Source organism: Zea mays, chromosome 1 (genome assembly GCF_902167145.1).
Source record: "Zea mays cultivar B73 chromosome 1, Zm-B73-REFERENCE-NAM-5.0, whole genome shotgun sequence".
Taxonomy (NCBI): domain Eukaryota; kingdom Viridiplantae; phylum Streptophyta; class Magnoliopsida; order Poales; family Poaceae; genus Zea; species Zea mays.
In genome coordinates, this window is record NC_050096.1 from 237,256,362 (window position 1) to 237,328,450 (window position 72,089).

The following is a 72,089-nucleotide window of genomic DNA, read 5'->3' on the forward strand; positions in this document are numbered from 1 at the left end:
GCTTCTTGCGGCCTTCTTGCTGCTCCAAATACACAGTCTTGCCCTTGACCTGCCTGAATGGGCGACGAGGGTCCTCATCATCGCCACCCCCTGATGCCGACGCATTCTTCGTGCGCGGCATCCTGAACTAATGTCTGCAAATGAGATAGAGAGACTAAGCACAGAGCAAAAGGGACCGATAGATTTAGCAAAGAGTGAGATGTCTACCTGGAAAGCTCACACGAGAGGTGACGATCCAGGCAGAACGGGAGATGGCACACGGTCACACAAGGTCACTGAAATGACAGAAGAGGTGAGCACGTATTAGTCACATAGTCATAAGCATATGAAATGTGAATAAATACATACACAGAGCGACGTTTGACAGATAAATAGTGACATAGGAGGTTTGGAATTCGAAATGAGGCACGAAATGATATGGAATTGAGCCGATACTTCACGAATAGGTTTATATAGGTCAATATGAGTGAAGTGTGTGCTTGGTTTGAATTTAGGCGAAGAAATAGGGATTTGGGCACTCGGCTCGGGAACGATCGCGCAAAACAGGAATTTTGGTGAAATTTAAGCCTGGGATCTCAGATTGGCGTGAAATTTGGCAAGAAGGTTGCTGGAAGTGTTGTGAAGGTGCCTGAAAAATTTGGGTTCAATTGGAGCAAGTTTGGCTGGTTTGGGCATTTCACCGAGCACGTGGTGTGCGGGGATTTAGGGTTTTAGGGAAAAGCGTATTTGGGGTGGAAAAAACCCTCCCGAAGGAGCCAAGGACCTGCAGGGATATGTAATAGGGACAAAGGAACACAATCCACCAACTGGATGCATGGGATTTCACAGAGATTTGAAATTGGTACAAGGGGTGGTGCTTTGGATGCCACAGAGCCATTCAAACCGAGAGCAGGGAGATAGAGGGAAGGAGAGCGGGGATGACTGCTCACCGGAGAGGGAAGGGTCGCCGGAGAGCACCAGGTCGCCGGAGAGACGCCGGTGGGGGAAGATCGCCGGCGCTGGGGAAGAATCGCTAGAGACAGAGAGGAAGGAGGCGCTGGCTGGGAAATAAACTGGGTCTCTGGCTCGGTCGGGCTGGAGGCCGTTTTTTTAAAACGCGAGATGGGCGCACCGGACAGTCTACAGTGCCTGTCCGGTGCACACCGGACAGCGCACAGTAGCTGTCCGGTGAACCACCGGACAGCGCACAGGAAGATTGGATTTTAGCGCGCGGCTGCCGGTGCACCGGACATTGCACAGTGCAGTGTCCGGTGCACACCGGACTGTCCGGTGAGCCCAGACAGAGGGGAGTTTGGAAAATTTTGAATTTTTCTATCTAACTCCCAACCAAACCAAATCCCAACTTATAATCACACAAAATAACACTTGTTGGGACAGGTATTGGCACCCTCATATACTTTTCAAAATATTTTGCCATAGGCTAGATAATTTTTAGAGAAAATAGGCAAATGGTGAAATTTGCATTTTGGCTTGCACTAGGGGTTTTCAAGGGTGATTTGAGTTTTGAATACTCCCCCTAAGTGCAGTACCTCATGCATATTTCAAGAACCAATAATTGCATGAAAAGTAAGAATTTAAGTGCTAAAATGCTTAAAACTAAGACTTGTCAGGTTTGACCCGAGCTAAGCTTTTTCACTCGCTTTGTTGGCGGTTATCTCAACTAGGTTAGACAAGTCCTAGATGCAATACAAGGAATTTAAATATGCAATGCAAGCTTGACAACACCATTTGACATTTCACATAAAATTTCTGAGATCAAGAATATTTAGTTCATTCCTCAACATGCAAAAGCGGGTCTTATCAAGTGGCTTAGTGAAAATATCCGCTAATTGATCTTCCGACCTCACTCCTTCTAAAATGATATCTCCTTTAGCAACATGATCTCTAAGGAAGTGATGACGGATATCAATGTGCTTGGTGCGAGAGTGTTGTACAGGATTATTAGCAATTTTAACAGCACTCTCATTATCACACAACAAAGGTACTTTTTCTAGAACTACGCCATAGTCTAGAAGAGTTTGTTTCATATATAAAATCTGTATGCAACAAGCACCTGCGGCAATGTATTCTGCTTCGGCAGTTGACAAGGCAACACTATTTTGCTTTTTGGATGTCCATGAAACCAGTGATCTACCAAGCAGATGGCATCCCCCAGAAGTACTTTTCCTATCAATTTTGCAACCGGCATAATTCGAATCGGAATAGCCAATTAAATCAAAAGTAGCTCCTTTGGGATACCACAGACCAACGCTTGTGGTGTGCTTGAGATACCTAAGAATTCTCTTAACAGCGCGAAGATGAGCTTTCTTAGGATTAGATTGAAATCTAGCACACATGCAGACACTAAACATAATATCGGGCCTAGATGCGGTAAGGTATAATAAACTACCAATCATAGAACGGTAGAGAGTTTGATTAACCGGGTTACCTCCCTCATCTAAGTCGAGATGTCCATTTGTAGGCATGGGGGTCTTGATTGGTTTGCACTTCTCCATGTTGAACCTTTTCAACAAGTCTTTGGTATACTTCTCTTGTGAGAGAAAGTTACCATCTTTCATTTGCTTGACTTGAAAGCCGAGGAAGTATGTTAGCTCACCAATCATTGACATCTCGAACTCCTTCGACATCAACTCACCAAATTCCTTGCAATGATAGTCATTTGTCGAGCCAAAGATTATATCATCAACATATACTTGATAGATGAAAATATCACCGTTATGTTTCTTTGTGAAGAGAGTTGTGTCGACGGTCCCAATCTTGAAGCCCTTTTCGATGAGGAAGTCGCGAAGACGCTCATACCAAGCCCTTGGAGCTTGCTTTAGCCCATATAGCGCCTTGGACAACCTGTAAGCATGGTTAGGATATCTAGGGTCTTCAAATCCAGGCGGTTGCTCAACATATACAAGTTCATTTATGAAGCCATTTAAAAATGCACTTTTTACATCCATTTGATAAAGTTTTATATCATAGCATGATGCATATGCAAGTAGGATACAGATGGCTTCCAGTCGAGCAACCGGTGCAAAGGTCTCTCCAAAATCTAAGCCTTCAACTTGAGAGAATCCCTTTGCGACAAGTCTTGCCTTGTTTCTTACAATCACACCTTGATCATCTTGTTTGTTTCTGAACACCCACTTTGTTCCAATGATTCTTGCATCTTGTGGGGGCTTCTCCAGGGTCCAAACTTCGTTACGGGTGAAGTTGTTAAGTTCTTCATGCATGGCATTCACCCAGTCCGGATCCTGTAGCGCCTCATCTATACAAGTAGGCTCAACACAAGAAACAAAAGAGTGATGTTCAATAAAATTAGCATGTCTATGTGATCGAGTAATAACCCCTTGTGAAGGACTCCCGATGATTTGGTTTTGAGGATGTGCTTGAAGTAGTGATGAGTTTCTCCTGTCAACCACTTGGGAAGAAGATCCCGGAGCATCAACATCTTCGGCTTGTACCCTTGCTTGTTCATGAGAGACGAATGTATCTTCATTTGCATGCCTCTCATCTTTTTCATCATCTTGTGGTACATTTGATGAAGAAGGCCTGTCAATGATTTGCACCTCTTCTTCATCTTCTTTTGGTTTGATAGCTCCAATAGGCATGTTCTTCATTGCTTCCCTAAGTGGCTCATCACCTACATCATCAAGATTTTCAAGTGCTCCTTGGGAGCCATTAGTTTCATCAAATTCCACATCATATGTTTCTTCTACCACGCCAGTGGCATGGTTGAATACTCGATATGCTTTGGACTTTAATGAATAACCCAAAAGAAAACCAATATCACAACGTCTTTGAAACTTCCCTAGATGATGGCGTTTTTTGTAGATGTAGCATTTGCACCCAAACACCCGGAAGAAAGAGACGTCTGGCTTTTTCCCATTTAGCAGTTCATAAGGAGTCTTCGCAAGTAGCCGGTGAGGAAATAGCCTGTTTGATGCATAGCAAGCAGTGTTGACAGCTTCGGCCCAAAACCTCTCCGGTGTGTTATACTCATCAATCATTGTTCTTGCAAGGGTGATCAAGGTCCTATTTTTCCTTTCAACAACTCCATTTTGTTGAGGTGTATATGTGGCAGATACTTCATGCTTGATCCCAATTTCATCACAGTACTCATGAATGTTGGTGTTGTCAAATTCTTTGCCATTGTCACTTCTAATCTTCTTAATCTTGCAATCAAATTCATTTTGTGCTTTCTTGGCAAACTTCTTGAATATAGATGCAACTTCAGATTTGTCATGGAGAAAGAACACCCAAGTGTATCTTGAGAAGTCATCAACAATCACTAGACAGTAGAGGTTGCCACCGGCACTGACATAATTTGTAGGTCCAAATAAATCCATGTGAAGTAGTTCCAGTGGCCTTGATGTTGACATGAAAGCTTTAGTGGGATGTGTATTAGCAACTTGCTTTCCAGCTTGACATGCACTGCATGGCTTGTCTTTTTCAAACACCACATCCTTTAATCCTCTAACCATATCTTTCTTTAATACCTTCTTGAGTGTGCTCATTCCAACATGTGCAAGCCTCCTATGCCAAAGCCATCCAAGAGAAGCTTTGGTGAAGAGGCAAGTTCTTAAGTCTGCATCTTCTGAAGTGAAATCCACTAAGTAGAGGTTGTTGTATCTAAATCCCTTGAATACCATTGATTCATCATCCATTTTTGTTACAATAACCTCTGATGGAGTGAATAAGCATTGAAGTCCAAGATCACAGAGTTGTCCCACTGATAATAAATTGAAGCTTAAGGGTGCAACTAAGAGAACATTTGATATTGATAAGTCATTTGAGATTGCCACCTTGCCAAGTCCTTGCACTTTTCCTTTTGAGTTGTCTCCAAATGTGATTTTATCTTGACCATCAACATTCTCATCTAGTGAGGTGAACATCCGTGGGTTGCCTGTCATATGTTGTGTGCATCCACTGTCAATAACCCAATGGCTCCCACCGGTCTTGTAGTTCACCTACATTCACAGACAATTCAAGCTTGAGTTTTGAGGGCCCTATATTGCATAGGACCAGTGACTCTCTCAATTAAGGACTTTGCCACCCAGATTTGTCTAGGTCTACTCTTATTTGGTGGACCTAGGAATGTAACCTTAATTTTTCCATTTGCAACCTTTCTTAGAACATAGTGAGCATTGAAAGCAAATGGTCTTGAGTGCTTAGGCAAGGGAGTTGGTGGTTTAGCTTTGCAGTTGTGGGCAAAATGACCTTCATTTCCACACTCAAAGCATTTGATAGGCTTGTGAGTCTGCTTTGGCTTGTATTGAGTGATAGCTTTCTTTTGCACAAAAGCATTGTATCCAATACCACTCTTGTTATTTTTCATAACAGTGTTCATAAGCAGCTCATTTTGGAGGTAGTGACCCTTGTTGAACTTTTGCACACTTGTTGCAAGATGTTCATTTTCACTTTTTAGTTTCTTGACCTCATTCTTAAGCCTTTGATTATCCACTGCCAACTCATTGTTGAAATCATTGTTCTCAATAGCAACTTTTCCTCTAGTAGTTGCATCAGTCAAGTAATTCTTCAATTTTTGGTTGTCTAAAGTCAGGACTTCAACTTTTTCAGTCAATTCAGCATGTAGACTAGTTTGCTCTTCTTGAATCAAATCATCACATGAGGTTGCTACATCAAGCTTAACAACAGGGTTAATAGCCTCATGTGTTTTGCAAGATAAAAGTTCATTTTCAACAAGAAGATTGTCATGATCAAATTTAATTTGAGTATAGTCTTCCTTGATCTTTACTACTCTATTTTGCAACTCCCTATTAGCTTCATTTAATTTGTCATATTTTTCCTTAGCATCTTTTAGGGAGTTTGTGAGCTCATTTACAGTTGATGACATAGTTTTATTTTCTTCTTTTATTTCATCACTAGCCTTTATAACTATGTCATACTTGGCATTTAAAGATTCATTTTCATTTTTCAACCTATCACATTTAGCTTTTGACTTTCTAATGATTTGAGTATATTCTTTAAGTAAGTCAGCTAACTCATCATATGAAGGTGAAGCAAATTCTTCATCACTATCACTATCACTATCATCATCAATATTAATATCATTTTATACCTTTCGTTCACCCCTAGCCATGAGGCATAGGTGAGAAGTGGATGATGGCGATGGTGGTGGTGAAGAGAAGTCCCCGGCGATGGCCGCAACTTTTTCATCATCCTCTTCTTCACTTGAAGAAGATCCACTTGATGATTCGATGTCGGTGAGCCAGTCGCCAACAATATAGGCCTTTCCATTCTTCTTCTTGTGGAACCTCTTTTGCTTCCCATCCTTCCTCTTGAAGAATTTCTTTTCCTTCTTTTCATCATCGCTGTCATCTTCCTTCTTGCCCTTGAACTTGTTCTTCTTGGGCTTGTTGCATTGATGAGCAAGATGACCAAGCTCACCACAGTTGTAGCAGTCCATCTCAGAAATGGGCTTTCTTTTGTTGGAAAAGAACTTCTTCTTTCTTGAATCAAATTTGATGCCTTCTCTATTTAGCTTCTTCAACATCTTGGTGGTCTTCCTTACCATCAAGGCAATGTTTGCATCAAGGTCATCATCACTTGAGGATTCTTCCTCAACTTGTATTTTTGCTTTTCCTTTTCTTTCATGATTTGCTTTGAGAGCCAAATCCTTTCTTTTGGAAGATGATTCTTCTTTGTTGATGTGCATGTACATTTCATGGGCATTGATCTTTCCCAAAATTTGTGTAGGTGTGGTAACTGAAAGATCCATTTGATGTAGCACAGTGACAATGTGTCCATATTTGTCTATTGGGAGGACACTGAGAATCTTCCTCACAACATCCGGTTGTGAGATTTGAGTAAGCCCCAATCCATTGACTTCCTCTACAAGAATATTAAGTCGTGAGTACATAGCATTTGCATTTTCATTAGTAAGCATTTCAAAAGAATTTAACTTTCGCATGGCTATGTGATATCTTTCCTCACGTTCACTTCTAGTTCCTTCGTGTAGAGCACAAATGTCCATCCACAAATCATGAGCATTTTTATGATTCCTTACTCTATTGAACACATCTTTGCAAAGGCCTCTAAAAAGGGTGTTTTTGGCCTTAGCATTCCATTTCTCATAATTGAACTCATCACCTACAAGATTTGTGGGATCTCTAGGTTCGGGGAACCCTTGTGTGGCGGCTTTATAGACACCAATGTCTATAGCCTCTAAGTATGCTTCCATACGAATTTTCCAATAAGGAAAATCGTCACCATCAAAAACGAGAGGAGGTCCATCCCCACCGGACATCGTAACTCTAGCGGTTAAGCTAATCTATGAGCAACAAGGCTTTGATACCAATTGAAAGGATCACGATGCCCAAGAGGGGGGGGGGGTGAATTGGGCTTTTCTAAAAATCAACACTAATTAAAACCTAAGCAAGAGCTAAACAAGAGCCCAACTTCACCCCAACAACTAGCACTAAGAATATAATACTAGAAATGTAACAAAGCTAAGATAATACTTCAAATACTTGCTAAACAAATACACAATGTAAAGTGCTTGAATTAAGTGCGGAATGTAAAGCAAAGTTTAGAAGACTCCTCCAATTTTTCCCGAGGTATCGAAGAGTCGGCACTCTCCACTAGTCCTCGTTGGAGCACCCGCGCAAGGGTATCGCTCCCCCTTGGTCCTCGCAAGAACCAAGTGCTCACTACGAGATGATCCTTTGCCACTCCGGCGCGGTGGATCCCTCGAGACCGCTTACAAACTTGAGTCGGGTCACCAACAAGATCTTCACGGTGATCACCGAGCTCCCAACGCCACCAAGCCGTCTAGGTGATGCCGATCACCAAGAGTAACAAGCCGTAGACTTTCGCTTGACCAAGAGAAGCCTAATGCAAGTGGTGTGTGCTCTAGGTGGCTCTCACTAGCGCTAATGAGGAACAAGCGCGGATTATGATTCTCTAATCTCCTCACTAGGCTTTTGGTGCTTGCAATGCTCTACCAATGTGCTGGAATAAATGTGGAGTGCAAGACATTGAATATGGTGGGTGGAGGGGGTATAAATAGCCCTCACCCACCAACTAGCCGTTACAGGTAAGTTACTGCGCGATGGCGCACCGGACAGTCCGGTGCGCCACCGGTGCGCCACCGGTGCGCCAACGGTCACTTCCAACGGCTAGTTCTGACAGGGAGCCGTTGGACTCATGGCGCACCGGACAGTGAACAGTCCACTGTCCGGTGCACACCGGACAGTCCGGTGCGGTGTCCGGTGTGCCACTAAAATTCAACTCAGAACACTGCGCTCTCGGGTTTCTGCGAAGGGGAGAGTCTCTGCCGTGGACCAGCCTGGCCCCACCTGGCAGAGGGTGCACCGGACAGTCCGGTGCACACCGGACAGTCCGGTGCCCCAAAGCCAGAAACTCTAACTCTTGTTTTTCAGCTGATTTTCAAATCGGTTTTCGTTCTAACTTGTATGTGAGTTCTAGAGTGACACCTAGCACTGTATATGAGTGTGATTGTGCACCAACACTACACTAGAACTCTCTTGGTCAAACTACTCATTGACAACCCCTCTTTATAGTACGGCTAAAAGAGAATAAAAGACCTAACTAAATCGCGAGTGTCCACATCTCCTTGACACTCGGACTCCGTAGACCTTCACCTTTTGTTCCGTTGTTTTAGCCGTCGCTTTGAGTTCTTATCTCCGGGATTGTTTTCACCGTTGTAGTACTTCTACCTGTCATGCGACCTAACTTACCATTTGTCTCTGCAAAACACACGTTAGTCACATATAAAATTACGTTGTCATTAATCACTAAAACCAACCAGGGGCCTAGATGCTTTCATGGCCGAAGCTAAAGAGAAGTGCGCAGTTGCAGAAGCTAAACGAGGAATTAGCGAACAATGGACAAATCATTTAGAGAAGAACGTTGAAGAACTTCGCATATCCAAGGAAAGATGCTTTGAAAAATCTATGGACTGCGTGAAGAAAATAAAAACTAGCTTCGCTAATGTTGGCGCATATTCAAGTGAAGACAACTTCGTACGGGGCGATCCCGAAGGTCCAATTGAATGGATCAGCAGCGAGGCCAAAGCATTTGAGGAGATTTTAAATGACCGTGGGGACGTCTGTGCCTTCTCTGGCGCCAGGGGAATTGCAGCTATTTTGGAGAAGGCAGGTTGCGAGCATGTGAAAACTTTGGCGCAAGCCGAAGCTGCTTTATTTATTGATGATACGAAGGACCCCTCGGCCGAAGCAAGCTTACTTGGTGGAAAATTCTTTACTGACATCTGGGAGAATGGCGGCCGAGGGATGGCCCAGAAAATAATAAAAAAGAGTGAAAAAGATACTCAGGATGCTAGGGAAGCAACAAAGGCAGCTAAAAAAGCCGCGGAATTCGAAAGGCGGATAGGTATTGCTTAGTAGCTTTTAACTTTATTGTTTATTTTTGTGACTTCGAACTTATTTACGTTTTCTACCGCAGCCGAACTATCTCCTCCCCTAGAGCCCTTCGAGTCATTGGTCAACCCAGAGGCAAAAGAATTAGCAGAAATTATTAAGATTGTCGAAACCATTATGGACGAAGTCGTTACTCAACTATTGACCGAAGCTGCAGACAATGTTTTGAAAGAAGAAGAACATATATTGTAAAAATATTGCTAGAATATTAATGTAACATTTGTTGGACTATGCTTGTAATATTTGGTGCTTATGGGTTCTTGATGTAATGTATAAATGGCTTTGCAATTCATTTCTTTGTGATGCATGAAACTTTTATGTACATACCGTTTTTGAGCCCTCGGCGAAAAAACACCTTCCCTTCTTTTCATGCTTCGTAAAGAAGAACTTTTATGCTTCGTAGAAAACCCTCCAATTAATGCTTCGTCAGTAATAGACTTTCTTCCTCCATATCAAAGTGCTTCATAAAAAATGCTCCAGGCGTCGCCAAAACACTGATGCTTCGTCAACAATAAACTTTTTCCTCCTCATCATAGCTGATAACATTGTATTTCTTCAAAACTTATTTTGTGCCTTAGCACAATTTCACTTTTTCGAAGCATTCTCCAAAGGTCATCATTGTATCCCCTTCTTGTGCCATTGATGTGATATGATGTATGATGTTATGCCATGCGAAATGATGTGATGATGTTATGCTTATGCAAAATGATACTTTGTGCCGAAGACACACACTCACATCCCCATATTGGAATACACAATCTCTTTGCCGTTTATTTTTCGGCTTCACCGCTTATTTTTCGGTGTATCAGCGCCGACTTTTCGCTGTAAGTTCTGCATTCCCTTAGGAACGTCTTTTGAACTTCTTCGCCTTCTATTTCGGCGGTATTCGCGTTGACTTTTCACGCTTCGCCTTATATTTTGGTGGTATTTGGCTCTGCATTCCCTTTGGAACGACTTTTGAGCAAAAAACTTACACTGCGCTCCCTTAGGAACGACTTTTTGTAGCTTCGGCAAACTTACGTTGCGTTCCGTAGAACGCCTTTTTGTAGCTTCGACAAACTTACGCTGCGTTCCGTAGAACGACTTTTTGTGCTTCGGTGACTTTTTTGGACTCCGTAAGTCTATGGAGAAGATATTTTTTCACTATGGAAAAAACGAAGCTATTACAAGGGATTGAAAACGACAAGAAAACTAGGTTTTCAACAATTGTTCCTTAGTAAGAAAGAAAATGACAATGAATGTAAAAACTGTTTCAGGGGTAGGATATCTCTCAGTATATATGCTTCGATTCTGGCACAATACTGTTGACTGTGCGAGCTTCGGACTCCTCCCTGAAGTCTCGCTGCTGTCGGGTCTGATGGCTCCCTTCTGGCTGCTGGTTTCGTGAATACACAGGTTGTAGAGGTGGCGGAGGTGGAGGCTGTTGCCATGATGCCTGTGGCTGACTAGCCGAAGCAACAGAAGCTGCAGGATGGTTACCCACATACTCTGGTATGTAGGGTGAATGATACGAAGCAGTGTGCATGACCTGCTTCGGCTGGTTGTGTTGGGCTGCAGCTTCTGCCATTTCCTTCTGTTTCTGAATGGTGACATGGCACATCCTTGTAGTATGGCCCTTATCCTCACCACAGAATAGGCAATAAATTTTTCTAGGCTGATCCCCAAACCTTCCTCCGAAGCCCCTGGCGCCTCTGCCCCTTGGAGCTGGCGACCGAAGATAGCTTTGTTGCTGCCCCGAAGCTTGCGAGGAATATTGTGGCCTATGTTGCTGACTTCCTCTATCGTCATTCTGGGTGGAGTGGATTGATCTGACATGCCTTGGGTGGATTCTCCCTCCGAAGCCCCTAGTCATCTCAGAGAACCTGTAGGCTTCCTCCATTCTTTGACGAAAGTCATTATTAGCGCGGATGTATCCATCCATCTTTTGAAGCAGCTTCTCCAAAGTCTGTGGGAGGCTTTCTAGCAAAATATTGGGCAGTAGGTCCTGGACGAAGCCCCTTGATCATGGCCTCAATGACAATTTCATTGGGCACTATAGGCGCTTGTGCTCTCAGACGCAAGAACCTTCGGACGTATGCCTGGAGATACTCCTCATGATCTTGCGTGCATTGAAACAAAGCCTGAGCTGTGACTGGCTTCGTCTGGAAGCCCTGAAAGCTTGTCACCAGCATGTCCTTGAGCTTCGGCCATGACGTGATAGTTCCTAGCCGAAGAGAAGAATACCATGTCTGGGCCACACTCTTAACTGCCATGACGAAGGATTTGGCCATGACAGCTGCATTGCCTCTGTATGAAGATATGGTTGCTTCATAACTCATCAAAAACTGCTTCGGGTCTGAATGCCCATCATACATTGGAAGCTAAGGTGGCTTGTATGATGGTGGCCACGAGATAGCCTGCAGTTCTGCTGCCAAGGGAGAAGCATCATCAAAAGTAAAGGTATCATGATTAAAATCATCATACCATCCATCGTCGTTGAACAAGCCCTCTTGATGAAGCTCCCTGTGCTGGGGCCTTCGGTCTTGCTCGTCTTGAGCAAGGTGACGTACTTCTTCAGTGGCTTCGTCAATCTGCCTTTGTAGGTCATGCTAGTCGAGCCATCTTCTCCTTCTTATTTTGCACTTGCTGATGAAGCATCTCCATATTTCTGATTTCTTGGTCCAACTCGTCCTCTTGGGGTGTTGGACTGGTGGCCTTCCTCTTCTGGCTTCGGGTCTCTCGAAGAGAAAGGGTCTCCTGATTTGGGTCCAGCGGCTGCAGAGCGACAGCCTCTGTCGCTAAAGCTTTCTTCGGTGGCATGACAAAGGTTAGTGCTTGCCGAAGGTGGTCGAAAAGGATTCACCGGAGGTGGGCGCCAATGTTGGGGACTTGTTCTCAAATGCTATGAGTTAAGAACAAGGCAACACAAAGAAATGTTAAACGTTAAAGCCCTTCGTCCTTCGAGGCATTATTTCCCTTAGGATATAATGATTTTCGAACGAAGGTTATGAAGGACATACCTTCATCAGTGCAACATGTAAAAAGGGGATCATATGAAATATAAAAGATAATATGAACAATTATGTATTATTATCAGCTCATCTCTATTTTATTACTATGGAAATATAAAAATGATATCAAGTTACAAATGTACCTTCGGCTCGAAAGAAGGTAAAAGTACAAGCGTGATGCAAAAGCAAATGCCAAGTCAGCGTGAACAGTATGGGAGCACTGTTCATCTATTTATAGGCACGAGACGCAGCCCATGTAAAATTACACCCATGCTCTTTACATTTGCTAATGACTCTATAGTAATCCATCGAGGTCTAAATAGCCTTTTCCCTTTTAAGTCGGTTTCCTTTTCTGCTATCATGCCGAAGCTCCCCTGTGCATAGCTTCGGCTTTGCGCCAACCTTCGTATTCTTTGTGCTTCTTCACACTGTGGTTCTGATTCGAGTCCAAAGGTACCTGTTCATGTATTATACTCCAGAAACATTGTTAAATCATGTTTTTGAGGACATCGGAAGACGAAGGCCCCCAATAGATAACTTATGTTCCTAATATGACACATTGTGTTTTCTAACTTATCACACTGTTGTAATGTGCTGGACTCGATTGTGAATGGGTTGTTTCATTTCAGTGGTTGGTTTATTAAATTTGTTTGACTCATGCTTCCAGCAGTTATGAACTGATGGAGAGACTTCTTAAGGTTTTCATGTATCATGATGGAGAACAAACCTATTTTCCATTCCCCAGAGTTGACATGTTTTATGTGTCTGAGGGATCGTTTATGAAATTGATGGAGACAAACCAGAATTTTGTTGTGAGAGATCCAAATAGAACACATTTATTCTATCTTCCATGTAGCTCTCGTCAACTGGAGCATAACCTTTATGTTTCTGACTCAAATACAATTGAGCCACTATCTACGTTAAAAACTACATTGACATTATCTCAGCCAAGTACCCATATTGGATTTGGACAAAAGGAGCTAATCATTTCTTTGTTGCTTGCCATGACTGGGTATATTTCTTCCTTGAATGACCATCATGTAAATTATGGATTTTTAATCAATACCTTTTTACTGGTTTTTATCATCTTTTTTAGAAAATGTTTGATCAACTATCGAGGAGAAACATAGATTTAATTTGAAAAATAATTTATGTACTTGACATTATATCTTCTTTCAGGGGACTTACACAACAAAATTGCATGATGAATTGCGGAAGAACAATATTAAAGCTCTCTGCAATGCAGATCTCTCTGTTTGAATTTTTATCCGTGGAAAAGATGTTTCCCTTTCGGAAACATTTCTTAGATCACCAAGAAGACCTCTAAGAGATATTGGAGGAAGACAGTTGCACAGAGGACTATCCTGATCTTCTTTGCAGGGCAGATGCGTGGTCGAGTTTGACCTGTACTTCTCAAGTATTGGGGAGACAAGGATGCTGATATGAGAATGTATAAGTAGGCTGCCACACTGTACTATATTATATAATACCATAAAGCGTGTCAAAGAAAGATGATAGTTACTATAAATAATTGATGAGTGGTTGTGTGCATATGTCGTCTCATATCTGAAGGTGATCAAATTGTTAGTGCTCGTGCATGTGCTGATTGAAACTGAAACAACTGTTGGCGGTGATGATATGATGTTAAGATTTACCTAGAGATAGCTTGTTAAGATTTGCTCTTCATATAATAATATCTCATGTAATATGCTCTTCTCTATAATCTGTCCCTATTTCACTGTCTCTTTCATGCTTATCCTCTTGATATACCATTGAACATAAAGACAAACAACCTTAAGAACACTAATATTTTGTTAAATACTTTGTATATTGTTGCCCGTTGCAACACACTGGCATCTAACTAGTACAAAATATGTGCTAAATTCTAACGAGTCTCACCCCTTCTTCTCCCCACACAACGACCTATTGGGATCCCTCTCTCACCCTATCTATCCAACTACCTCCCTCTCTCACCCCTCGTTTGCAAGTTATTTGGGATTGTAACAAGTTCGTCTTTTGGCTTCGCCAATCTGATACTTCGCACGACGCCCTCGTTGTTTTGGTGCTGTGGAAGCCAGGCAATCGATAGAATGGTAAACTTTGCGAATGAGTTGGACATTAGTGCTCAGGACGCTCAGTCTTTGGCTGGGTGACTAATCTACCCTTCGAGTCTTTGTTCTTCAAGGGTGTGGTAGGAAGTAGAGATGGCCAAACAGGCCACCCGGCCCGGCCCGGCCCGGGCCCGGTGAAGCCCGACCCGCCAAACACGGTTAGAAAATCGGGCTGGACCGCCTAAGCCCGCGGGCTCATTTTTCTGGCCGAGCCCGGCCCGCATCGGACCTAAACGGGTCGGGCCGGCCCGTTTAGCACGGAAAAAGCAGACCAAAAACAGCCTAAACAGGTCGATAAGCACGATTTAGTGTAAAAAGCGGCCTTAACGGGCTTAGAGGTAAATGGGTCGTACCAGGCTAGCCCACCGTGCCTAGTTTCCCGTCCGAGCCTGGCCCACGTATTCTTGTCGGGCCAGTCCGGGCCCGCATAGAACCTGGACGTGCCGGGCTCGGATCGGGCCCAAACAGCGGGCTTCGTGCCAGGCTCGCGGGCCTCATGCTTATTGGCCATCTATAGTAGGGAGTACTCCGCTCCCCTGCTGTTGGACGAGTTTGCGTCATAGTCGAGTCGCCACCTACAACAAAGAACGAGGGAGGGTGGGAGGGGATGGATCTACGTCATCGACCTACACTTATAGTGAGCTTACTATTGTTGGGTCTACAAGTTCGTCGCAAGTTGATCCCGTTGCAACACCATATTTGGATATCGGTTCTTCATCCCCACCAAGAATTGTGAAAAGAGCAGTACACAAGATTACACTGAAGAAGTGGAATGCTTAACCTGTTTTACCAATTATTTAAACCTTATGTTCTTGGTTGTAGGTTGAGACCTTATTGTTCTGTCAAATATGTGTCAGTTGAAGTATATGTTTGTTCAAATATATGTATGTTCTAATATTTGACAATTTAATGTGAGAACAATGTGTGTGTTTGAGCATTTGTCAGTACAATTTGTGAACTAAATGTATGTTCAGGCAGTTGTCAAATTAATCTATATTTGTAGTTGTTGTTGCACTATCTATCAGGTAACAGCGTGTAACGAAGTGAGAAGTGACGGTTGTGCGAAAAACATGTTTCCGGTGGTGTGTTGCAGTATATGTCAGGTTAAGTGGTTTCTTGTCGCAAATTGACATAAAATATAAGCCTAGAAATGCAAAATTTGAATATGTAAGGTAAACTAAACTTGTTTGTTGTCATAGTGTGAAAGAAAACTGAAATGGAAATGGCATCAAACATTTCCTATAATCGCTTTTGGTGTTTGACGACCATCATAAACCTTATGGACCAACTAGTTTGCCTAGTTGATATTTTTCTCAGGTGCATAAAGTTCATATACACATACAAAGAAAATGACCTTAGGGCAATTCTACAAGCTTGGAGCAAAACATGTTTGCACCAGCCTGTGGCACACCAGAATGTGTCCGGTGCCTAGGCTAGAGCACTTCGCGAACTGACCACTCTCGAGAAATCAAAGCGCTCCTCGGATAAAAATCACCGAACTATCCGATGAGACCACAAGCAACGGTCATATTCGCCCAACGGTCGACTGCGATTGACTGCACCACAGTGTGAAGCGTCAGAAGTCAGAAGACATTCTGCGACGTCAGGTCGCACCGGGCTGTCTGGTGTGCCACCAGACTATCCAGTGCACCAAAAGGACAGACAACTTCAATGGTCAACAGCTCCAAACCCCAACAGTCGGCTGGTGTGGCATGCGCCGGACAGTGAACAGTTCAGTGCCCCGTGTGCACCGGACTGTCCGGTGTGCCCATCGACAGAGAACTCAGCCAACAGCTAGAATGTTGGTTGGAGCTATAAATACCCTCCAACGGTCCAACCACCACCATTCAAGCCATCCAAGCTTTCCACTCTCAACACTCAATACAAGAGCAAAAGAATACCTTCCAAAGACAGATTCAAAGCTTCCAATCCTCTCCAAGTCCCACAATCAAGCCAAGTGATTAATGGTGTTTAGTGACTTGAGAGAGTGAGATTTGTGTTCCATTTGTTGCTCTTGTTGCTTGGTTGCTTTCTTCTCCTCCTTCTAAACTTTCCAAGTGTTTTATAAAGCAAGCAAGAGAAACCTAATTGTGTGGTGATCCTTGCAGGGTCTTAGTGACCCGTGAGATTAAGAAGAAGCACTCGATCGGTCTAGGTGATCGATTGAGAGAGGGGAAGGGTTGAAATAGACCCAACCTTTATGGCCTCCTCAAAGGGGAGTAGGTTCATTGGAACCAAACCTCGGGAAACAAATCGTTGTGTCCATTTGTCTTGATCTTCATCACTTGATTTGTTTCTTCCATCTCCTCTCTCTCTCTAAAGTTCTCTTACTCACATTGTTTTGAGTTAGCTCCCAAAGATATCCACATTGATTGAGCAACTCATTGCAAGAAGAACTATCTTCCACACTCTGAATTCACAATTATTTATTTCTAACCCTAACCCAGGTGAAGTGTGTGTTTAAAGTTTATAATATTCATGTGTCGCCTATTCACCCCCTCCAGGTGACTTTCAATTGGTATCAGAGCCCAATACTTCATTAGAGTCTAACAACTCGAAGTGATGTCAGGAGAACACGCCAAAAGAGAGATGGTCATCGAGGAAAAGCTCAGATCTTCGGGAAAGAAGATTAAAGAAAGGACTCCATCGAAGGAGGTCGGCGACAAGCACAAGGAGGAATCCACCGGCTCTATCAAGTCACATAAGAAGGGTGACAAAAAGAAAAAGAAGATGAAGAAAGTGGTCTACTATGAGACCGATTCTTCCTCACCTTCAACCTCCGACGCTGAGTCTACTTCTTCAAAACGCCAAGAGCGTAAGAAGTATATTAAGATCCCACTTCACTATCCTCGTATTTCTAAGCGCGCTCCTTTACTTTTCGTTGCATTAGGCAAACCATTATATTTTAATTGTGAAGACTATTGTATGTGGAGTGATAAAATGAGGCACCATCTAACCTCACTCCACGAAAGCATATGAGACATTGTTGAGTTTGGAGCGCAGGTACCACAGGTGGGCGACGAGGATTATGACTCCGATGAGGCCGCCCAAATAAGGCACTTCAACTCCTAAGCCACCTCCATACTCCTCGCTTCCTTGTGTCGGGAGGAGTAAAACAAGGTGCAAGGGTTGAATAGTGCCAAAGAAATTTGGGACGTCCTCAAGACGGTGCATGAAGGGGACAAGGTGACCAAAATCACCAAGCGCAAAACGATCGAGGGAGAACTCAGTCGGTTCGTCCTCAACAAGAGAGAAGAGCCACAAGCAATGTACAATCGGCTCAAGACGATGGTCAACCAAGTACGCAACCTCGGGAGCATGAAGTGGGATGACCATGAAATGGTCAAGGTTATTCTAAGATCTCTTGTCTTTCGTAACCCCACTCAAGTTCAATTAATTCATGGAGATCCTAGATATAAGCAGATGTCTCCTGAGGAGGTGATCGACAAGTTTGTGAGCTTTGGACTTATGATCAAAGACTCCAAACATATTCTCAACTTGGAGCAAGGCGCCACCTCCACACCTGAGGTGCAACCCGTTGCATTCAAAGCAACGGAAGAAAAGAAGGAAGAGTCTACACCAACAAGTAGGCTCCCAATTGACGTGTCTAAACTTGACAACAAGGAGATGGCTCTTATCATCAAGAGCTTCCGGCAAATCCTCAAACAAAAAAAGGGGGAGAACTACAAACCCCGCTCCTAGAGGGTTTGCTACAGCCGCTTCCTCCACATCCAAAAGAGTGATGGCTGGAGGAAAAGGAAACAAGAAAGGGCGCCGCCCAACCGAAGGGAAACACAAGCATCCACCAAGACCTCCCGCGAAGGACTTCGGTGACTTGGAGTACTCGGAGGAGAGGAGTTCTCCTCCGAGTATGACCGCTCCCCTGCTCCGGCGTCCCCCGTGGCGTCGTCCGATGACTCGGACGACTCCATGGGGTTGTCGACTGTGGAGCGGGTGTACATTCGATCCATCGAGCACGCAGGGCTCGGCGGGTCGGATGACTCAGAGGTGGAGGTCTCCTCAGAGGAGGAGGACTCCTCGGACTCCGAGGAGGGCAGCGATGGCGAGGGAGACGACGATGACGACGAGGGCGATGACAGCAGCAACGAGGGTGGTGACGGCGAAGGCGACAGTGATGGCAGTAGTGATGGCGACAACGACAAAGGCGGAGGTAGCGGTGACGCTGGGTGGCAATGTGCCACCAGCTTAAATAGTAGTATAATGTAGTCGTAGTAGTAGTAGTTTTGTAGCAGTAGTTTTAGTAGTAGTAGTTTAGTAGTAGTTGTTTAGTAGTAGTAGTGAGTCAAGGAGATCATGGCTGACTCATAATGAGTCGGCCTTTTCCCTTTTGTAATGATTTCTGACTTCTTAATGAATGGAACTTGCTCACTGATCCTTTGTTGTTTAGCTTTCGAGAGTACTCATGAAATTCCCAATCAGAGATACTGTCCGACCCACTTAATTCTTGCTACGCCAAAACTCGCCCGAGCTACCAGCCTATCACGCTGCACCCGACTTAGTGCGTCAACCTATATTTTTTAACGTTTTATTGACCCATGAACCTGAAAGGGAAATAGGGTTAACTATTTCCTATAATCGATTTTGGTGGTTGAAATCCAACATAAACCACATGGACTAACTAGTTTGTCTAGATATCATCTATTACAGGTGCATAAGGTTCAACACAAACCAGGAAAGAAATTCGGTTAGGGACTCAATCAAGAATTGGAGCAAGACATAGAGTGTGCTGATTTTTTGCGCACCCGACAGTGTCTGGTGCACCAGGCCCGTACAACCTCAAACAAGCCACTCTCGGGGTTTTGCCAGGCGCGCTCCACTATAATTCATCGGAATGTCCGGTGTGCCACCAGACTGTCCGGTGAGCCAGTGGAGCAACGGCTCCCTGCGCGCCAACGGTCGACTGTGTAGAGCTACAGTGCTGAATAGTGCCACGACAGAAGTCAGAGCGTAGAAGTCAGAGGGCACCGGACTGTCCGGTGCAGCAAGATGACAAGCGTCTCCAACGGTCAACTACTCCGAACCCTAACGGTTGCGCTGACGTGGCGCTCACCGGATAGTGCAGAGTGACTGTCCGGTGGCGCACCGGACTGTCTGGTGCGCCCATCGCCAGCAGCCTTTGCCAACGACTAGGAAGTGGTTGGGGGCTATAAATACCTCCCAACCACCTCATTCATTGGCATCAAAATTTCTGAAGATCACATTCAATATAAGAGCTAGAGCATTCACTCCAAGACACAATTCCAAAGATCAAACCCTCTCCAAGTCCCAAATTCATCTCAACCACTTAGTGACTTAAGAGAGAGTGTGTTTGTGTTCATTTACACTCTTGACGCTTGGATTGCCCTTTTTCCTTCCTCACTCTTTTTCTAAGTTCTTGTAAAGCTAAGCAAGAGACACCAAGTGTGTGGTGGTCCTTGCGGGGTCTTAGTGACCCGTGTGATTAAGGAGAAGGCTCTCTCGGTCTAAGTGACCGTTTGAGAGAGAGAGAGAGAGGGAAATGGTTGAAATAGACCCGACCTTTGTGGCCTACTCAACGGGGACTAGGTTCTTTAGAACCGAACCTCGGTAAAACAAATCACCGTGTCTACTCGCTTTAATTCCCGCTTGATTTGTTTGCCCTCTTTCCTCTCTCTAACGTTTCCTTGCTAGTATTAATTTGAGTTTGCTCCCATACGTCATCCGCACCCTTTGAGCAACTCTTAGCAAGAGAAATATTCTTTCGGACTTGAATTTAATTCTAACTCTAACCCCGACTTTAGTGTGTGTTTAAGTTTATAAATTTCAGGTTTCGCCTATTCACCCCCTCTAGGCGATTTTCAATTGGTATCGGAGCCAGTGCTTCATTAAGAGCCTAACCAGCTCGAAGTGATGTCTGGAGATCGCGCCAAGAGGGAGATCATGACCGGAGAAAAGCTCACGGGCTCGGGGAGGACTCTCTCAAGGGAGTCCGGCAACAAGTATAAGGAGGAATCCTCTTCCTGCATCAAGTCACATCGGAGAGGTGACAAGAAGAAGAAGAAGATGGTGATGAATAAAGTGGTCTACTATGAGACCGACTCTTCGTTACCCTCCACGTCTTGCACCGAGTCGTCGACTACTTCTAAGCGCCATGAGCGCAAGAAGTATAGTAAGATGCCCCTACGCTATCCCCGTATTTCAAAGCGTGCTTCATTACTTTCCGTACCCCTAGGCAAACCACCATATTTTGATGGTGAAGATTATTGTATGTGGAGTGATAAAATGAGGCACCATCTAACCTCACTCCACGAAAGTATTTGGGATATTGTTGAGTTTGGAGCGCAGACACCTCAAGTAGGGGACGAGAACTACGACTCGGATGAGGCCGCCCAAATTAGGCACTTCAACTCACAAGCAACTTCTATATTCCTCGCCTCTTTATGTCGAGAGAAGTATAATAAGGTGCAAGGGTTGAAGAACGCCAAAGAAATTTGGGACATCCTCAAAATCACGCACGAAGGGGACAAGGTGACCAAGATCACCAAGCGCGAAACGATCGAGGGAGAACTCGGTCGTTTCATCCTCAACAAAGGGGAAGAGCCGCAAGCCATGTACAACCGGCTCAAGACAATAGTGAACCAAGTGCGCAACCTCGGGAGCTCCAAGTGGGATGACCATTAAATGGTCAAGGTTATTCTTAGATCACTTGTTTTTCGTAATCCCACTCAGGTGCAACTAATACGTGGAGACCCTAGATATTAGCAAGTTTGTGAGCTTTGAACTAATGATCAAAGACTCCAAACATATTGTCAACTTGGAGCAAGGCGCCACCTCTACACCCGAGGTGCAACCCGTCGCATTTAAAGTGACGGAGTCTACACCAAGTAGGCTTCCAATTGACGTCTCCAAGCTCGACAACGAGGAAATGACGCTCATCATCAAGAGCTTTCGCCAAATCCTCAAGCAAAGGAGGGGGAAGGACTACAAGCCCCGCTCCAAAAGGGTGTGCTACCGGTGTGGTAAGTCCGGTCACTTTATTGCTAAATGTCCATACTCTAGTGAAAGTGATAGGGACGAAGACAAGAATGGGAAGAAGAAGGAGAAGAAGAGATTCTACAAGAAGAAGGGCGGCGAGGCGCACATAGGGCGGGAATGGGACTCCGACGAGAGCTCCACCAACTCCTCCTCCGACGAGGACGCCGCTATCATCGCCATCAACAAGGGACTTCTCTTTCCCAACGTCGGCCACAAGTGTGTAATGGCTAAGGATGGCAAGAAAAATAAGGTACACTCTAGAGCAACATCCAAATATACTACATCTAGTGATGAGGGTAGCTCGAGTGAAAATGAAGATGATTTAGTTTCTCTTTGCCAACCTCACCATGGACCCAAAAAAATTGAATGAATTAATTGAGACAATTAACGAGAAAGATTATCTCTTGGAATGCCAAGAGGACTTGTTCGTTAAGGAGAATAAAAAATTTGTTAAGTTGAAAAATGTTTATGCTCTAGAAGTAGATAAATGTGAAAACTTATCTAAGGAGCTTAGCATTTGCAATAATCAATTTCCTGTCTTAGAGATGAAAATGCTAGTTTAGTTTCTAAGATTGAAAAATTAAATGTTTGCAATGATTCAATCTCTAGTCTTAGAATTGAGAATGATAATTTAAATGCTAAGATTAAGGAATTGAATATTTGCAGACTCTCTACATCTACTGTTGAGCATGTTACAATTTGCACTAGATGTAGAGATGTTAATATTGATGCTATAGATGATCACCTTGCTATGATTAAAAAACAAAATGATCATATAGCTAAACTAGATGCAAAATTGTCGAGCATGAACTTGAGAATGAAAAATTTAAATTTGCTAGAAGCATGCTCTATAATGGGAGACGCCATGGCATTAAGAATGGCATAGGGTTCCAACAAGGGAGCCAAAGCAATGTCAAGTTTAATGCCCCCAAAATATTGTCTAATTTTGTTAAGGGTAAGGATCCCATGGTTCAGGATAGTGAGGGTTACATTTTATATCCTGCAAACTATCATGAGCATAAGATTAGGAAAATTCATGCTAGGAAACCTCATTCTGTTTCTCATCATGCATTTATTTATAAAAATGAGGCTTCTAGTTCTAGGCATACCACTAATGTTAAAATGCCTAAAAAGAAAATTCCTAATGCATCAAGTGAGCATAATATTTCATTTAAGACTTTTGATGCTTCTTATGTGCTAACAAACAAATCAGGCAAAGTAGTTGCCAAATATGTTGGGGGCTAACACAAGAGTTCAAAGACTTGTGTTTGGGTACCCAAGGTGCTTGTTTCTAATGTAAAAGGACCCAAGACCGTTTGAGTACCTAAGAACAAGGCCTAAACTTGTTTTGTAGGTTTATGCATCTGGTGGATCAAGTTAGATAATTGATAGCGGATGCACAAACCACATGACAGGGGAGAAACGGATGTTCTCCTACTATGAGAAAAATGAAGATCCCCAAAGAGCTATTACGTTCAGGGATGGGAATCAAGGTTTGGTCAAAGGTTTTGGTAAAATTGCTATATCCCCTGACCATTCCATTTCCAATGTTTTTCTTGTAAATTCATTAGATTACAATTCGCTTTCTGTTTCTCAATTATGCAAAATGGGTACAACTGTCTATTTACTAACGTAGGTGTTACTGTCTTTAGAAGAAGTGATGATTCAATAGCATTTAAGGGAGTGCTAGATGGTCAGCTATACTTAGTTGATTTTAATGATAATCAAGCTAAACTAGACACTTGCTTAATTGCTAAGACTAACATGGGTTGGCTCTAGCATCGTCGACTTGCCCATGTTGGAATGAAGAATCTTCATAAGCTTATAAAGGGAGAGTACATTTTAGGACTAACAAATGTTCATTTTGAGAAAGACAAAATTTGTAGCGCATGCCAAGCAGGGAAGCAAGTTGGAGTCCATCATCCACACAAGAACTTAATGACGACTCACAGGCCGCTCGAGCTACTCCACATGTATCTGTTGGTCCCGATCGCTTACATAAGCATTGGCGGGAGTAAGTACTGTCTAGTTATTGTGGATGATTGTTCTCGCTTCACTTAGGAGTTCTTTTTGCAGCAAAAATCACAAACCCAAGAGACTTTAAAGAGATTATTAAGATGAGCTCAAAATGAGTTCGGATTGAGAATCAAAAAGATAAGAAGCGACAATGGGACGGAGTTCAAGAATTCACAAATTGAAGGTTTTCTTGAGGAGGAGGGGATCAAGCATGAGTTCTCTTCTCCCTACACATCGCAACAAAATGGTGTGGTGGAGAGGAAGAATAGAACTCTACTAGATATGACAAGAACCATGCTTGATGAGTATAAGACACCAGACTGGTTTTGGTCCGAGGTGATTAACATCGCCTGCTACTCCATCAACCGATTATATCTTCATTGAATCCTCAAGAAGACATCATATGAACTCCTCACCGGTAAAAAGCCCAATGTTTCATATTTTAGAGTCTTTGGGAGCAAATGCTTTATTCTTATTAAAAGAGGTAGAAGTTCAAAATTTGCTCCTAAAGCAGTAGAAGGCTTTTTATTAGGTTATGACTCAAACACAAGGGCATATAGAGTCTTCAACAAATCCACTGGACTAGTTGAAGTTTCTTGTGACATTGTGTTTTATGAGTCTAATGGCTCCCAAGTGGAGGAAGTTGATATTGATGAGCTAGATGATGAAGAGGCTCCATGTGTCGCACTAAGAAACATGTCCATTGGGGATGTGTCCTAAGGAATCCAAAGAGTCCACACAAGCACAAGATCAACCATCATCTTCCATGCAAGCATCTCCACCAACTCAAGATGAGGACGAGGCTCAGGAAGAAGAGGATGAAGATCAAGACAATGAGCCACCTCAAGAGGAGGACATTTATCAAGGGGGAGATGACAATGAAGACAAGGAAGATGAACAAGAAATAAGGGATCAAAGACCGCCACACCCAAGAGTCCACCAAGCAATTCAAAGAGATCACCCCGTCAACTCCATTCTTGGTGACATTCACAAGGGGATAACCACTAGATCTCGAGTTGCTTATTTATGTGAACGTTACTATTTTGTGTCTTCTATTGAGCCATACAGGATAGAGGATGCATTAAGAGATCCGGATTGGGTGGTGGCTATCCAAGAGGAGCTCAACAACTTCACGAGGAATGAGGTATGACATTTAGTTCCACGTCCTAATAAAAATGTTGTAGGCACCAAATGGGTATTCCACAACAAGCAAGATGAGCATGGTGTGGTGACAAGGAACAAAGCCCGACTTGTGGCAAAGGGATATTCACGAGTCAAAGGTTTGGATTTCGTTGAAACTTATGCACCCGTAGCTACACTTGAGTCAATTCGTATATTATTTGCCTATGCTACTTACCATGGCTTCAAGCTTTATCAAATGGACGTGAAGAGTGCCTTCCTCAATGGACCTATCAAGGAAGAGGTCTATGTTGAGCAACCTCCCGACTTTGAAGATAGTGAGTATCCTAACCATGTTTATAAGCTCTCAAAGGCGCTTTATGGGCTTAAGCAAGCCCCAAGAGCATGGTATGAATGCATGTGAGACTTTCTTATCACTAATGGATTCAAAGTCGGCAAAGCCGATCCTACTCTCTTCACTAAAACTGTTGCAAAAGACTTGTTCATATGCCAAATTTATGTTGATGATATTATATTTGGGTCTACTAACAAGTCAACTTGTGAAGAGTTAAGTAGGATTATGATATAGAAATTCGAGATGTCTATGATGGAGGAATGGAAGTATTTCCTTGGATTTCAAATCAAGCAACTCCAAGATGGCACCTTCATCAGCCAAACTAAGTACATTCAAGACATACTTAAGAAGTTTGGGATGAAGAATGGCAAACCCATCAAGACACCCATGGGAACTAATGGGCATCTTGACCTCGACACAGGAGGTAAGTCTGTGGATCAAAAGGTATACCGACCGATGATAGGATCTTTACTCTACTTATGTGCATCTCGACCGGATATTATGCTCTCTGTATGCATGTGTGCAAGGTTCCAGGCAAATCCTAAGGAAGTTCACCTTAGGGCCATGAAAAGAATCATGTGATACTTAGTTTACACCCCTAAATTTGGGCTTTGGTACCCCAGGGGATCTACTTTTGAATTAATTGGATATTTCGATGCCGATTATGCAGGGTGTAAAATAGATAGAAAGAGCACATCAGAGACTTGTCAGTTTCTGGGAAGATCCCTGGTGTCATGGGCTTCAAAGAAACAAAACTCCGTAGCTCTTTCCACCGCCGAAGCCGAGTACATTGCCGCGGGTCATTGTTGTGCGCAATTACTTTGGATGAGGCAAACCCTAGGGATTATGGCTACAAATTGAGCAAAGTCCCTCTCTTATGTGATAATGAGAGTGTAATCTCCATGGCGGATAATGCCGTTGAACACAGCCGCACTAAACACATAGCCATCCGGTATCACTTTATTAGAGATCACCAACAAAAGGGGGATATTGAAATAGATTATGTAAGCACTCAAAACCAATTAGCTGATATATTTACCAAGCCACTAGATGAGAAAACCTTCAGCAAACTTAGGAATGAGCTAAATATTATTGATTCTCGGAACTTTGATTGAAACATTGCACACATAGCTCATATATATATACCTTTGATCATGTCTCTTTCATTTGGTGCAAATGCATATTTCTTATTCTTCTTGTGCCAAGGCTAAGACTAATGTGCTTTCAAGTATATCTCTATTATTAGTCTTAGATTGAAAGGGAAATGGAGTATTCAGCAAAGACAAGGCTTCCACTCCAACTCTGACGGTATCACTTACCCTTTCCCGTTACTCATGTCACTCTCAATGGTATGACCCTTCACTCGTATTTATATTACCATTTGGTAGAAGGTATTAGGCCCCAAAGGGGGACAAAAATGAAAAAGGGCTCTCAAATTCTTCGTTTTTGGCGATTAATGCCAAAGGGGGAGAAAGAATTAAGCCCAAAGCAAAAGGACCGCACCACCATTTCAAAATTTTCACAAAAGCTTATTTCAACTAGTATTTGAGTTTATTTCAATTGGTATTTGAGGTAGCCTCAAAATGAATTTTTAAATGGTATCTAACTTTCAATTGGTATGTGAAGTAGAATTTTTAATTGGTATCTCATTTGGTATTTCAAAATTGTTTTTCAAATTAGTATCTTCAAAAACTTCACATTAATATGAAAAATTTCAATTGGTACAATTTCACTTAGTATCTATCTCAAAACCCTCTTGAAAGCTAAGGGGAGAATTCATTAAGGGGGAGCTTTTAATTAGTCAAAGGAAAAGCATTTGAAATAGGGGGAGGAATTTCAAATTTTAAAAATGCTTCTTGCAATCTTATTCATATACCTTTGACTATTTGCAAAAGATTTTGAAATAACTTTTCCAAAAGAATAGCAAAGATAAAACACGTGGTGCAAATGTGGTCCAAAATGTTAAATAAAAGAAAAGCAATCCATTCATTCCTAGTCATATATTTAAAGTCTTTCAATTGGTTTAATTCCAAGTAACCTATGCACGTCTATCTCAATTGCAAACTAGTTACATTTCTGCACTCCATATTTGCTTTGGTTTGTGTTGGCATCAATCACCAAAAAGGGGGAGATTGAAAAGGAAATAGGGTTAACTATTTCCTATAATCGATTTTGCTGGTTGACATCTAACACAAACCACATGGACTAACTAGTTTGTCTAGATATCATCTATTACAGGTGCATAAGGTTCAACACAAACCAAGAAGTAAATTCAGTTAGGGACCCAATCAAGAATTGGAGCAAGACATAGAGTTTGCTGATTTTTGGCGCACCGGACAGTGTCCGGTGCACCCGGCCCATACAGCTTCAAACAAGCCACTCTCGGGTTTTTGCCACGCGCTCCACTATAATTCACCGGACTATCCGGTGTGCCACCGGACTGTCCGGTGAGCCAGCGGAGCAACGACTCCCTGTGCCAATGGTTGACTGTGCAGAGCTACAATGCTGAACAGTGCCGCGGTAGAAGTCAGAGCGTAGAAGTCAGAGGGCACCGGACTGTCCGGTGTGGCACCGGACTGTCCGGTGCAGCAAGACAACAAGCATCTCCAACGGTCCACTGCTCCGAACCCTAACGTTTGCGCTGATGTGGCGCTCACCGGACAGTGCACAGTGACTGTCTGGTGGCGCACCGGACTGTCCGGTGCGCCCATCGCCAGTAACCTTTGCCAATGGCTAGGAAGTGGTTGGGGGCTATAAATACCCCCAACCACCTCATTCATTGGCATCCAAGTTTTCTAAAGATCACATTCTATACAAGAGCTAGAGCATTCACTCCAAGACACAATTCCAAAGATCAAACCCTCTCCAAGTCCCAAATTCATCTCAACCACTTAGCGACTTGAGAGAGAGTGTGTTTGTGTTCATTTACACTCTTGTCGCTGGGATTGCCCTTCTTCCTTCCTCACTTTTTTTCTAAGTGCTTGTAAAGCTAAGCAAGAGACATCAAGTGTGTGGTGGTCCTTGCGGGGTCTTAGTGACCCGTGTGATTAAGGAGAAGGCTCTCTCGGTCTAAGTGACCGTTTGAGAGAGGGGGAAAGGGTTGAAATAGACCCGGCCTTTGTGGCCTCCTCAACGGGGACTAGGTTCTTTGGAACCGAACCTCGGTAAAACAAATCACCGTGTCTACTCGCTTTAACTCCCGCTTGATTTGTTTGCCCTCTTTCCTCTCTCTAACGTTTCCTTGCTAGTATTAATTTGAGTTTGTTCCCATACGTCATCTGCACCCTTTGAGCAACTCTTAGCAAGAGAAACATTCTTTTGGACTTGAATTTATTTCTAATGCTAACCCCGACTTTAGTGTGTGTTTAAGTTGATAAATTTCAGGTTTCACCTATTCACCCCCTCTAGGCGACTTTCAGAACCCTAGCTTTTGTTTTTCCTCCACCGCTTTCTAGCTTCCTAAGCTCCCACATCTTCTCGCGTTTTGTTCTTGAGCCACTCTGCTTGAAGGATCACAATGGCACCCATGAAGAGGAAACAGGGTGCCGCTACGCCGGTCATCCCTCCGATGGATCCTGATAGCCAGCTCCTTTTCTGGGGTAACCATGTTTCTGTTGTTTCTGAAGCTGATCTCTTCCACCTTGTCGAAATCGGTGTTCTGTCGCCTAAGGAATTATACTCCTGGTGGATCTGGCAGGGAGTTACAGTCTCGACGGAGGATACCCACGATGCGATTATTTTCATGCCTTTTCTCATCCAAGGACTGGCATTGACAGTGTCTTCCTTCTTTCATGGCCTTCTTTTTTTATTCTCTAAATCTTACGCATCTGAATACCAATTCTGTGCTTTAAATCACCGTGTTTGTCCACCTCTTCCTTGGAATTTTCCCAAACTTTGGGCTTTGGAAATACCTTTACCATTGTCAGCCTGGGATGGCCGAAGGGCAGCATCAGCTTGTCGGAGGTGCTAGTTTGGAACTTCGTTGAGGCAGGAAAACTGAATACCTCGATATTCCTTTGAAAGATAGTATTAAGGGATGGCGCTTTGAATGGTTTACCATGGAGAATCATAAGAAGTCGCTTCCTGCTCGCTCAGGAAGACAGCCTGACGTCCGAACGCCTAGCTGGACAGAGGTCCCGACCGACTTAGACCTTGTTGAGGCCAGGGTTTTGCTCGCCGAGATATCTGTGTTGAAGAACAGAGGCCTGACCGTTGAAGCTGTCATTGTCAACTTTGTTTTCAAGAACATTCAACCTTTGAAAGATAGAGTCTACCCGACTTATCTATACACCGGTGTTAATGACCCCTCTCGAGTTGCTGATAAGCGGATATCTAAGGAGGACGTGCTGAGTCGTGTTGACTCGATGCTGAGGGGCAAAGCTTCGAATGCTGGTGCTCCTCCTTCATACTCTGCTTGGAATCTTCCCCCTATGGTAAGCGCCACTGTATATGAGTTTCTGTACTTGTCGTACGTAGTGCCCTTAATGTGCCATTTTGTCATTGCAGAGGTCCTTTTCAGAGTTCGTATCCAACCCGCCTATTCAAGACGGGAGCCCAGGCCATAGAGCGTGACCTTCTTCTGAGGAGATTGAAACCTTCATTGGTGCATACTGAGGCCTCCCTGAAGAGGAAAAATAGACTCACCTTCGAACGCAACCTATCGCTGATGAAGCCGAAGCGAACGTTGTTCTTAGTATGCTGGCTGGCGAGTCATCCGAGTCTGCTCGCGCTGAGTCGGCGAGTGTCGCAACCGAGCGTGTGTTCGGTGGGTGAAAGTCGCCTAGAGGGGGTGGATAGGCGAAACCTAAAAATTATAACTTTACACCCCAACTAGATCCCTTGATTAGTAGTTAGAACAAGATGCACAATTATTGGAGTATAAAAACTAAGTCCTTTGCTTGCAACGAGTATTGTTTTCAAAGAGTGCGGAAATTAATCAATAGCAATACTAGAAATGTTAGTGGAGAATAATGCAAGGGGGCTTAGATAAGAATAGGAGTAACACAAGTTCTTTCTTGCAAGGAGTTGCTTCTCTAAATGTGAATTTAACTTGAAGCAACACAAAATAATATTTGCAAAGAGTAGAGCAAGAGAACTTAGAAAAGGAGAGAACAAACAAATCACAAGCAATAAACACAAGAGACACGGGTGATTTGTTTTACCGAGGTTCGACCCTCAAAGGCCTAGTCCCCATTGAGGAGTCCACTAAGGACGGGTCTCTTTCAACCCTTTCCCTCTTCTCCACCGATCACCAAGACCGGCGAGCTCTTCTTCTTATCAAGGATCACTTAAGACCCCGCAAGGATCACCACACTCTTAGGTGTCTCTTGCTAGCTTTACAAGTCTCCAAAACTTTGGAGGAAGTTCAATGGGAGTCAAAACTCCACGCACAAATGAACACAAGATGTAGCACACACTTTCTCTCAATGAATCTCATAAGGTACTAGTGCTAAACTCACACGAGTAGCTCTCTTTTGCTTGATCTCTCTTTTGTGGCACTTGTGATGGTTGTAGTGGTCTAAATCTTGTGTATAGGATGGATCAATGAATAGAGGTGGTTGGAAGGGCTTAGATATGTCAAATATATGACTTGGAATGTTGCTTGGGCTCCCACACCTTGAAGTGGCCGGTTGGGGTGGTATTTATAGCCACCAACCAAATTGTAGTCGTTGGTGAAGTCTGCTGGCGATGGGCGCACCAGACAGTGTCCAGTGCGCCGCAACGTCACCTTGTCGCTAGGGCTTGGAGCCGGTCGACCGTTGGAGGCTTTGTCCTCATGCGGCACCGGACACTCCGGTGCCCCTCTGACCTTCTGCTCTGATTTCTGCCGCGTTCCTGTGTTGCACTGTTCATCCGTCAGAGTCGACCGTTGCGTGCAGATAGCCGTTGCTCCGCTGGTGCACCAGACAGTCCGGTGGCACACCAGACAGTCCGGTGGCACACCAGACAGTCCGGTGAATTATAGCGGAGCTGCGCCTGGAAAACCCGAAGCTGAAGAGTTTGGAGTGTACGACCCCTGGTGCACCGAACACTATCCGGTGGCACACCGGACAGTCCGGTGCGCCAGACCAGGGAACACTTCGGTTTCCTTTTTGCTCCTTCTTTTGAACCCTAACTTGTTCTTTATATTGGTTTGTGCTGAACCTTTTGGCACCTGTAGAATGTATACTCTAGAGCAAACTAGTTAGTCCAGTTATTTATGTTGGCCAATTCAACCACCAAAATCATTTAGTAAAAGGTTTGACCCTATTTCCCTTTCAATCTCCCCCTTTTTGGTGATTGATGCCAACACAAACCAAAGCAAATATATAAGTGCAGAATTGAACTAGTTTGCATAAGGTAAGTACAAAGGTTGCTTGGAATTAAATCAATTTAAATATCTATAGGATATGCATGGATTGCTTTCTTCTTTTTAACATTTTGGACCACGCATGCACCACTTGTTTTGATTTTGCAAATGTTTTTGGAAATTCTTTTTCAAAGTCTTTTTGCAAATAGTCAAAGGTATATGAATAAGATTTTGAGAAGTAGTTTCAAGATTTGAAATTTTCTCTCCCTATTTCAAATGCTTTTCCTTTGACTAAACAAAACTCCCCCTTAATGAAATCCTCCTCTTAGTGTTCAAGAGGGTTTTCCAAATTGAAAGAAGATCAAATATTTTAGATACCAATTTTGAAAAACTCCTCCTTAAAATATAGATATCAAATGAGATAGAATTTCTAAGAGGAATACTAATTTCAAAGATACCAATTGAAAACAACTTAAGCTTTGTTTCGGAAAAGTTTGAAATTGGCGTGGTGGTGCGGTCCTTTTGCTTTGGGCTAATACTCTCTCCCCCTTTGGCATTAATCGCCAAAAATGGAGTCTTTAGAGCCCTTTTTACTTTCTCTCCAATGGTACAAATGAATATGAGTGAAGATTATACCAATTTTGAGAGATGGCGGAATACCGGCAAAAGGATAGATAATACCGATGGTGTAGAGTGGAAGCGATGTCTTTGCTGAATACTCCATTTCCCTTTCAATCTAAGACTTAATACACAAGATACTTATGGAAACATATTTGTCTTAGCCTTGGCACAAGAGATATAGGAAATATGCAAATGTACCAAAGGAAAGATATATGGTTAAAAGGATATGTTAATTAAGCTCAAATAGTTCTATATAATATAGATTGCTCCCCCTAAATATGTGCCTTGAGAGGAATACAAATTTTGGCCTTAAATGTCAATTGCGCATAGTTAGGTTAATGAGAACATATCTATAACATAGAAACTGTGAAGTGCAATGTGTCATAATAAAGGTGTGATGCTCACGACAGACTATGCACTTATGAAAGCATGTTGGAAACATTTTAAGCAATTACCCTTAAGGATTTCAAAGAGACTTAAGGAACCTCCACCTTTGTAACAAAGGTAGCTTATCCTCGTTACAAGGTTAAGCTTTAAGCTCTTTGACAATAAAATCACTTCACCTAGTTTTAACAAAAATGCATAAATGCAGGAATGAAATTTTTGAGAGGTTAAACTAGGTATGAAGCAGGGATATGCATAGACATGCTTTCTCTTCCTTTTACACAAGATATGCAAGGAATGTGTAGAAGAGGAAGATTTAGGTACATGTGTAAATGAGAGGAAGTAGTTTTACCCTTTGTACCTTCACATAGAGACGCTCTCTTCATTGTGCTTTGTCCTTAGTCTTAGTTACTTAAGACCTACATTCAAGACAGTGTATGGAAATATTTTGCACAATAGAGGGTTCTACAACTAGTGATCCTTTACTAAGTCATTGTTATTATATATCAAGGAGATCACAAATTGCATAAATGTATCATGAATTCTCCTTTTAACTTAGTGCAAATCAAGAGATATCGATTGAAATTATATGAGGCGCTAAGAAACATAAGTGTTAATTGAAGTTATTCAATGATCAAACAAATAACAGATGCGGTCAAAAGAACAACATATGCATTAGATTATCAAACAAGCTTACACTAGGAGAATCCAGTAAAAAAACTACAATCCTTGAGAAAAGTAACATTGCTTTACTAAGTTGGATTGAAATGTAGTAGCATACTTAATGAGAAACTTATTCTCATACTTGAGACTATATGAGATTACTAAGATAAAGTGTTAGTCTCAATATAACCAAGATATAGAAATAGGCTCCCCCTAAAGATATGCATCAAGTATTTGAATGAATTGAATAGATGCACTCACTTTAAAAGACAAATAGGGAGAAGCATCATACATCTTGATTAAGGCTTATAAAATTTGCAATAAACAACTTATGCTTGGTATTCTCATAATGAAAAAGATTTTAGAATACTTACAACCACACCATCGATTGTTTTGAAGATCTTACTGTCTAAGTAGGTGTTGTTGTTCTTGATGTCTTCCTTTTTCATTTGAGTGTCCTCCCTTTGTAGTTGTATCTTTTTCCTTCCAAACTTATTGAAAATACTCAAGGAAGATGTTAATAGCACAAGGGAGTATATGATGAAGGATGATTTCTTTAGATAAGAAATATAAACAATTCATCATCCACAAGTCATAGACATAAAGTAAAAACCTTAACATTAGTGCACATCATTAGAAAAGAGGACTATGCACCTTTTAAACATTTTGATCAATCATAGGAAATTTACTTCTTCATATTGAATTTATTATTATAACTTAGAAGCATATCAATATGAGAACAATTATAGATATAGCAAAGGCATGAATTAGATTCTAATGGACAAGTGCATTTATGAGAACGAGATTGAATGCACATCTAGCTGATTTATGTCCAATAAGGAATCTATTCTTCACATAGGTAGAATATGATAATTTAGAGTAAATAATCATTGATGGGAACTATATTTGATTAAGAAGATGAGTTCCCATACCTTTGCTTTTACCTTTCTTCCTTTGGGTGAAGAGTAACCCTTGAGGCTTGCACTTACTTTCTTGTAGATTTTCATAAGTAAGCTCAAGAGATATGTCATTAGTAACACAAGCACTAGTTTCCCTTTTTGTAATCGTTTTTGACAAGGAATGAAAAGTGGATTACTAAAGCACGAAAACTTTATAATATGAACTAGTTTATTCCATGATGTATGCTCAGTTTTAACTTATAAAACAAACATAGTAAATTCCTTAAGATTATGGGAATAAATCTAATTCATAACATGGAGAGCGATGAATGTAGAAGAATCATATCCAATTTAGGCAATAGGCAAAACAACATAAATCATTGGATTGACTTTTCTTTTTATGTTAGATTACGCATTTCCATAGAGAAACTTATTCTCTACATGCGAGACTACTTAGGTTATTTATACAAAAACATTAGTCTCACGATTCTAGATATAAAGAGAGATTCCCTTTATAAGTGTCCTAAGGATTTTAATTCATTATATGACACTTTATTCTTTTAAGAACTTGGAATATCTTTCTCTATGTCTAGAATATGGCAACAACAGGATAATTAATGTAGATCATGCCATAAGGTAGTTAAAACAATTTAAAGCATGTAGATTGCCGCAATATGCAATCTACCATATGAGAGGAACTTCTTTCAAAGAATGGTAACATAATTTAACGACATTCTTAAGTGCTTCCCTTTTTATGTGACTACACAAGACACAAGAGAAATGATAATTGAAGATACTTGCACTTAAAGACATAAGTGTTACCATCCTTTGGCTTTCCTCCATGTTGTAGGCCTTGATTTTTCCGCATAGAATAATTCCTTATTTCCTACAACATCAATATCTTCCCCGAGATGATATGAGTTTTAGATATAATAATTCAAAACAACTTTGGGTCAATCTTGAATATATAGATCATTGAAGATTGATAGCTTGAGTTAATAAGAATTGAATTGACTCTCTCAAGCACCCCAAAGCTTCATACCATCTCCTTCTCCTACAAAGCTTGTCAAGCATATTTTGGTACCCATCGCTTGATGGGTCCATCAAGGTTAGTCAACAAAGATCTAGGAACCTAGAAGTCCTTTGTGTTAGCATTTGGTAAACTCATTACCTTTCTAGCACAAGTTGCAATTTTGGGTTGCCTAGTTACATGTGAAGTAATTAACAAGCTAGGAGTGGGATAGCTACCAATGGGACAATCCTTGCATTGATGTCCCATCTTTCGGCATATGTAGCAAAGGCGATCTTCAAGTCTTGAAGATTTCTTCTTTCCTTGTTTCTTGCTTGCTACATGGTTAGTTAATATTTTCTTTTCTAACGCTATGCCTTTTGTTTTAAATGGGGACAAGACTTAATTAGGTGTCCCTTCTTTGAGCATTTAAAACAAAGTTTATCATCCTTAATAATCTAGCCATTTTTAATATAGGGACATGACCTAATCGAGTGTCCCTTTTCAAAGCATTCACTACACTTCTTACTTCTCTTAGTGTGAAGTGTGGCTTGATTGTTACCTTGGATGTTACCTTGCATGGAGGCATGGTTGAGGCTTTTGGCAGAGGTATTGATTTTCTTCTTTTGTTCCTTTCTCTTGGCAATCCTCAAGTCCTTGACATTTTCTTCAGGGGATTCAGTGCATGCCACAGTTGATCCCGTTTCAAGCTTTTTCACCATGTGATCACGGTTATCTTGAGAAGGTTGAGCAGTGCACTTCCCTTTTAGTTGTGTCAAGCTCATCTTTAGCCTCTCATTTTCTTCTTTGAGCTCTTGACATGTATCATCTTTTGTTCCTAGAAATTCTAGCTCAAAGGAGGATTTGCTAGTTGACGAACAACAAGCATTAGCACATGGTAACATAGTTTCAATTTGAATACATGTGCATGAGTGAGGTTGTTGAGATTTTAAGTTTTCTATCACAACCTCATGAGCAATATTTAACATGATATGATCATCCATAAGATTTTCATGAGAACATAGAAGCATATCATATTTTTCTTGAAAAGCTAGATTTTCAACTTTTAGCTTTTCTACTTGGTCCTTAAGCAAGGCATTCCTATTTACTAATTGAGCGATACAATGTAAAGAGTTATCTTGCTCAATTGAAATAGTTTCATACCTTTGGACCAAATCAACATGAGAGCACTTTAGCTCCTCATGTTCTTTAGTCAACTCGTCAAAGCTTAGCATTTTTATGGAGAGAATATCTTCTAGCATTTGACGAGCTTCGCTTTGCTCTCTTGCTCTTTTTAGAAGTTTGAGCATGACCGCCTTATCTTCTAGGCTTAGATGAGCGTAGTGTTGCATGAAGCTTCTTTCATCCTCCTCATCCTCATTTGTGCTTCCACTATCATTTTCATTAGCCACACAACATATGTGGGAATCGAAACTGGAAGACAAACCTTTTGGAGAGGTGGATTCATCGTTTGGTCTCCATCGTTCATTTTCTTCTTCCTTCAAAGGGTTAGTTTCACAAGGACCAAAGGAAGTAGAAGCACAAAATGAACCATCATGTTTGGACTCATCAAATTTATTTTAAATTCTAGTCCAAATATCATGCGCATCACGAATAGATTCATTATAATTCATTATGAAGGCACGATAATCTTCTTTGCTAAGAGAATTACTTAAGATGTCATAAGCTAGGTAGTTTAAACGTATACATCTTTGATCTTCCTCGGAAGCATTTTTCCTATCATAACTAGAAGGTATAATACTCTTGTCTATAATTTGTTCTAATTGTGGATCTACGGATCTAAAAGCATTTATCACCCTAGTAGACCATGAATCATAATTAGAACAATCGAAAAGTAATATCTCAAGAGTTACCTCCTTGTTCTCCTCCAGAGTTGTCGTCTTGTTCTTTTGGGATCTTCTTCGAGCCATCACTTCGAGTTGTTAGACTCAATATGAAGTGCCTAGCTCTGATACCAATTGAAAGTCGCCTAGAGGGGGGTGGATAGGCGAAACCTGAAAATTATAACTTTACACCCCAACTAGATCCCTTGATTAGTGGTTAGAACAAGATGCACAATTATCAGAGTATAAAAACTAAGTCCTTTGCTTGCAACGAGTATTGTTTTCAAAGAGTGCGGAAATTAATCAATAGCAATACTAGAAATGTTAGTGGAGAATAATGCAAGGGGGCTTAGATAAGAAGAGGAGTAACACAAGTTCTTTCTTGCAAGGAGTTGCTTCTCTAAATGTGAATTTAACTTGAAGCAACACAAAATAATATTTGCAAAGAGTAGCGCAAGAGAACTTAGAAAGGGAGAGAACAAACAAATCACAAGCAATAAACACAAGAGACACAGGTGATTTGTTTTACCGAGGTTCGGCCCTCGAAGGCCTAGTCCCCATTGAGGAGTGTAGGATTACGGGGAGGCTACACTAGCGCAAAACAAAATTTTCAACCCCATAACACCAAGAACTACTGCGGTTATAGGTCATGGAATTACCACTAGACGCGCAGAGCAGCGGAAGACGTCTCGATGTAGACGAACGCGTCGAGCAGTGCCGTGCAGTCGCCGGCGTCCTTCACGTCCTCGCACGGTTCGTCCAAGTGCTCCAGATGTAGCACCTCCGAGGTATCCACACGTACAGGGAGGAAGCGCCGCGTACCGAACTGCTAGGTTCGCGACGGCGGCTTGGCGAGGGCGAGAGGTGGGCGGCGGCTGTTAGTTCGCTGGTGGCGAATTAGGTTATCCTTAACCGCGCCCCCGCCCCTCATTATATAGGCGTTATGGTGGGCTTCTGACGCCGAGGCCCATCAATAACCCTAAAGCCCAGTCTAATTTCGGATCTAATCCGAATTAGGCTTCCTTCCCCTTAAGTGTGTGACCCTATAGGTTCACGTACAAATAGACATAGGCCGAGTACTCTTACTTGGCCCAATAATTGACAGCGGCCTCTAGCAAGACATGTCAACTCCTATGTGTACGTAAAGATCATATCAGACGAACCATTGCGACATTACGTACATGCTGTTCCCTTTGTCTCACGATATTTGGTCTGGCTCTAAGCTGACCTCTCTTTCTCGATATTGTGAATTGGAATCCTTTGAATGGTTAACTCTTAACCCTAGCACGGCCATGCATTTCTTGATCCAATCACTCGAGGGGCCCAGAGATATCTCTCTCACAAAGAGAGGGACAAATTCCATCTTGACTGACCATGCCTCATAGCATGCTTCCTGACAAACCCAAAACTACCTTTATAACTACCCAGTTACGGGATAGCGTTTGATAGTCCCTAAGTAAGTCAATTCACATCTTGAGAACATGCGATAATCTCAGGTCTAAGGATACAATATTCATGTTGCAAGAAGAGAACTATATTACAATATCTCACGTTGGGTCGGTCCAGCCTCATGTCATACATGCGCCCACATTATTAGTTTAACATCTCCATGTTCATGACTTGTGAAATATAGTCATCAACTAATACATGTGCTAGTCATCGACTCTGACTAGGGACATCATTTAGAATAACCATATAAGTAAAGAATCTCACAAACAATTCACATAATTGCTAATCAATACAAGGTGCCTTCCATGGATATTCAATTAAGCAATATATATATCATGGATACAATGAAATATGCTCATCTCTATGATTATCTCTAGGGCATATTTCTAACAAGGAGTCCACTAAGGACGGGTCTCTTTCAACCCTTTCCCTCTTCTCCACCGATCACCAAGACTGGCGAGCTCTTCTTCTTATCAAGGATCACTTAAGACCCCGCAAGGATCACCACACTCTTAGGTGTCTCTTGCTAGCTTTACAAGTCTCCAAAACTTTGGAGGAAGTTCAATGGGAGTCAAAACTCCATGCACAAATGAACACAAGATGTAGCACACACTTTCTCTCAATGAATCTCACTTCGGTTTCCTTTTTGCTTCTTCTTTTGAACCATAACTTGTTCTTTATATTGGTTTGTGCTGAACCTTTTGGCACCTGTAGAATGTATACTCCAGAGCAAACTAGTTAGTCCAATTATTTGTGTTGGGCAATTCAACCACCAAAATCATTTAGGAAAAGGTTTGACCCTATTTCCCTTTCAGTGGGGAGGAGAGAGTTTGCAGCCCTGGTAGTGCTTGTCGTAAGCGGACATGCCGAGTAGGTTCTCTGTCTGTGTCGATCGAGACAAAGAGGAGGAAAAGAAAGCTTCGGCACTCATCCGGCTTAGAACTAGAGGTTGACTCTGCTGCTCCAGACCTTGGTGGTGACCGGCGAGTGTCGATCTCAAAGATGACATTGAGAGCTAGTCGGCGTGTTTCAGGGGAGGAGGAAGTGGAGGAGGAGGATGAGGAAGATGTTCCTCCTTTGGTTTGCAGGAATCGTCGTAGCAAAGCCAGCAACGATGTCCCAATTCAAGCTCTATCGGGGCTAGTTAGCCTCCGTGGGATGACAATGTCTGCTATTGACCATGCACTGAAGGAAATCATTCCAAAGGGCCTCTTATTGGAACTTTCTGAAGCTAGAGGTGTTGACATCCGTGTAGAGGTCCCGGATGGTGCTCCTTCTGCTAGTCTTCTGGCTGGGCAAGAAATAACCCAGGCAGTTTCCCATGCATCTTCAACCTTTGAGGGTGGTCTGATTGGTAAGGATACTCTGGCCCCTGAGGTTACACATGATGGGTATCTAGCCTTGGAGGGTATGACTGAAGATAACCCAACACCCTAGGGTGCTACTGAAGGTGGTTTAGCCCCCGAGGGTATTGCTGAGGATGACCCAGCCCCCCGAGGAAACCGCTAAGGGTGATCGAGCCCTCGAGGGTCCTGAACCTGGCTCTTCTTCGGCTGCTTCGATGGATGTTCATATTGGGTCACCACTAGTTCAATCTGAGAAAGCTGTGGTGACAAGTCTTGATCTTCCTACTGCACTTGCTGGCCTGGCTAGTTTAGAGGTCAGTAATGTGGGTGCTGAGGATCCGCCATATGCGTCGCCCTGAGCATGAATTACAATCCTCCTCTGGTGCTCAAACCTGCTTTTGATATTACTTCTATCAGTGTCCTGCCATCTGATAGTATCTCAATGCCTCCGGCCTTGGAGTTTCCTTTGTTCCTTTCCAACCTTTAGGTGAGTTTGTCCTTACCATGATTTATCGTCATCGATAGATGATTCTCTTGCTAACTTTTATATTTGCAGAATGTTCTAGACTCAGTGTCAACTCAGCTGAGGGCATGTGGTGCTCCCGTTCCTGATCAAATTTTATCTTTGTTGCAATGGAACCCTCTTCTTCTTCAGAAACAAATAGATGACCTGAAAGCTTCGAACGCCGGTTAGTAGGTTGATAACTTTTTTTGGTGTTTGTTGCTTCTTTGTTTACACCATGGATCATTTTCTCTTGCCCTCCCAGCGCTGATACGACGATGTTCTGATGCTGAAGAGAGGTGTACTCAGAGTCAAGCTGATCTGAATCAGGTTTCCACATTCCTTGATGGTGCCCGTGCCATGAATTCTTCCTTGAATGCCCAGCTTGATTTAGAAAAAAGAGCCCACAGGGTAACCTCTTTTGAGTGTTTATAGTATCTTATGTTGTGCTTTTGCTTGGATATTTAGTACTCCTATTGTCTGTAGGAGGAGATGCGGAAACTTCTTGATTCTCGAGACAATCTAGATAAACTGTATCGTGACGCCAGCGTCTCCCTCACCACTTTGGAGAGGAGTCACCATTTTACCATGTCGGAGCTTGATCGCCATAGAGACGAGTTGAAGATTTTCCAGAACGAGGTGTCATGGCTTAATAGGTTGCTCGTCGCGAGATTCTGTTATCAGAGAGTTGTGTGCCTCGAAGAAGTTTGTTTCGCAGGAGTTAGAGGTTGCTCGTCGCGATACGGAGGCTGCTCGTCGCGATATGAAGGTCTTAGAGGGCGACCATGATATTATGAAGGCATTGTGCTACAAAGTGATGGAAACGTCGTCCGTGCCGGCTGGATCCTGATGAAGAGGCCTAGCGTTGTGGTGCCTAATGACATTGCGACTGGCGTGTTTGTTGTGTTGGTTAATACGAGTAAACCTTCTTTCTCTGGTGATCCTGCATATAAGGTTCCTTGCGAGGATGCTCTTGCACAGTAATTGTGTATGAAAATAAACATTGATTTGCTCAAGAGAGAAACCTTTTTTATTGCAGTGTCATTTTTATAATTGATCGTGTCGCTCCAACTTAAGGCGTTTCTGACTTAAGCCATTGCCATGCTGGTAGGGTGTAGAAATCACCCTTAGTCGTGTATGCGTGAGCATGCTGCACCGACTTAAGGCGTTTCCGACTTAAGTCGATTGTTCCGTTAGTGGGGTATAGTAATCACCCCTGGTTATGTATGCATGAGCATGTCACATCGACTTAAGGCGTTTTCGACTTAAGCCAATTGCTCCGTTAGTAGGGTATAGTAATCACCCCTGGTCATGTATGTGTGAGCATGTCGCACCGACTTAAGGCATTTCCGACTTAAGTGGATTGCTCCGATAGTGGGGTATAGTAATCACCCCTGGTCATGTATGTGTGAGCATGTCGCACCGACTTAAGGCGTTTTCGACTTAAGTCAATTGCCCCGTTAGTAGGGCATAGTAATCACCCCTAGTTGCGTATGCGTGCTGCATCGGCTTAAGGCGTTTCCGACTTAAGCTTATCACTATTTTGAGAGTTTGTTTGCAAGTGGATGAACACATAAGCTTTATTGATAATGAGACCCTTTGTTTACAATGTGTGGCTTGCCGACTTGTGTTTGAGGTATCACTACGAGTAGAATTTCTTGAGGTGCTCAATATTCCACGAGTTTCCTACTTGGGTTCCATCCATCTGGGTAAGTCGGTATGACCCAGGTCGGATGACTTCTGCAATGATGAATGGTCCTTCCCATGGTGGTGATAATTTGTGATGTCCTTCTCCTGCCAATACATGGCAGAGCACTAGGTCTCCTACTGTAAAGTATAGGTGTCGTACTACTTTGTCGTGGTAGCGCCTCAGAGTTCGCTAGTATGTCACACCCGGCTTTAAGGAACAAAGCCAGGTGCATCTCATACATGCGCCAAGAAGACAACATATACAATAACAGAGTGTATAGAGATAAATGTCACAATATAATCAGAGTATTTATTACATAGCGGAAGTCTTACAAAATAAATTATAAATATAAAACGAACTAAGGATCGTCGGCGCCAATGTCAACTGAGAAACGCCACCTAGACCAGATCAAACTCCTCGCCTTGTGGCTCCTCCTGAACCACCTGTTCTTCTCCTGTGGGGGGGGGGTGTGAGACAGCAAGGGTGAGCTCACACATGATCATCGCTCAACAAGTTGTGGGGAATAATGTGACATGAACTCACCAAAGGTGGGAGCTCATGGAGTGTAAGGCTTATCAAAGAGAATGGTTAAAGATGAGCATTGCTTTTAATGTTGGTCAAACTTTTATTAGCAATTACTAAGTGTAAGTAAATACCAAACCTTAAATAAAGTAATAGAACAAATTAATAATAAACCCATGCAATGCAAATGACCAAATTGAATTTAAGTTCCATAATTTAATCATCAGAGAGTCCTGAGCCGCTCATGACCGTGAGCTCGGCTAGTATACCAGTTTTACACTCTGCAGAGGTTGTACCCTTTACCCACAAGTCGTGTATCCCATGTCGCCAGGGTTAGCTAGGCCCTTAGACACTACCGAGGTGAATGGCTAGGGATCCACTACGAGGCCTTTACAAAGTTCCACTAGCTTCCGAAAACCCGCTACAGTTTATGGGAAGAGCACTTGCAAGAATCCCCCGTCCGACCGCCATCGCAACTATATCAACCCGAGAACCTCCTTGCATGCAACTCCCCTACTGCCCTTGCCCCTTTCGGGTAAGGTAGTCTTCCACTAGCTTTCCTAATTAATCAGCCAAGGGCGTCCATAAACCCTTGTGGTGGCACGTGTTTCTCAAGTTAAGCTCTATGTTCCAATTAACATTAATGATCTTGACATGAACATAAATAGAATAACAAAAGAATTGGAACATAGATATAATAAATGATTATCCCAAAACCATGTAAAGCAATAGCAAAACTACCCAAGTGATTCAGGGGTAAACAAGGTAATGAGATAAACAATCTAGGGTGACCTATCGGGTCCCATCAAAATTAACCTATGCATGGTAGATGATTATAAAGAACATTATTGGGTAACAAAAGTGAATCAAGGGCACAACTTGCCTTCAATGAGCTCCTGCTCAGCTACTTCTATCTGCTCACCAGGATCCTCAGTCACGGGCTCTTCTACTCGCCACAATACAAACAAGCACAGTGTATAGAGGGAATTAACAACACACCAAACATATAAACAAAATACACAATAATATTTTACACATTAAAATAAAATCCTAGGAACAGGAATCATAATTTTTGGAGTTATAGAATTTAAGTTATGAATTTTCAAAGGTTTTATGTGTTTAAAGTGGGATTAAGTGAGGAATTAAATTTCTTACTGTTTTCATGACAAAAAAGGGACTCTAAGTGATAGAGAATAATATTACAAAATTTTAGGAACTGGAATGACTCAATTTGGAGCTAAAATGAATTTTCTATGCATTTTACTAGTTTCTAGATTTGTTTTTGTATTAAAAATGAATTTCTATAATTATTTCTCTGTTTTTAATCTCCTCTGGATTGGGCGCTAAAATATGAAAAGTGCAGGGTCTCGGGCGTAAGAACTCCAAGACACAGAGCACAGTCGCTAGGGACGGCGGGTTTGTTTTCCCTAAAACAGAGGGTTCTATTTGCAAAGTCGGCGATCCGAAGGGGTATCACGAATCTAGGGCCATTGGATCCATACTGAACGGCCCGGATTAGACCGAACGCCATCCAGAATCCACGCGCAATGCAGTTCCTCGGATCTCGCATCAACGGTGCATACTTTTAAGTACTTAGATTGTTTGCCACCCGTTTGATTCGCAGCGGACGGCGGGGATGAACCCAGGCCAAATCGGTATCTGTGTTCTAATCAAGACCGTGCATTCAGATCTAACGGCAGAGACTTCCTCTCCCCTCCCAACGCCGACGACGAGGACCTCCCTGGACTCACACGGCGGCGCTCTCGCCGGACTTTCGGGTTTCGACGCCCTACCGCCCGATCGACCACCTCCAAGGATGCTACACTATGCGCGGAGTACCGCGAATCGCTTGGTAGCGCACCCGCCCAAGGTCAAGATCTAGGATTCCACGCCCACGTAGAACACCGCACCATGGCGGACGTCCTGCTCTGTCGAGTAATGGCCGGCGAACGAACACCTATCAACGAGCAAATCCGGGTGCGATCGAACGTGGAGTACCAAGAGTAGGCTTAGAAGAGGACTCACGATGACCGACGCGGCGAAAGTGGATCTCCACGATCCCCCGGCGGCACAGCTCGAGCTCCCAACAGCGTCCGCCCAGCCCGGTAAACGACGGTGACAGAGCCGGGAGGCAAAAGGGGGTGTCGCGGAAGGAAGCGGGGGTGAGGGTGAGGGTGAGGCGCGCGGTCCAGGTGGAGATTGCCATGGCTTGGTTTGTGCGGATACATGATGCGGCAATGGGAGTTTGTTGCAACGGCTTCCGGAAATCCCGTGGGACTTGGCTAGGTACGCGGCGCTAGCTAGTGGGCCGAGAGGAGAGATTTTGGCCCAAAGCAGGCCCTCTCATTTTTCTTTTATCTTTTCTATTCTTTTTTTATTTTTTTCCTTTACTTTCCTTTTCCTTTTTTTGAATTCAAACTTGAATTTGGATTTGGTTATGAGTTCCTCCCTTGAGTTAATTACACAATTTCAAACTCTAGTTTTGGGACCATATATTTTATTTACTTATTTTTCTCCTCATAATATTCATTTCTTCTCTTTTCTAAATTCCAGAATTCCTTTTTGATCTCAAATTCCACTCTAGTTTTAACTTATTCATTTTCATTTTTTTATTTTTACATTGTCACAAGTAATGCACACACAATAAAAGCCCAGCATGATGCATAATTTTAATGGCATATATTCTTTTATTAATTATTTGCTTTTGCATATGGTGTTCACACGGAATGATGCCTAAAGGTTAAACCCACATAAGGAGAAATTGTTTCTCTATTGGTATTATTTCTAGCAAATTATAAAGTGGGCGTTACAAATCCTACCCCCCTTAAAAATAATCTCGTCCTCGAGATTTAAGAAGAACTAGAGAAAAGGTGGGAAAATCTATGCGGAGCTCTTCTTCTCTTTCCCAAGTTGCTTCATCTTCACCGTGGTGACTCCATTGCACTTTGCACATCTTTATCACCTTATTTCTCGTGACTCGAGTCAAAGTATCTAAAATCTTGATCGGGTACTCCGTGTAAGTCAAATCACCTTGAACACTGAGCTCTTCCATGGGTAACTGTTCCTCAGGGACACGGAGACACTTCTTTAGTTGAGACACGTGGAACACATTATGCACATCTGATAGAGTAGCAGGTAACTCGAGTTGGTATGCCATCTCCCCAACTCGCCTAAAGATCAAGAATGGTCCAATGTAGCGTGGGGACAATTTGCCCTTGACTTTGAATCTCCTCATGCCACGAAGTGGTGACACCTTGAGGTACACATAATCTCCTTCCTCAAATTCCAGTGGTCTCCTTCTATTATCAGCATAGCTCTTTTGTCTGGTTTGAGCCACCCTCAAATTCTCCTGAATTATACGGACTTGCTCTTCTGCTTCTTGAATCAGTTCAGGCCCAAAGAATTGTCTTTCTCCAGTTTGATCCCAATACAGAGGAGTCCTGCACTTCCTCCCATATAAAGCTTCAAAAGGTGACATCTTCAGACTGGCCTGATAACTATTATTATATGAGAACTCAGCATATGGTAGACTTTTATCCCAACTTCCTCCATGCTGAAGGGCACATGCTCTCAACATATCTTCCAATACTTGATTAGTCCTTTCAGTCTGTCCATCAGTCTGAGGGTGATAAGCTGTACTGAAATTCAACTTTGTACTCATATTCTCATGAAAGCTTCTCCAAAATGTTGAGGTAAACTGCGAACCTCGATCAGACACGATCTTCTTTGGTACTCCATGCAAACACACAATCCGAGCCATATATAACTCTGCTAGTTGAGAACCTTTATAAGTAGTCTTGACAGGAATAAAGTGAGCCACTTTAGTCAATCTATCCACAATCACCCATATAGCATCATATCCTTTCTGGGTGCGAGGCAATCCAGTAATAAAATCCATACCAATCTCTTCCCATTTCCACTCAGGTATCTTCAGTGGATGCAGTAGTCCGGCTGGCCTCTGGTGTTCAGCCTTAACTCTTTGACATACATCGCACATAGCCACATGTGCAGCTACATCTCTTTTCAATCCATACCACCAATACTTCTGTTTCAAATCCTGATACATCTTAGTACTACCAGGATGAATAGAATAGTCCGAGTCATGGGCCTCCTTTAAAATAGTCTCTCGAATGCTTTCAATATCAGGAACACATATCCTGTCCTTGAACCAAACAGTGCCTTGCTCATCTTCCGTGAATTCCGGAACTCGACCCACAGTAATCAGATCCTTAATTTCTTTTATTTTAGCATCATCAAGTTGACCTTTGCGAATTTCTTGCTCCAAAGTAGGTTCCACATCAATCGTAACTCCTTTAGTATGAGCAACTATCCCCAGGTTGAGTCTCCTGAAGTCCTCAACAATCTCATCAGGTAGCTGGGCAACAATAGCTGAATGAACATGCTCCTTTCGATTCAAGGCATCTGCAACCAAATTTGCCTTGCCCGGGTGATAGTGAATCTCCAAATCATAATCCTTAATAAGCTCCAACCAACGGCGTTGCCTAAGGTTGAGATCCTTCTGAGTGAATATATACTTCAAACTCTTATGATCCGTATATACTTGGCACTTGGTCCCCATGATATAGTGTCTCCAAATCTTAAGCGCATGCACAACGGCTGCCAATTCCAAGTCATGAGTGGGGTAGTTCAATTCATGTTTCCGTAACTGACGAGACGCATAGGCAATCACATGTCCTTCTTGCATAAGCACACATCCTAAGCCTTGGCCACATGCATCACAATAGATATCAAATCCTTTCTGTAGGTCGGGCATAACCAATACTGGTGGCGACATCAATCTTTTCTTCAATTGATCAAAGCTGTCTTGACACTTCTTGTCCCACTTAAATTCTCTTCCTTTCTCCAAAAGCGAAGTCATAGGCTTAGCAATCTTAGAAAATCCTTCAATAAATCTCCGATAATATCCTGCTAATCCCAAGAAACTCCGAATCTCAGTAACTGTAGTGGGTACTCTCCACTCCATTATCTCCTTAACTTTAGCAGGATCCACTGAAATTCCTCCATTAGAAATAATATGACCAAGAAATGGCACCTCGCCAATCCAAAACTCGCACTTGCTAAACTTGGCATATAGCTGGTTATCTCGTAGCTTCTGCAGCACCAATCTTAGATGTTCCTCATGATCGCTATCACTCTGGGAATAAATAAGAATGTCGTCGATGAACACCACGACGAATCTATCCAAGTACTCCATAAACACCTTATTCATCAAGTTCATAAAATAAGCTGGTGCATTGGTTAATCCAAACGACATAACCGTAAACTCATATAACCCATATCGAGTCGAGAAAGCCGTCTTGGGAATATCCGATGGTCTAATCCTCATCTGATGGTAACCGGATCGGAGATCAATCTTCGAGAATACTCTAGCACCTCTCATCTGATCAAATAGATCCTCAATACGGGGCAACGGATACTTGTTCTTCACAGTGACATCATTAAGAGATCTATAATCCACACACATCCGCTGTGATCCATCCTTCTTCTGTACAAACAGAACCGGCGCTCCCCAAGGTGAGGAACTCGGACGAATGTACCCAGCCTCTTGTAACTCAGTTAACTGCTTCTTAAGTTCCTTCAACTCTTCTACAGACCTCCTGTATGGCCGTTTGAAAGTAGGGGTAGTCCCAGGTAAGGGATCAATGACAAACTCAACTTCCCTATATGGTGGCATCCCTGGTAACTCTTCTGGGAAGACATCCGAAAAATCTCTAACCACACGGATGTTGACACCAACAAACTTCCCATCTACTAAGAATGTCGCTAGTCTGATGGTGGTAGTTACTACAACCTCAACTTCGAATCTTTCTCCTTTGGAACTGGTGAGTTCTACGGGTCCCTTAGCATAGTGTATATACTACCTTTGCCTTTCTTAACCATGACATACCAAGGATCAGATCTATACTGCTTGACTCTAATATTATAGCAGTAGCTCCAAATTCTCTACCCATAATGGTCAATGTCAATCTACGTGTCATTTGATTCGCCTCAACAGGCCCTTTAGGTGTAATTACTATCATTGGTTTTCTCATATTTAGCAGTGGTATTTCATTTGTGTTGGCATATCTAGCAGACATAAATGAATGTGTAGCACCAGAATCAAATAAGATGGTTGCAGGAATAGCAATAACATAAAACATACCAAGCACGATGTCAGCACCATCTGGAGTAGCATCAACGCTGACTTGATTAACCTTGGCAATAGAATATCCCTTGCCAGATCCTGGAGTTTGCTGCCTGTTCTGAACTGGAGTAGTAGCAATCCTCTGTGGGCAGACATTTGCATAGTGACCAGTCTTCCCACACTTGTAACAAGTAGTGCCTGGACTCTGTCCTGAAAACTTCGTCGGGGTGCCGGTAGGGGTAGCCTGTCGAGGAGGTGGAGTCCTCAAAGGTGATTGATGAATTGGGCGCTGGCCTCCGCCAGTGCGAGCTGGTGTACCCTGGGGTGAACTGTAGCGAGGTCGAACACTGCTGCTTCCTTGTCCTTGAGATATAGCCTTTCTTTTCAAATCTCCCAGCTGAACACGCTTGTGTTCAATAGCCAGGGCCTTATCAAGCAGCCTCTGAAATGATGGAAATGTATGTGCCACTAGAGCATACTGCAGTGGTCCATTAAGTCCTTCAATAAAATGCTCCTGCTTCCTCTCATCTTCAGCAACTTCATCAGGGGCATATCTGGATAACTGGATAAACTTGTCGCGGTACTCGCTGACTGTCATGCTTCCTTGCTTCAGCGATAGAAATTCCTTCTTCTTAATCTTCATCAACCCATCTGGTATATGATAATTCCTGAACTGTGTACTGAACTCTGCCCAAGTGATAGTATCAGCAGCATCGTGGGCGGCAGTATATGAATCCCACCAGTCAGCAGCAGGACCTGTCAGACGTCCAGAAGCATATAAAACCTTCTCCCGGTCAGTACATTGTGCAATATTCAGCATCTTCTCAATGGACTTCAGCCAATCATCCGCGTCCAGTGGATCAGGTGAGCTAGCGAATGTAGGTGGCTTATGACTCATGAACTCCCTATGCTTATCACGGGGTGGAACTGGTGGTGGTGGTGGAGGCAGTGGTACTTGTTGCTGTTGCTGTTGCATTTGCTGTTGCAGCTGCTGTTGTTGCGCCCTCCTTTCCTGACGTATCTCTTCTCGTTCTTGGCGCAGCTCTCGACGTATATCCTCCCGCTCTTGGCGCATCTCCTGGCGTTCCTGCTGCATCTGAGCACGCATATCTGTCATAGTGTCCGCCATCTGTTGCATCATCCTCATCTGAGCTGCAACCAGTGGGTCAACTCCTGCCAGTGGAGGCGGTGGTGGAGGATCCATCTCTACTGGTTGTGGCTGGGGTTGTCTAAATATCCTCTGAGTGTGTCGATTGGGTGGTAAATCAATTCCACCACCCCGCCTGGTATTGACCATCTGAGTTAGATACATATGGTAAGAGAATAGTAGACAAGGCAGATATTTACAAATCAGGTTACTTTGGGGGATTTTATTAGCTAAGCGGATTAATATCTTACCTACCATAGCTAATTCAATACCTTATGGTGGTACATGCTAAGATGTCCATCTATAATAATTCAATCAATCAAAGAAGCAAATCAGGCATTTATCATCAGCACAATCAACCAATCTTTTTTTTAAATAAAGAAAATAGTTTTAAATTTTGTCTTGGGTTCCCTATCTCTTAAAAGATCATAGTGGTAGGATTCCAAGGTGTGAAACCCATCTTGTCTTAGAATAGAGGAGGTAAGAATGATCAGAGTAGAACAGCAAAAGGTGAGACAAGATCAAGATGAGATGAGTATAGAATGAGTCAGAGTAAGGTAAGTAGGAAAGGGCCTGCCCATTTCTATCTAGGTTTCGTCCTACAGTCAACATTTCCTCTGATACCACTTCTGTCACACCCGGCTTTAAGGAACAAAGCCAGGTGCATCTCATACATGCGCCAAGAAGACAACATATACAATAACAGAGTGTATAGAGATAAATGTCACAATATAATCAGAGTATTTATTACATAGCGGAAGTCTTACAAAATAAATTATAAATATAAAACGAACTAAGGATCGTCGGCGCCAATGTCAACTAAGAAACGCCACCTAGACCAGATCAAACTCCTCGCCTTGTGGCTCCTCCTGAACCACCTGTTCTTCTCCTGTGGGGGGGGGGTGTGAGACAGCAAGGGTGAGCTCACACATGATCATCGCTCAACAAGTTGTGGGGAATAATGTGACATGAACTCACCAAAGGCGGGAGCTCATGGAGTGTAAGGCTTATCAAAGAGAATGGTTAAAGATGAGCATTGCTTTTAATGTTGGTCAAACTTTTATTAGCAATTACTAAGTGTAAGTAAATACCAAACCTTAAATAAAGTAATAGAACAAATTAATAATAAACCCATGCAATGCAAATGACCAAATTGAATTTAAGTTCCATAATTTAATCATCAGAGAGTCCTGAGCCGCTCATGACCGTGAGCTCGGCTAGTATACCAGTTTTACACTCTGCAGAGGTTGTACCCTTTACCCACAAGTCGTGTATCCCATGTCGCCAGGGTTAGCTAGGCCCTTAGACACTACCGAGGTGAATGGCTAGGGATCCACTACGAGGCCTTTACAAAGTTCCACTAGCTTCCGAAAACCCGCTACAGTTTATGGGAAGAGCACTTGCAAGAATCCCCCGTCCGACCGCCATCGCAGCTATATCAACCCGAGAACCTCCTTGCATGCAACTCCCCTACTGCCCTTGCCCCTTTCGGGTAAGGTAGTCTTCCACTAGCTTTCCTAATTAATCAGCCAAGGGCGTCCATAAACCCTTGTGGTGGCACGTGTTTCTCAAGTTAAGCTCTATGTTCCAATTAACATTAATGATCTTGACATGAACATAAATAGAATAACAAAAGAATTGGAACATAGATATAATAAATGATTATCCCAAAACCATGTAAAGCAATAGCAAAACTACCCAAGTGATTCAGGGGTAAACAAGGTAATGAGATAAACAATCTAGGGTGACCTATCGGGTCCCATCAAAATTAACCTATGCATGGTAGATGATTATAAAGAACATTATTGGGTAACAAAAGTGAATCAAGGGCACAACTTGCCTTCAATGAGCTCCTGCTCAGCTACTTCTATCTGCTCACCAGGATCCTCAGTCACGGGCTCTTCTACTCGCCACAATACAAACAAGCACAGTGTATAGAGGGAATTAACAACACACCAAACATATAAACAAAATACACAATAATATTTTACACATTAAAATAAAATCCTAGGAACAGGAATCATAATTTTTGGAGTTATAGAATTTAAGTTATGAATTTTCAAAGGTTTTATGTGTTTAAAGTGGGATTAAGTGAGGAATTAAATTTCTTACTGTTTTCATGACAAAAAAGGGACTCTAAGTGATAGAGAATAATATTACAAAATTTTAGGAACTGGAATGACTCAATTTGGAGCTAAAATGAATTTTCTATGCATTTTACTAGTTTCTAGATTTGTTTTTGTATTAAAAATGAATTTCTATAATTATTTCTCTGTTTTTAATCTCCTCTGGATTGGGCGCTAAAATATGAAAAGTGCAGGGTCTCGGGCGTAAGAACTCCAAGACACAGAGCACAGTCGCTAGGGACGGCGGGTTTGTTTTCCCTAAAACAGAGGGTTCTATTTGCAAAGTCGGCGATCCGAAGGGGTATCACGAATCTAGGGCCATTGGATCCATACTGAACGGCCCGGATTAGACCGAACGCCATCCAGAATCCACGCGCAATGCAGTTCCTCGGATCTCGCATCAACGGTGCATACTTTTAAGTACTTAGATTGTTTGCCACCCGTTTGATTCGCAGCGGACGGCGGGGATGAACCCAGGCCAAATCGGTATCTGTGTTCTAATCAAGACCGTGCATTCAGATCTAACGGCAGAGACTTCCTCTCCCCTCCCAACGCCGACGACGAGGACCTCCCTGGACTCACACGGCGGCGCTCTCGCCGGACTTTCGGGTTTCGACGCCCTGCCGCCCGATCGACCACCTCCAAGGATGCTACACTATGCGCGGAGTACCGCGAATCGCTTGGTAGCGCACCCGCCCAAGGTCAAGATCTAGGATTCCACGCCCACGTAGAACACCGCACCATGGCGGACGTCCTGCTCTGTCGAGTAATGGCCGGCGAACGAACACCTATCAACGAGCAAATCCGGGTGCGATCGAACGTGGAGTACCAAGAGTAGGCTTAGAAGTGGACTCACGATGACCGACGCGGCGAAAGTGGATCTCCACGATCCCCCGGCGGCACAGCTCGAGCTCCCAACAGCGTCCGCCCAGCCCGGTAAACGACGGTGACAGAGCCGGGAGGCAAAAGGGGGTGTCGCGGAAGGAAGCGGGGGTGAGGGTGAGGGTGAGGCGCGCGGTCCAGGTGGAGATTGCCATGGCTTGGTTTGTGCGGATACATGATGCGGCAATGGGAGTTTGTTGCAACGGCTTCCGGAAATCCCGTGGGACTTGGCTAGGTACGCGGCGCTAGCTAGTGGGCCGAGAGGAGAGATTTTGGCCCAAAGCAGGCCCTCTCATTTTTCTTTTATCTTTTCTATTCTTTTTTTATTTTTTTCCTTTACTTTCCTTTTCCTTTTTTTGAATTCAAACTTGAATTTGGATTTGGTTATGAGTTCCTCCCTTGAGTTAATTACACAATTTCAAACTCTAGTTTTGGGACCATATATTTTATTTACTTATTTTTCTCCTCATAATATTCATTTCTTCTCTTTTCTAAATTCCAGAATTCCTTTTTGATCTCAAATTCCACTCTAGTTTTAACTTATTCATTTTCATTTTTTTTATTTTTACATTGTCACAAGTAATGCACACACAATAAAAGCCTAGCATGATGCATAATTTTAATGGCATATATTCTTTTATTAATTATTTGCTTTTGCATATGGTGTTCACACGGAATGATGCCTAAAGGTTAAACCCACATAAGGAGAAATTGTTTCTCTATTGGTATTATTTCTAGCAAATTATAAAGTGGGTGTTACATAGTACCTGGCTGATTCAATGACGACATTCAAACGTTCTTCGTCCAGTACGTCGACGTCCTACAGTCTAGTTGCTTCTGCTTCAGTGATGCTTTCGAATGTTAACCTAGGTGCCCTGAAAATCAAATCTGCTGGCAACACGGCTTCTGATCCGTACACCATGAAGAATGAAGTGTTTGCATACAGGGCCCGGCTTGGTTGGGTTCGCTGGTCTAGACTACATACGGTAGTTCTCTTATCCATTTCTCTGCAAATGTTTAACTCTTGTCGAATACTTTCTTCCTGAGCGCATCAAGTATTATCCCGTTGGCTCTTTCTACCTGCTATTAGCTCTCGGGTGTGCCACTGACGCATACTTGATCAGTATGCTCCTCTATTCGTAGAAATCAAAGAACTTTGAGCTTGTGAAGTTAGATCCCGGGTCTATGATGATGTTGTTGGGTATTCTGAATCTGAACATTATTTCCTAAATGAACTCCACTGTTTTTGCTGAAGTTTGAGAGGCGATTGGTTTGTACTCTATCCACTTTGTAAACTTGTCGATAGCGACGAGCACGTGAGTATACCCTCCTTGAGCCTTTTTGAACGACCCGATCATATCCAGCCCCCAGCACGCAAAGGGCCAGGTTACATGGATAGTTTGCAAATGTTGGGCTGGCAAGGGTTGTTGCTTCGATAGGAATTAGCATGCTTCACACTTCTAGACCAGGTCTGTTGCATCCTTCTTTGCTATTGGCCAATAAAAACCATACTTGAAGGCTTTTCCTACCAATGTTTTTGATGCTGCATGTATTCCGCATTGCCATGCGTGGATTTCATCCAGCAGCTGCCTTCCTGTAGTTGAGTGAATACATTTCATGAGGATCCCTACCACACCTCTTCTGTATAGCAGACCCCCTATGATGGTATAGTGACCCGACTGCCTTTAAATGCGCTCCGCGGTGGCCTTGTTGTCCGGTTCTTCCTCGTTTTTATGTACCTGATAATTGGCTCTCTCTAGTCGTTTGGATCTGTTTCTGCCTGGTCTACCATGTTGCATTGTTCAGCCTGCCCTGCGGTGATGCTTGGTTGCTGCACCTCCTGGACAAAAACTTCGAGCGGAACCTGGGCCTGACTGGACCCTAGTTTTGATAGTGCGTTTGCTGTTGCATTGCGATCCCTTTCCACGTGATGGAATTCCAAGCCCTCAAATTTATCCTCCAGCTTCCGCACCGCGGCGTATTAGTTGTTCATTGAGTCGGTTGAGCAGTCCCAATCCTTGTTTACCTGGCTAATGACCACTAGCGAGTCGCCATATACCATTAGCCATTTGATGCCCAGCGAAACAATGATGCTCAACCCATGAATTAAGGCTTCATACTCTGCAACATTGTTGGAGGCTGGGAACAGGAGCTAGAGCGCATATTTGAGTTGATCACCACCAGGGTCAATGAAAAGGATTCCTACTCCTGCCCCCTGTAGCCTCAACAAACCTTCAAAGTACATCTTCCAGATTTCATCTGCTTCTGGGCCGGAATCTGGTGTTCGGTCCACTCTGATATGAAATCGACCAGTGCTTGAGTTTTGATTGCAGTGCGAGGTCAGAACTCCATGTCATGAGCTCCAAGTTCATATACCCACTTGGTTGTTCTTCCAACTGCTTCTTTGTTGTGGAGTATATCCCCTATTGGGAATCCTGTGACTACTATGACTTTGTGGTCATCAAAATAGTGCTGGAGTTTACGAGTAGTTAGCAGTACTGCATACAATAGCTTATCAACTTGAGGATACCTTATCTTCGAGGGACCGAAGAACTTGATGCTAAAGTAGATAGGGTGCTGTACTGGGTATGCACATCCTTCCTCTGCCCACTCGACTACCAACACAGTGCTTACCACATGAGTCGTGCTGGAGATATATAACAACATGTCTTCAGCTGGTTGGCTTGTTGTAGCCCGACGTGGCGACTTGAGTACTGGCGGTTGGTCAGGAATTTGTTTTGTGCTTCCAGGTCTTCCTGAGCTTCCGCGGTCCACTGGAATTTGTCCACCTTCTTGAGTAGTTTATAGAACAACATTCCTCTTTCACCGAGCCTTGAGATGAAACGACTCAGTGCTGCCATGCACCCAGTGAGCCTTTGCACTTTTTTCTATGATCATGGCGGCTCCATCCTCATTATGGCTTCAATTTTTTCTGGGTTGGCCTCTATTCCTCGATGATTGACGATGAATCGGAGTAGCTTTCCGCCTGGTACCACGAACACACATTTCTCTAGATTCAGTTTCCATCAGTAGCGCCTCAAGCTATTGAAGACCTGCTGTAAATCTTCGATGAAGTTCTCTAGGTTTTCAGTTTTGATTACCACATCATCAACATAGGCTTCTACTCGCTTGCCCCAATGGTCGGCTAAGCATGTTTGGATAGCCCTCTAATAAGTCGCTCCAGTGTTTTTGAAGCCGAATGGCATGGAGGTATAACAGAAGGCTCCAAAAGGCGTGATGAATGCAATCTTTTTCTCGTCTTCCTTTGCCAAACTGATTTGGTGATATCCAGAGTAGCAATCTAGGAAGGAGAGCATAGAGCAGCCAGATGTTGAATCGACTACTTGATCTATCCTAGGAAGTCCGAAAGGATCTTTCGAGCAGTGTTTATTGAGATCGGTATAGTCGACGCACATGCGCCAATCAACTTTATTCTTTTTTAGTACAAGAACAGGATTCACTAGCCACTCAGGGTGTAGTACTTCTCTAAAGAAACCTGCAGATACCAGGCGAGCTAATTCCGCCTGTATAGCCTCTCTTTTGTTGGGCGTGAAACGACGTAGCTTCTGCCGGATCGGTCTTGCTTGAGGGTAGACTTTGAGTTTGTGCTCGACCAACTCTCTCGGGACTCCCGGCATGTCCACAGGTTGCCATGCGAACACATCCCGATTGTCTTGTAGGAACTGTATGAGCACACTTTCCTATTTGTCGTCGAGGCTGGAACTGATGACTGCAGTCTTGCGTTCATCAGAGAATCTGAATTTGATTCTTTTAGTTTCTTCAGTCGGCCGCATAGAGGTCATGGTCGGTGCTTCATTCGAAGGGATTGTAAAATCCTCTTCCGTTGTCTTGCCATTGACCTGTGCAGGAAGGGCTATCGAGGGCCCGATAATGAGAGCCGTCTGAATGGCACCCTGGAAGCACTCGACGGCGCCTTAGAAGTCAGCACACATGATGATGATCCCCTGAGGAACTGGCATTTTGAGTATCATATACAGGTAGTGTGGGATGGCCATGGATTTTTCCAATCCTGGTCTCCCAATAATGGTGTTGTACCCACAGTCGAAACACACCACCTCGAACCTCAAGAACTCAGTTCGGTAGTTCTCTAGGGTCCGAAAGGTGACGGGCATGTAGATGTGACCTAGTGGGTACTCACCTTAGGTCGGCATGATGCCGAATAAGGGGGTATCTGGCTGCGTGAGGTCGGTGATGGCAACCACAAGAGCCTGAAGTGTTCGAGAAAGGTGACGTTGATGCTGCTGCAACCATCCACAAGCACCTTCTTAACCTGTCTTTCACGGATCATAGGGTTGACAAGTAGCGGGTACTTGTCGGGGTGATTGAAGTTAAGCCATTGATTGGCTCGGCTGAAGGATATTGTGTGCTCCGACCATCGGTAAGGGGCTAGAGCGTTGTTTATGGCCACTAGAACTTGTCGATCATTGAGTTTCTGTTGCCTTTTGTTTTCTTGTGCCCCGTGCCCTCCGAATATGACATTTACCTCCTTGTCAATGTGTGGGAAGGCTCTGCCTTTACCTCCCTCCTGCTGCTGAGGCTGCCTAGGCTCATTAGGCTCTCCTCAAGGAGGGGGAGGCGGTAGCGGCTAGAACGGTTGGCCATGCCCAACGAAGTTTTTGAAATCTCTGCAGTTTCGTAGGGTGTGTCGGATGTCCTTGTGGTACGGGCACTGGGAGTCGAGGATCTCATCCAGTGTCCTTAACCCACCATGGGGCGTGTCGCGGGCTCGAGTTGTAGGTGGCCCGGCGGTGTGCACGGCCTCCAGGGGTGTCTTCTCCCAGCGTTTGTCTAGTTACTGGTTTGTGTCCTTTCGAGGCGCCGGAGGTACGGGCTTCGTGCCTCCAATGAGATCTTGAGCCTACTCATTCGTGGTGATGTAGATGTCTGCCTCCCTGAACAGTTGTTCAGAGGTGGCATGTGCTTTTTAAAGTATAACTCGGACGAAAACCGGATCATTGGATCCCCAATAGAATTCTTCGATCATAGCTGTCTCAGCAACCTCGAGGATACAGTTCCTCATTATTTGAAATCTTCTGAGGAACGTGCGGAGAGTTTCATATTTTTGGCACTTGATGGATTTGATATCCCATGACTGCGCCGGCTTGTCGGAGAGGGACTAGAAGTTCGCGACAAACCGTGGATGAAATTTCCCCAATCGTCGATGCAATGTCGATAGAAGCCATTGTAGTGCGTCCTGCCCTAAGAAAATGGGTAGGTACACCGCATGACATCTTCTGTTGCCCTAGTAGCCCGGACGGCAGTTGTGTAGACGGCCAGCCAACCCTCTGGGTCCTGCTTCGGTTCGTATTTGTCAACGTTAGAGACTTTGAAGTTGGGGGCCATTGGATGGCCCGGAGAGGGGGGGGGGGGGGGAGTGAGCGCCGAGACCCCACACATCTCCACCTGTCAATGATCATGTCATTGATCCTGGGGAGGGGAGCGAGTGTCATGTTGCCTTGCCCGTCCCCGGACCGGACTGTTGGTAGAGGCTGTCGCTGACTTGATCCTGGTTAGACGGTTGTGTGCCGGCACACCATGATCTCGGTCATATTCCTCTTCGGGCCTTATTTCATTTTCGTGTCAATGATCGCGCGAAGCACTGATGTTGCTCCATGCGTCTTGTCGGCTGTTGATGGCATGACGCAGATCGTTCGGTGGGTGAGCGAGAGGTAGAAGATGATTGACCGGTTGAGTGAGCACTCACCGATAGCCCTCTATGTCTAGGGTTCACGGGAGGCCATTGGCTATCTACGCTAGGACCCCTCCAACCTCGCTCGGCGTGTTCAGCGCTCGAGCGAAGTCGGGGTACAGGTTTTGGGCGAGGAGCGGGTTCTCCCGTTGGAGCCTAGCATCTTGTTCATCTTGCTCCCGCTCACGTTCCTGAGCATGGCGACGGTCACGGTGGCGGGAGTTGCGTCGTTCTCGATGTGTTCTTTCATCAGGGGTCTCCCCCATCTCTGAAGCCTCGTCCCGAGAGACGGGCTAAGCCAAGTCCCATTCTCCGGCCTCATGGTGTCGTTGCATGTTTCGGCGCCTGTTTCTTTGTCATCGTGCATCGCGCTAGGGAGGCTCTTCCCCCAGCACGGTGGGTTCGTAGTCAGAGATGGGCGAAGACTCCAGTCTCCCCTGAATGAGAGGATGTCTAGGAAGAAAGGAGTAGGTGCAGTGGTGTGCTTCTTCCTGTCCTCCTTTGAGGGTGGAGGAATCAGGGTGGTCATCCGATGCGCTTCTCTGCCCCAGTTCAGAATGCTCACCTTCTTCTGTCGGGTGATCTGTGTCCACTCCTTAGTGGGCGAGGTGGACAACAGAGTTCGTCGAGTTGGGGGAGACCATGGTTGACTGACCTTCCACCCTCTAGAGGATCCTAAGCCTTGCTTCGTGGTTGACCACACCCCATCGCGCCATTAGCGGGGTTGCTGGTGCGGTTCGTGATTTCGCCGCAGCTTCTTTTGGTGATCTCAAGGAGGATCTCTTCTCAGGTGGAGTTGCTATGCGGTGTAGAGTTCCTTCTACGTCCGCCATGCAGGAGATGGTCCCGCAGTAGAAAACTGCTCCGGGGCTAAAAGTGATCTTGCTCTTGAATATGACGACCATGGAGTCAGTGTTGATCAACGACACAACCCCTACCTGGCGCGCCAGTTGTCGGTGTTTTGTGTCCGACCGCACACCTGGGGTTACCCTCGTGGTGCTTTTGGGTAGGACGATGTCGCTGATCGTGACTCGATGGTTCGTGCTTCGACACGAGAGTGAGAGAGACAAGCAGATTTTAGCAGGTTCGGGCCGCTTTGAGGAGCGTAATATCCTACTTCCTGGGGTGGCTTTTTGTATATGGATGGTGTTACAGATTGTGACTACTAAACTGATGGGATGTTGATGAGATGAAAATGGAGGGGTCCCCCTCGGCCTTATATACATGACCATGGGGGGGCTTTCTCACACAACTGTTGATTGTGATCTCTCTACTTATCTCCTAATTAGTAGCAAATAGCCTTCACTATCTCGAGGAAAATCCGGCACTCCCATGCCGAGCTATCCCTGCCGTTTTAGGATGTCGGATGCGGAAACAAACTGGTCCAACTCACTTTCACATATGTTGTGGCTAGCTCGGACGTGGGTCTCTTCCGCCTCTGGATCGACCTGCCTTTACTGTCTCTATTTGCCCAGCCCATAGCAGGGCACTTCAAAGGGGAAACTTGCTATGTGGCCCCGAGCGAAGTTTTGCCCTTGTGTGGATCCAGGGGATATCCACCCCCACACTAAGGCCTGGGCTGGCTCCAGCGAGGTAAGGGGAACATAACTGACCAACACAGGGGCACAGGGCGAGGCTAAAGTGGTCAGTCACCGTGCGGGCGTGGCGAACCGACGCGGCCGAACTTCAGCGAGGCCCAAATTGGGTAAGACCAGGCAGAAATAAGGTAAACCAAGCACAGGAACGAGATGGAGCTCGGGACGGCTTGGCACGGCTTATGGCGGGCTGGACAACCGGCAGCGTGGCCGCGGATCTCCGGTGAACACAGGCTGCGACGACAGAGCGTGAGAGAGGGCGAGAGTGTGCGAATTGAGGAAGGGGAGAGAGAGCGGTTGCGGGCGGGGCTCAAAAAGAGCTAGGGCGCGTGGGCGAGCGAAGTGGCCGGTCTCCATGGTGGGTCTGCGGACGTGGGTCAGCGGCGGTTGTGGAGAAGACAGAGCTAACAAGGCGGCCCCACGGCGCAGCGAGAGAGAGCGAGCGTGCGGGCGAACGGTCCATGACACTGACGAGGTGGGCCCACAGCGCAGAGAGATTGGGTGCGCACACGAGGAAGTTGGCGGTGACAGATCGGCCCCACCGGGTAGAGGGCGAGACAGAGCGAGAGTGCGCAGGCGTGGGCCGTCACTGACAGGTGGGACCCACCTGTCAGGCGAAGCAATCACGCGCGCAGCCTAGCTCGACGGGGTTGGGCTGGGCCTGCTAGGCTGAATTCGCTTTTTCTTTTTCTAGAATTTTACAAATGCTTTAATTATTATTTTCTCTATGGATTTCAAATCAAATTCAAACCCAATTCAAATTCAAACTAATTCAAACATTTGCATCAACCAAAAGAATAATTTAGGCTCAGCATGATGTAACATTTCATGACTCACATAGGTTTTGCTAATTTAAATAAATAGTTAATCCCCTACAAACTAGACATAGTTCTAATAAAAAAGAGAGAGAGAATACTTCTAGAGAGAGAAACAAGAGATAACACCTGGATTTGGTAGGCATTAGAGAAGAAATTTTATACCCCCAAATTCAGGGTGTTACAAACCTATCCCCTTAAAAAGAATCTCGCCCTCGAGATTCAGGGTTGGCTAGCAAAGAGTTTGGGATATTTGGCTTTCAGATCATCTACTCTTTACCAGGTTGCTTCTTCCTTTGAGTGATGGCCCCACTTGACTTTACACATTCTGATGGTGCTTCTTCGAGTGACTTGGTCTACTGTCTCTAGAATCTAAGTTGGCTTCTCGATATAAGTCAAGTCTTCTTGAATCACAAGATCCTCAGTTGGCAATTGCTCTTTTGGAACTCTCAAGCACTTCTTCAGCTGAGACACATGGAACACATCGTGCACGGTTGACAGTCTTTCCGGTAGGCTGAGTTGATATGCCACTTCTCCATGTCTTGCCTAAATCTGGTACATTCTGATGTATCGAGGTGCTAGCTTGCCCTTGACTCCGAACCTTTTGATTCCTCTCATCGGTGCCACCTTCAAGTAAACATAGTATCCCACTTCAAAACTCAGATCTCTTCTTCTGGTGTCAGCATAACTTTGCTGCCTAGACTGCGTGGTCTTCAGATTCTCCCGAACCATTCTAATGTTCTCTTTGGCTTCAAGCAAAATGTCTAGACCGAACACCTGCCTTTCGCCGGGTTGGTCCCAATGCAACAGAGTTTGACAATTCCTCCGATAGAGTGATTGGAACAGTGACATCTTCAAGCTAGCTTGATAACTGTTGTTATATGAGAATTCTGCATAAGGTAGCCTCTTGTCCCAACCTGACTTGTCTTGCAAAGCACAAGCCCTCAACTTGTCTTCTAGGATCTGGTTGGTTCTCTCAGTCTGACGATCTGTCTGTGCGTGGTAAGCTGAACCGGACTTCAAATGCGTGCCCAAAGCTTCATGCAATTGCTGCAAAAAATGAGAAGTAAACTGGGTTCCCCGATCTGATACTATCTTCTTTGGAACGCCATGCAAGCATACATTCTGGGACATGTATAACTCTGCCAATACCTCACTATTATAGGTGGTCTTGACTGGTATGAAATGAGTCGCCTTTGTCAAGCGGTCCACTACTACCCAGATGGAGTCATAACTGGCTCGAGTGCGAGGCAAACTGACTATGAAGTCCATCCCAATCTCATCCCATTTCCACTGAGGAATCTGCAACGACTACAACAAACCTGCGGGCCTTTGATGCTCTGCCTTGATTCTCTGACAACTGTCACATATGGCAACATACTCTTGGATCTCCCTTTTCATACCGTACGACCAGAATCTTTTCTTTAGGTCTTGGTACATCTTCTTGTTGCCAGGGTGTATGGAATAAGCTGTCTCATGAGCTTCCTTGAGAATCAGCTCCTGAATCTATTTGATGTCAGGAACACACAACCTATCTTTGAACCATACTACACCTTCCGCGTCTTCCTGGAAATCTTTGCCTTTCCCATCTAGGATCAACTGCCGAATTTCATTGATCTTCTCATCATCTTTCTAGCCCTTCTTGATATCCTGTTCTAGGGTGGGCTCCAGCTCAACTGTCACTCCTTGAGTACTGTTCAGAAATCCGAGACTCGGCCTGTCAAATTCCTTTGCTAGCTCATATGACATCGGATGAGCGACCATCATATTGGCTTAGCTTTTTCTGCTCAAAGCATCTGCAACCACATTAGCTTTGCCTAGGTGGTTGTTGTGGGTCTTCTCCTCCACCGAAGGTCCTCAAGACAAAAACACCCTCGACAAGATAATACAAAAGCTCACTGAAGCTATCATCAACCTCAGCTCAGTTTCTCAAGACGAAGGCCTTATGTATAAGCAGTGTTGCGGAATGCCGAAGCTCAATAGCTTTGGCTCGGACCAAGTAAAGAAGTAAAATACGAAATAGACCTTATTAGCTTCAGCTGCTTGTAAATAAACGTTCAAGGGTATGGATGTAATTTCACCCGGGCTAGTAATCTCGTATTGTTCACGCTGGATTGTAATCACTCTCCCGCATCTTCACCTTCGAGCAAGCCAAAGGTATCAATGTAATATGGATTCTGTTAATATTCACACTTGTTTTGTGGGATGCAAATATAGATAAATCAACTAGATACAATTATTGTCTACATTCTTTTGCATTCTTATCTATATAATGAATGATGAAGGTATGTCCTTCCCGACCTTTGTCTGATGAGTATTATATCCATGAGGAGATAATACTTCGGAAGACGAAGGTCTGTTATAATTAACAATTGTGTTGCCTTGTTCTTCACTCACAACATTTGAGAACAAGTGACCAACATTGGCGCCCACCTCCGGTGAACTCACTTCCACGATTGTGATAATGGCTTCGCAGGACAACCAAACTGTGGCACCTTCGGCTACGAAGCTGGTGCTCCCAATCACAGGTGGCTCAAGTTTTGAACCAACCAATAAGAAACAGAAGAAGGAATCATAGAGAAGGGTACAACATGTTGGAGTGCAATGACCCTTCATCAAGTCCAAATAGTCTCATATACCAATCACCTTCTCCCAGGAAGACCTTCACCTTAAGGATTATCCTCACAATGATGCAATGGTCATATCTTGTGTCATCAAGGGGTTCCTGGTCCATAATGTCCTAGTGGACATAGGCAGTGCGATAGACATCATCTTTGCGAAGGCTTTCAGACAAATGCAAGAGCTGGATGACAAGATACATGATGCAACGCACCCCCTTTGCGGCTTTGGAGGAAGACATGTTGTGGCACTGGGCAAGATAACTATGCCGATCACCTTCGGCTATGTTCACAATACAAGGACATAATAGGTTGTCTTTGACATTGTTGATATGGAGTATCCCTACAATACAATCATTGGTCGAGGGACGCTAAATGCCTTCGAAGCAATACTCCATCCAGCATATCTTTGCATGAAGATACCTTCTGACCAAGGGCCTATCACTGTGCATGGAAGCCAATAGGCTGCCAGGAGAGCCAAAGGTAGCTGGACGGATTCGAAGGCCATCCATAACATAGATGAAGCCGAAGCTCATCAACAGTATAAGCATAAAAGAGACAAGGCTTCTTGAGCAGATCAACCAAATCCCATGCTTTTATGCGAAGACATAGCTGAGCAAAAAGTGCTGTTGGGATCCCAATTATCTGATGAACAGGAGAAGACTTTATTGAGATTCCTATTCAATAACAAGGATGTCTTTGCCTGGTCAGCCAATGACCTTTGTGGTGTCAACAGCGATGTCATCGAGCATTCACTCCATGTAGACCCAGCTGTCAGGCCAAGAAAGCAGAAGCTTCAGAAAATGTCCGATGACAAAGCCGAAGGAGCACGGAACGAAGTCAAAAGGCTCATGAGTGTTGGAGTTATTAGAGAAGTAACATAACCAAAGTTGCTAGCCAATACTGTAATGGTAAAAAAAGCTAATGGAAAATGGAGAATGTGCATTGACTTCACAGATCTCAACAAGGATGAATTCCCATTGCCAAGGATAGATTCTCTTGTGGATGCAGCGGCTACTTCAGAGCTCATGAGCTTATTGGACTGCTACTTAGGTTATCATCAAATTTGGATGAAGAAGGATGATGAACCTAAGACAAGCTTCATAACCCCTAGTGGGACCTATTGTTACATTCGAATGCCCGAGGTGCTCAAGAATGCTAGAGGAAGCTTCAACAGGATGACTGCCAAAGTCCTTCACTCTCAAATTGGCAAAAATGTGCTGACATATGTTGATGATATCATAGTAAAGAGCACGAAGCAAGAAAATCACGTTGCAGATTTGCAAGAAACATTTGCTAACTTCAGAAGAGATGGTCTTAAATTAAATCCAGAAAAATGTGTCTTCAGAGTGAAGAAGGGCAAATTTCTTGGTTGCTTAGTATCAACAAAGGGTATCAAAGTTAATCCATGTAAGATATAAGCTATACTTCGGATGGAGCCACCAAAGTCAAGAAAGGGTGCCCAAAGGTTAACAGGAAAGCTGGCATCATTGAATAGATTTATTTTAAGATCAGCAGAGAGGAATTTGCCATTCTTCGAAGTGCTAAAGTCAGCCGAAGTCTTTTAATGGGGACCAACCCAGCAAAAAGCCTTCAAAGAACTGAAACAATATTTGATAGAACTGACAACCTTAACCCCACCTTCGTTAGGAACTCAATTGCTCTTGTATGTAGCTGCTTCCCACGCTGCGGTTAGTGCAGCGCTGGTGCAAGGGAAGCAGGATGGCCAGGCAAGAAAACAAGTACCAATATACTTCGTCTCCAAAGTACTTAGTGCATCAAAGAAAAATTATACAGAATTAGAAAAGGTACTATATGCTGTATTAATGGCTTCTAGGAACCTTCGATATTACTTCCAAACATACCATATCATAGTACTTTCTTCACAACCCCTCAAGGATATAATGAGAAACAGATAAGCCACAGGAAGAGTTGGAAAATGGACTGCAGAATTGAATGAATTCACTATCAATTTTGTTCATAGATCTTCGATCCAATCCCAAGCGTTAGCGGACTTCATTGCTGATTAGACGCTAGGGGCTCAAGAAGAAGAGAAAACAAATGACGCTGAAGCCTGGACAATATTTTGTGATGGGTCCTAGGGAACCTTCGGCGCAGGAGCAACAACTGTTTTAATTTCACCATAAAAAATCAAAACCTGCTATGCAGCAAGATTGGACTTCAATTGCACAAACAATATTACAGAGTACGAAGCCCTTCTCTTGGGGCTTCGAAAGCTTAAGGCAATGAGAATAAGAAGGGTAATACTCAAGTCTGACTCACAGGTCATCTCAGGTCACATTGACAAAAGTAGCAAATCAAGGGACCCAAAGCTAGAAAAATATCTGGATGCAGTCCGAAGGATGGAAGCCTCTTTCGAAGGTTTCTCTATAAAAAACATCTCGAGAGGAGAAAACGAGCACGGAGATTTGCTAGCTAAATCAGCGGCATAGAGGCTTCCGGTACCTTCGAAGGTATTCTTTAAAACAATAAAAGCACCTTCGGTCGAGCTCATGGAAAGAGCGGTGCTCACAATCTCACCAGTGCACAGTGAAGATTGGAGGACTGAGATTGTATCTTTCCTCCAAGATAATTGTCTTTCGGATGACGAAGTTTACAATAAAAGAATGGAAGCAAGAACACGACCATATGTAATTATAGAAGGGGAGTTATACAAACAAGGAGTCTGCTCTCCATTGCTCAAATGCTTGTCCAGAACAGAAGGTCAAGAATTGATGGAAGAAATACATGTAAGATTGTGTGGAGCTCATGTTGGGTCTAGGCCTCTACTGGGGAAGGTTTTCAGACAAGGATTTTACTGGCTGAAGGCAGCTTCGGATGCAGCAGATTTGGTTCAAAAATGTGAAAATTGCCAAAGATGCGCCAAAGACTAGAAACAACCTTCGTCTTTAACCCAGCTAATACAGCCTACTTGGCCACTGCAAAGGTGGGGTCTGGATTTGTTAGGACCACTTCCACCAGCACAAGGCAACCTGAAATATGTTGTGGTGGCAGTGGAGTACTTCTCTAAGTGGATCGAAGCAAAGCCCTTAGCTACAATAACTTTGGCCACAATACATAAATTCTTTTGGCAAAATATTGTTTGCCGCTTCGGCGTGCCGAAGGCTATCACAGTTGACAACGAAACTCAATTCGATGCTGAAACATTCAAAACCTTTTGTGACCAGATTGGTACAAAAATACACTATTCATCAGTAAGACATCTGGAGTCAAATGGACTGGTAGAAAGAGCAAACAGAATTATAATAACATGAATAATGAAATCAATCTTCAACCAGCCCAAAGGAAAGTGGCCAGACGAATTAATAAAGGTGGTGTGGAACCACAATACTGCTGTTTAAAGGTCAACAGGCTTTACACCATTCAAGCTTCTGTTTGGTGACGAAGCAATAACACTGGAAGAAGCAAGAAGGGGCTTAATAAGGACCTTGGCTTCGGCAGAAGATGAATAGGGTTACAAAATAACAAAAGACACCATAGAAGGGACCAGGCTCCAAGCAGTAGACCACATCAATAAGTACCAGGTTGAAAACAATCAAATGGAGCGACTATAAGGTGAAACTAAAGAACATCAAGCTAGGACATTTGGTGCTTCGTAGAGTGGCCAACCTAGATACAGTGGGCAAGCTTCAACTCAAGTGGGAAGGTCCCTTCTTGGTGGTATCTTCGTCGAGACCTAGATCTTACAGATTGAAAGACATGGATGGCAATGACATACCATGGTCCTGGAATGCTGATGAGCTTCGAAAATATTATGTGTAAACTATGTAATTTTCCTATTTTTCCCTATGGCACCCTTTTCCTTTCAAGAGGGGAGAAAGGTTTTTAATGGGGCCATAGGTTGTAATTTTAATTTTTTATGTAGCCCTGTGCAATACAAGGGCCAAATTCCCCCACATTTAAAATGTAAAATCTGGACCATATCACTGAGTATAAAAGCCATGAAGACGCTCAAAAGTTGTCCATAAGGGGATGTAGAGCTAAGATGCCACCTAAGAGGTGAAGAAACTCTAAAGTCGTTCCTAAAGGGACACAAAGTAAGTTACGAAGCTCCAAAGTCGTTCGTAAGAGAATGCAGAGCTAAAATACCACCTAAGTCAAAGGTGAAGAAGCTCCAAAGTCGTTCCTAAGGGGATGCAAAGCTTAAATACCACCTAAGTAAAAGGTGAAGAGACTCAAAAGTCGTTCCTAAGGGGATGCAGAGTCTGGGTGTGTTTTTGGCATACATTTGCATATTTCATCACATCATCTTTTACATTCATACACACATACATTAGACATTCGTAGGCTCATCATCATGGCATAAAGCATAGACATTTGCGGGAAAAACAGGAGATGCTTGTCTTCGGTGAGAAAATGCTTCAAAGATGCTTCGTCTCAAATGAAATTTGATTGCATATGAAAATGCTTCGATGTGAACAAAAAGAAGGGAAGGTGTTTTTCGCCTTCGGCTCACAAGTCTACCAACATCTGTTTCGTCCATAGCAAAACAGTTCATACATGAAGCAAAAGGTAAAATGGTATTACAAGATATTTACAAATGATTACAATAATTTGTTCAGTGTCAATCACAACGTTTTGTCATATGGTACAATGAATTTTCAAGTGTTCCTACAAATGACTACAAAAGCAGATCCTAAGGTCTTCTTCGGCATTTCAGAATTAGCTTTGGCTTATCGACCTTCGGTGCCATCATTCTACAGAGTAGCAAAGTATAAGGTAATCAAAAATTTGACGAGAAAAGATCAAGGTAAAAAACAAAGGTAAAATTCCATACCGTGTTAAGCAGCTTTCAGTCTTCGTCCCCAGCCAACTCATCCCCGCCCTTAGCCCAAATTTGAGTAATAAATCTATTCCCTATGCTTCGGGCTTCAGTTGGAATGTCAACCAGATCCGATGATGAAAGATTGAAATTCGGCCTGTTGACAGCTCTCGCGTGATTACATCCGGCTTTTATGAAGGCGACAGCTGTACCACGAGAAGCTACCAGTGCACAGAAGTCCCCATGGCCGGTTATGACTTTGTCAAGGACATTAACTTCCTTTTCAATACATTCGAGTGCCCCAGGTATATCTTCAAAAGAGAGGCTGGTTTCTTCGGATGCAGCTCCAACAGAATTGAAAATACTTCTCAATCGAGCGATGCATTGGCTTGCAAACTCCAAGCATCTCTCTTTCAGAGCCTTCAGCGCCTCACTAAGCTTCGTATTTTCCTCAGATTCAACCTTAAGTCTTGCTTTTAGAGCTTCGTTTTCCTGTTTGAACTAATTAGAGTTTTCCTTCAAAAGTGCTTGAGCGTCTAACAGGTCTTTGCTTAACTTCTTGTTCTGAGTCTGCACTTTAGCAAGGGACCCTTCGGCTGAACATAGCATTTTGTCTTTCTCCTTCAAAGAGTCTTCGAGTTCTTTGACCTTATCCTCTAAGCCCTTGATAATGATTTCGTTTTTCCTGTCTTCGTTGTCTTGTTGCATCTTTAAAGCTTTGCTCACTAGTAAACTCTGTAAAAGCAGGTCCAAACTTAGAATATTTAAGCTAATGCAGACACATCAGGGGTAACTTAAAAGAGAGTACTTACTTTAAAGTTAGAATAAAACAAGCTCCCTATGATATGCTGGCGCCTGTAACAGCTGATATCCCTTTCAAATTTTGGGAATCCGATGCTCTTTGACAGGGTGCCTATAATTTTTGCACCGGCACGATCGCAGATGCATCCTATAACTTCGTCCACCCCACCAAAGAGTATGGACCCTGGCTGGTAAACACAGTTGATAGCAAAACCCTTCAACTCTGCCATATCTTCTTCAGAAAGCTGCTGGCCACCTAGGTGTCATAGGTCAAAGTCTGCTTCTTTCGAATAGATTTCCTTAGCCTTCTTCCCTTTGTCTGACACTTCTGTGGCCACCTCCTTTTCCATAGCCACGTCTGGTATAATCTTGTCAATTTCGAACATGGTGGCTGTGAGATCTTCGCCTTCAGTTGCAATGGCAGCTTCATCATCAATAGATTTGACAGTCTTGTCTGCTAAAGTTGGAGGCGGGGTTTGCTCAATTGCATGGAGTATGTTCATCATACGTCGCTTTTTCTGTCCCCCGTCTCTTCCGTCGGTGGCCGAAGGAATTTCCTTTTTCTGTAAAAGGTTGGTCAGTTCCAATCCGAGAGGACTTAGCAGCTTGAATGGTGGGGATTCAGTCATTACCTTCAAAATTTTTGACGCTTCGGCAGCAGAAGGTGACAGAGGGCTCAAGGTTTTTTCCGGTGCATCATGTACCTTCGGTTCAGTAGAAGGTATCTTGTTAAGTTTCCGTTTCTTAGGAGTTGGTGCCTTCGGCTCCGACGCTATTTTCATCTTCTTCAAGGCCTCTTCGTCTTCCTTCACAGACCGGGCAGCTTGCCTGCTCAGAATGCTGACAACCCTTTTTCTTTTCGCTCCCCGGCCCCTTCGTCAAGTCTGTCATAATCCGGGTACTCGAAGTTCAGGGCATCCATTACCCGATTTAGCCTTCGTTTTGGCCAGGTGCCGAAGGCAGCGGTCATTAACTGATCTTCTTTCTTAGTGTAATTTCCAAGAATTTCATTACACATAGTTTCTATCATTTCTAGCCATCCAGTACACGATTTCTTAAATTGCTCTTTAAACTTGAAGCAGAAGGGAAGACGAACAAGTTCATATTTCTTTCCTCCTTCCTTCTTCTTCGGCATGCCCCAACCACTAGAGGTTGGAAATGTTTTATTTGCCAGGTATTCCTGCACTAAGTCTCTAGTGCTAATGTCAGCAGCCACCACTCTGAATTCGACTTCGGCCAGCTGGCATGGGGATCCGAGTTGCATATTGCATAATGGCCTTGTCATCCTGAAGCTCAACCTCAGAGGACTCATAACCATAGTCATGAGTTTTTCCCTCTTCTTCTCATCAGCTTTCACGTAGAACCATTCGCTTGTCCACCTGGTCGGCCACTTAGTGCGGTAGCCGATCACCGAGGCCTTGGTGTCTTTTCGATATGCAAAATTATAACATCCATAGTTTTTGTGAAGTCCATCTGCTCTGGCCTTCGTCTGATAATGCAACTCGTGCACTCGGCAGAAACCTTCGGTATTGGCACTTTTGCCCAATCTTCGGAGAGCCCATATGTAAACACTTAGCCTAACAATGACATTTGGTGTCAGCTGATGAAGATATATTTCAAACCTCTTCAAAACCTCTCCTATTATATCATATAGAGGAAACCGAAGCCCCGCCCTGAAGAAACTTTTAAATACAACAACTTCATCCTCCTCCGGCTCCGGAATCACTTCCTCGCCAGCAAAGCGAATAAGTTTACTCTCATCTTCCTCCAAAATAGCCTAGTGTTGGTCACTTGTTCTCAAATGCTATGAGTTAAGAACAAGGCAACACAAATGTTAATGGTTAAAGACCTTCGTCCTTCGAAGCATTATCTCCCTTAGGATATAATGATCTTCAGACGAAGGTTATGAAGGACATACCTTCATCATTTCAATATGTAATGAAAAGCAGGAACATATAGAAAATATAAAGAATATGAATAATCATATCAAATCATTAGATTATTTATGTTCTCATTAAATAATCATGAACAAACATTGACAATTTTAAATTACATTTATACCTTCGGCTTGACAGAAGGTAAGAATTCAAGAGCGACGAGCAAGTAAATACCAGTCAGTGTGAACAGTACGGGAGTACTTTTCATCTATTTATAGGCACGGGACGCAATGCAGACAAAATTACATTTATGCCCTTGATAATTAATCATAATCATGATACGAACTATCAAGGACTATGCGGTCTTTTCCTCTTTAAGTTGGTGCCACCCTTCGTCTCAAGCGTATCATCATGCCAAAGCTCTTTCGATTGTAGCTTCGGCATACAGCTTCATGTCACGCCTGTTTGCATGTCATTTTGCTTAGAGGACCTTCGGCGGAGAAGAGGGCCCCCAACAGTAGCCCCTTCGCGGTGCTAGGTCGTTTTTTGTAACGAGCTCGATCCGCGAAAAAACTCGAAGGCTTCGGAATGTCGAAGGTCCGAAAAACACCTTCCCTGAGCTCGTTGCTGAGAAACGATTATAATATTCCAAGCGTTGAGTGGTCCACCGTTCAGCGAGTGCAGACGGCATGGCGGTTCGTCTTCCCACCTGCAGCACTATATAAACAGACGAGTTGGTGAGGAGTTACCACAATATTCATTACCATTGCACTGTTGTGCTGTTAAAAATTTAACCATAGCCGAAGCTTTCTGCACTGCGCTCTCAAGCGAGCACTTCATCATTTAAAGTTAACTTTGTCAGACGAGTTAGCTTCGTCAAATTGTGAAAACCATCCAAATGGCCAGAGTGCGATCAACTGCAAGGGTGTCTCGTGAGGGAGAAGAGACTGAGGTTACCGAGACAACACCAATTTAAAAGTCATGGAACGATCAGGTCTAGTTGTGACAGAGGGAGCTATTGACGAAGGTGCTCCCGATGCCAAAGCTAAACAGACTGTTGCTGAAGAAGAAAATGTTGATGAAAGTGAAGATTACAGTATTTTGATCCCAACAAAGCCCAGTCATTTAGATTTTGAGAAATCTAGTGTGTCCGAAGATGACATGCCCATGATGATGAAACTAGGTTATTTTGGGGAAGCTGAAAGCAAACTTGTCCGATTTGTCGGAGAAGAGACTACCCCAGCACCGAAGAATGATGAAGTAGTGGTTTTTAAAAGCTTCTTCAGAGCAGGACTGTGATTTCCTCTGAACGAGATGATAGGGGAAGTCCTAAAGAATTTCGAAATATATCTTC